Source organism: Haemaphysalis longicornis, unplaced genomic scaffold, assembly GCF_048455015.1.
Source record: "Haemaphysalis longicornis isolate Haplotype H1 unplaced genomic scaffold, Haemaphysalis longicornis Haplotype H1 scaffold_1, whole genome shotgun sequence".
NCBI classification, from domain to species: domain Eukaryota; kingdom Metazoa; phylum Arthropoda; class Arachnida; order Ixodida; family Ixodidae; genus Haemaphysalis; species Haemaphysalis longicornis.
Window position 1 is genome coordinate 6651928 of NW_027526203.1, and position 71569 is coordinate 6723496.

Consider the following 71569-nt stretch of genomic DNA (forward strand, 5'->3'; position numbering starts at 1 on the left):
GAATATTGAACGTAAGTACGATAGATAATGCAGAATTATACTCGGGGATCAGCACACGAGAAACAGTCGTCTTGTCGTGAGGTGAGCGCCCGCAAACATTCATCTGCTACGTATACCCTTTGCAAGCAGCGTGCAGACGGGCTTAGAATATAATCGGCGGCCGCGACTAAACGCTTCTTCGAAATATCGGCACAGGGAGCCTGCAGAATAAAGGAAAAACTGAAATCAGAAGAGGGCCTTACCACATACCCCACTCTTCCAACGGCACCTTTCATCGCTTGTGAACTGCCTACCCTGTATACTTCCAAAAAATGCGTCCGGCTAACGATCAGCTGTTAATTGAAGTCGAGAAACAAAACGACAGTGAACGCGAGATTTGTGTGTGTAATTACTAAAACATTCATTGCTTGATTCCGCTCCGCATTTGTACACAGCATCCCCCTCCCCTACCCCCCCCCCCCCCATGTTTCGCGAAATAGCAGTGAATTTCGCGTATTTTTGGTCTGGTGAGCCCTACCTGGCTTAAGTTTCGACGGCCGTCTTTAGAATGTCAGAAGCTGCTCTGTTTTTTTTTTAATTTCCATTAGAGCTATTATCTTTTTTCCGCACTTGCACAGCATGTATTTTTCCGTGCTTTCATATTAGATTGCCTTGGTTCTTGCTATAAGGCGTGTGTGGGCACATATTTACGACTTACAGGCTTGGAATATACTTAGCATTTTTGCATGGTTTATTAATATTATAAAAGGCATAAGTTATTGTCCGGGATTGGTTAATCACATCCCCGAAACATATTTTTCTGCGACTTATATATTCGAAACGAAGATGAAGCCAACCTCTCTCTGTGCCAGCATCAGCTCTAAAGGAGGCGACAGTAGAATTCATTTGTGCCTGGCGTATTTGGAGGTGACAGGGGGGATATGCTGCTACCGTCGCCGACGCCCGGAAGAGCGGCTACGATGCGCGCAGAACCGCGTCCCCGCGGGTGGCTCTTGCAGGCGATCGCGTGTTCTACGAAGACGCAGCTGCCTTTTAGGTACTCTTTGCTTATAGACGTACTCTTTGCTTATAGACGTCATCATAACAAGGTTTTTTTAGGGCGCGTAAAGGCGAAAAGAAGCGAAACACAACCAAAACACTTCACGAACCCCTATCAGCCACACAGCGCACATCCCGTCAACGCCGCGGAGAAGCAGCGGCAGGCGGCGCAGCGATCGCGAAGCTCGAGGCGTATAGTGGCGCGGGCGACAGCAGGCGACGGCGGAGTGAATTTTTTTTCTGCAGTTGATGAAGTATTTAATTTCGCAAAAAATCAAGCATGTATGATTTTTTATAAAGGAACACTGCAAATATCACTTCTGTATTAGTTTGTTGTCTTATATTTCCGCAATGTTTTGTTCGTCTCTAACAATGTTGACAAGTATGAACATTACACCGGACTTAGACGGGTAGATTTAGCTGTGACTATAAAAGACTATTGCGCAGGCCTTGTATTACTTTGACCCGCCGCGGTGGCTCAGTGGCTAAGGTGTTGCGCTGCTGAGCACGAGGTCACGGGTTCGATTCCCGGCCGCGGCGGCCGCTTTTCTGATGGAGGCGAAAAGCAAAAACGCTCGTGTGTACGAGATCTCGGCGCACGTTAAAGATCCCCAGGTGGTCAAAATTAATCCGGAGCCCTCCACTAAGGCGCGCCTCATCGCCTGCGTTGCGTCGGCGCGTTAAACCCTACAATCAATCAATCAATTGTATTACTTTGGCCGGGTGGCTGAATCGAGTCACAGACAGACAGACGGACAGACAGACATACAGACAGACCAAAATTTCTGGGTTTAAGTAGCCCAAGAAAGACTATCGTCTTTAAAATCCACAAGCCGCTACTGCGTTTCCAGGGTTCGCACAGGTCCTTGAAAACCTTGAAAACCCTTGAATTTAGAAGGGTCAATTTCAAGGCCTGGAAAGTCCTGGAATTTTTGAATGGTCCTTGAAAACCCTTGATTTTTCTCGAGAGAACCAATGGCCCTGTCTTTCTACAAAAATTTAGAGTGTTTGTCGTGGGTTTTAGGTGTTAAAAATGTAAAGAAACATTGTAACAATCAAGTTTCAGTGTATTGTGTGAAATTGCGAGTTTGGTGGATTGTCATTATTACGAGGCAACATTGGGAGCAGCACTCCTCAATAGAATCCATGTCACAATACAATCCAGTGAAAGCCGGCTTCTGTTCTCTATCTTGCATGTTCCATTTAGTCTGTGGACGGCCGCTAATTGCATGTTTGCTGTGCCTCATACGCTCCATCTGCGTTTGCTTTTATGTGCAAATGGTGGACGCGTACATAGTTCGTCCTGCCTTGCAGCAACACTTGCTACGCGGCACAGACGACGAAAGTGTGGAGCTGAAATCAGGGCATATATCTCCACGTTTCAGATAATGTGGCTTTAGGTCCTCATGTTTCTCAAGTGCGTCACCTATTGCAATAATTAGCACTAAAGACAACCACAGAACCGGCTATAGAAGAACCTAAAGACACCCATAGAAATGGCGATACGAATCGCTAAAGACAACCATAGAACCGGCTATAGAAGAACCTGAAGACACCCATAGGAATGTCGATAGGAATATCTAAAGACAACCACAGAACTGGCTATAGAAGAAGCTAAAGACACCCATAGGAATGGCGATACGATTCGCTAAAGACACCCATAAAAACGTCTAAAGAATATTGGGCCAAATAGCTAAAGTCGACCATAAAAAGAATTTTCTATAGCCGACCATACAATATTTTTGTATGGGTGATTTAATTTCAGCTCATACTCTTGCTGACAAAGAAGAGGCAGGCAACTTTCATGAAGTTTAAAAATCAAACAGCCTCAGAAAAACACCAAGAAAAAAGAAAGACCTCTAAATACCAACTGTGAAATAAAAAATAAAGCTGGGAGCATTCACAAATCCGTTAGCGCCTATCTAAATGTGAACTAATCAGCTTAGGTATTGGGCAATAGCAAAATTTGGAATTGTGTTGAAAAAGTTATAAATAATCTCAGATAAAACATTGGATGGAGGCCTTCAAAATGGGTTTTCTGGTCCTTGAAAGTCCTTGAAAACCCTTGAATTTTTGCTTTTGAAGCCCGTACGAACCCTGGTTTCTCTTCCTATACGCTAGTCAATTTGCCCGCCCTTCAGTCGTAAGTGCTTCTTCGAAGGTCAAAGGCAGAAGAATAACCACGCAGCAGGCCGCAGTTTGTGCTTGCTTTCATGCTGGTTGAACTTACGCGGCGTTCGACGGGTGAATAGCGTAGCCGCGAGAATGCTTTTCAACTTTCATCGTTTGCCTGGGGAGGCCAGGACGCGCGTCTGGCCGATAGAATTGGTCCCTGGCGGGGAAAAAAAATCTAATACGGGATCCGGAGATTTCCGTGTCGGACCTTTAGGTGCAGGACGTTTCGGTGCGAACATTTCTGTGCACGGACATTTTTTTGCACGACGTCTTGGCCCAGACATTTTGAGTCACGGATGTGTCCCAGGCATTAATTCTTTGAACATTTTAGCTTTAATATTTTAATTTCGTGACTTCTTATGATTTTACGTTCGAGACTAGTGCTTGCGCCGCCGTGCGTGGAAACTAACGCTAAACTCTCGCGGAGCATTGCCACGTAAAACCCAATTTCTGTAGTAGATGGTAAAATTATCGTTGTTAATTTGCATGCGTTCAACCTTTTTTTTATTTTAACATTCATGTGAACAACCCTACTACTTTAAGTGTTACCGAAGCGCTTTGCTTTCACTACACCCAACGGTGCAAGACGCTGCTGCTTTTAGTCACCCCCCTTCCACGCACACACACACAGCAAAACATCCGCGAAAAAAAGAAACAGAAAAACGAGGTAGAAAGCGCGTGTGCATTCCGTTTTAATTATTTTCTCCATCAATGTCGTATTCGTTGCATTCGGTGTCGGTTTTACTTAAAACTAACCAAGCAACGATCGCACTTACGGTGGCGTTACTTAAAGGGGCACTGACACAAAAAGTTTGCATCTTGGTTTTTTTGTTGCGATAAGTAGCTAGTGACCTACATATAACCTGTAGAAATCTCATTTGCTTCAGCGTGCGACGGTTGTTGAATTAGAGGCATTTTCAATGCGGCCAGTCGCAGTTTCGGTTTCAGCGAGTGCCGCGAAACGATGGATTTTGTGGATTTTGTGTGAACAAAGCTGACCACGTGACCGTCGGAGGGATATCACAGAGCAGAGCCGCCGTAGCACTGTCGAATCCGCATCGACCGCAGTTTCTGCGAATGCCCCCGCGTACTGATCTCGTGAGGCGCTTAATTAAAAAGCGACCATGGATGTGACGCAGGCGCTGCAAGTGCAAATGCTACCGCGGTAAAGAACGACGCGCGACGCTCGAGACGTTGGGTGGCAAGACGCGCGCTGGGAGCAGCCGGCCGGTCTTCCTACAGGTCCGCCTACAGATGTGTTCGGCTTAGCACTGCGGCGGATATTCGAGTGCCGCTCTTGTAAGAGGTGCAGATGACAATTTTTAATGCAACCCGCCATCGCATCATTAACTCCTTTCTCATGTAAGTCACCATGGTCGGGACTTGCGGACAATTTCGTGCAGCGGTAACAAGCTATCACTCGAGCTACCTGCGCCGGCCTGGGCCACTTCGCGGCCGTGGCCGCCGCCTGCACAGCGACCGTGCGGATAGCTCAGTGGGCTTTTCGTGTCCCCGGCCTCCGGCGCGTTTTCGCATCCAATGGTAATAAACAGTAATAGAAACAAAGTGCCTGGAATCGCTGTAGAACTTTGGTCGCGGCCAGCTGCCCGATGAGCTGACGAAATCACGGCGCCTCCGCCGCCAACGATCGGGTCGTTCGTTCTCGAGAGCAGAAGCTCCGCCCTCCGGCCCTCCGATTGGAGCGGCGAGCCGGGCGAGCCGGCGAAAAACGCCGGCGGTGCGGAAGCGGCAAACACAAACTCGTGACGTGTTGGATGTTTATTTACACAATATCCTCGGGATGTCGATTGCGCGTGGTCCTCTGCTGGCTGCTCGGTTGCGTTTCGCAAACTTTAAAATTGATTTTAAATATGTTCTAGGCTGTATTCACCGCTGATATTTTGCAGATGATGTAAATGTGTTCCCACCAATCTATCTCCGAAGTTATCTCGCCTTCAAAATTTTGTGTCAGTGCCCCTTTAAAGGAGGGGAAGGCTGAGCCCCGCCGGCTACCAGCCCCCTTGGTAGAGAGAGAGGGGTGTCATTGTGGTTCAGCATTGCGTCAACTGGACTTCGAAAACTTGAACACGACTGTTGCCGCTCTCGTCACACTACCATATTCAATTTTTTTGCTCCTTATAATGGGAGAAAGCAATGTATGCCTGGGGTGTCCATGATATGCGCGACTTGGAGAGTTCATTCCCAATGGGGAGACTGAAGGCAAAGACAGAGTGATTCCTGGAGTGGGGGCGCCATCAGTATGTCCGCGACGTGCGGAAGGGCGTAGCCAGCAAACTATAGTGGCCATTGTGTTCTCAGCGGCTTTTTGTGCGGCTTTTTGTTGCACATTATAGAGGTTTCGTGAGCTCCTGGTGAATGTAAAGCTTTTTCCTGTATCACTGCGGTGAGGCTTCAGAGACCGTGAACTCCGCCACGCCTGTAGGATTTTCAGAGGAAACTGAAAATAATATGACTGAAAAAGAAATCTGGTCGAGATTCGAGCGTGCAGGCGGGAGGGAGGGGGGGGGGGGGCTAGGACACAGAATTAAAATGTGGTGAATATAGGCATGTAAACATAAAATGAAGGTTGGTTTTCCCGAACAGGATGGGTGGTATTTGTATGCACAACCCGTACGCCCTTAATCAATATTTAGGACATTAGAAGCTGCGGCTGTTTTCAAAAAGGCCCGTTCTTCCTCCATGACAATATCTTAGACCAGTGTTCGCAAATTCATTTTAGCAAGGCAGCCCAGCCTACGTAATACTCTTCACAAGGTTGTCTGCATTCTGGGGGGCTTGCTAATGTTTGTTATGTTTTGGATATTGAGAGTGTGCATGTAATTTCATGTAATTTGATGGTGTGTAAATTAAGAAAATACAAAAATGCGTTAGACCACCGTAAACACCGGTGTATGGTCTTAGCTAAAAAAAGAGCGAATATAAATTAACAACCTGTCGTAAACGAAAAAAATACGTGTGCTGAACAATTCAATCGGCTGCATAACAGGTGTCCCTAGGAAGAGGTATTAAACAAAAATATATAAATGTAGAATTTCTAAAAATACCTGGCAAACATCAAACATGGCATCATTCAATAAATAAATTCACTGCTCCAGATTGTTGTCCATAACCCACATTAAGCGGAAATAAAAATATAACGGCTCTCGCAAACAGGCAAGCACCGGATAATTTGGTCGCCGAAAAGTTTGCGCACAAAAATGTCCATACACCGAAATGTCCGAGCACCGAAACGCCCGTACACCGATATGTCCGTACTCCGGAATGTCAGCACACCGAAATTTCCACACCGAAACATCCTGCACCGAAATGTCCTTGCGCCGCCTGGCGTTTGTCCGGTGCTCCCTGAAAAAATTCGCTTAGGAGATTTTCTTTTGATTATTTTTATCTCCAGATAATCTGCTGCCGGCGGTGTTAATATTCGTATAATATACGTAGTTCGATGTGAGTTTTAAATTTCTCACTTAATTTCGCCCCAGGATTATCCGAAACTATATTTTAATTTAAAAACCTAATTGTAACGTTAATGTAACGACACGTTCCAATTTTCGAAGTGGAAATGGAACGCGTTCCTTTCGCAATAAAGGAACTTGTAACGGGAACTCGTTTCAAAATTGGGAAGGAACGAGGAACGAGCTTTCGTTCCTATTTTAGAGGAACGTGTACAACGCTGCGTCGCAGTACTTGGGAGCGTTGGATCTTTATCGTGGAATTGCTTGAACGCCAGTTTTCTGTACAGCCAATAAGATGGTAATAAAAGGAGCGCCCGACAAGATATCGCAAAGATGAACGACGCCGTTGCGCGCGTAAGCGCTTGCCACGATCGGCCGCTGCCAAAAATCATGCCGCTCGCTCAGAGAACCCCGCCACCGGGTGCCACAATCAAGAGAAACGAAGCGCTGCGGCCGAGATCGAGAAAACTGACCTACATTGACTGGACTGGAAAACGCATGCGCCCTCAGCTATCTCGACAGCAGGCGCTTGGCGGGAAGACGTCGCGCCGACAGTTATCGCGCACCATAGAGTTTCTTACAATATTTACTTACTATGAAACTCTGATACTAGTCGCGCACCGCTCTCTTGGTCCGATTTATTTTGTGACCGACCGTGCATCCACAGTACGGCCTCTGTAGCATGCACCGTGGTCCCGCGTAATTCGCGCCAACAGCGCCACAACCTCCCCTAGTGGCACGTGGCCTTTGAAAAAATGTTGCATTAATCATCATGGCAACGAGTGGAGAGGGGAAAGGAGTTTCGTGACGTTGGGGGCGCTGCCGACGTCATTTTTCCACGGCAGCCGGGCCCACCCCCTGTGCGCCAGCCGCCGCAACCGACGCTCGCCCAACTTTCGCGCCCGCCGCCTGTCGCTGCCTCACGGGCCCCTCAGGCATGGCACCAGGCGCGAAAGCTCGGCGAGCGGCGGCCCATGCCTCGGAATAGCCGCCGCCTGTCGTTTGGTATGTGTATGCTGTGAAGTGTTTATTAATTCAACGAAGAAAACATGCAGGTAATAGTGTGTTTTCTGGTGTGGAATTGTTGTCCTTTTCGCGGTATTTATTGGAGCGTTATACAAACATTCTTTGAAACAAATATCACCTCAACCTACACATCTATGCCTAACGATATTTGACGTCGGTGTACGCCTAAATTCAAATTTCAGTGCTTGTACCCAAAACCTTCATTTCTCCTGCCTGACGTTTAGGTGTCTAGTCACGACGTTGTCACAGTAGGAGCATTTTTTTACCTGAACTGTGCAGATTAGTGCAGTGTCGTGCAGACCAGTGCAGAGTGCTACTGGGAATATCAATTAGTAAAAAAAGGAACTTATGCTGCACTGCTTGCACCAGTGCACCAGTTCAGGTAAAAAAATACCTTTAGCGTGAATGCTGACAAACACCGCCGCAATCACCACCACACCGGCCATTAAAGAAATTCATCATCTCGCGGTAGGACGCAACAGACGTTTTCAAGCCAGTAACCATGGCCTTGCAGCGTAGCTGCGGGGCCCTAAAGTGGCCAACTTATCCGCACAGCCCTGTGTTAGGTAACGTAATGAAAGGAAGCATTAAGGTGCATGGGCATGTAGGGTAGATGATGTTCTGCAGGAGGAATTCGTGTAAACTTACTGTTTATGAAAGACTGAAGAGCAACAAAACCCCATGTCTTCATTATTACGTACGTATGAGGCGTTTGGTGGCTGTGTTCATGAAAGTGTGACTCGATAAAATTCTCCACTGGGTATTTTCTGGGAAACCCTTCGCAAGCGCAAATTTGTGCAAGCGGGTATTTCTAAGTAGCTTGCTTACAGTGCTACTCGTCGCCCTTGTTATCTCTGAGGAGCCCAAAAAAGTGCGCCTTTATCCCTCTCTTGTAAACGTGTTCATCACCGTGGCGGTTCAGGGCTGGCACTGCATGGAAAGTGAGCTAGTTCCAATGAAACTAATCTTGCCAAGCACTAGTGTAATCTTTCGCATGCTAGTCAACCGGGATGCTCTATCAACCATAGCGTTGTTATGAAAAGAATGGCGCATCCGGCGCGTAGCTGCAAATTGACGTAAAGGGAAGCTTTACACTTGTGCTTGTACACTTACTTCACCACCGGCATGGTTTTACTGTGGACGCCATTTCTTTGTCGCGCATAAGGGTCGTTATCGTGCGGTCCACCTCGACCGTCATGTCGTGGTCTGCACTGCGAACACGCTCCTTCTGGCCATCACGCTGGTTAGCCGCAATCACCACTCAAGCGCAAAGAACGCCGCCGGTCACCTCCTCCTGGCCCGCGGACGCCAATCCCGCACGCCAGCGTTTTCTGGTAAACTGCCCCCCCCCCCTCCCCCCTTGGTTTGGTTTCCGGCCCCGTAGGAGCGATACGCGGAGTAGACCAGCGTCATCTGGTTCAGGATAAAACCCATAGAGACGCCATGTGAGAAAGCATCAGCACGAGGAGCAGCCGGAGCAACTTTCGGATAGCCGGGCTGAGAGGCAAAGACGACTACGTTTTAAAAAGGACTTTTGACAGAAAATGAACGGCGGATGGTGTCGAGCAGCGATAAAGCAAGACAAAACTGTCACTCTTTTCTGAATTCTGTGACTTTACTCAATGAGACTGGCCGCAATATGGCGCATATCCGCCATAAGCCTCATCACCTTCATCTTCACGCGTCACCAGCCCGTGTCGTCGCCTTGGTGTTGGTCGTGCGGGCGTTGTGATCCCGTCTCGTTCGAAGCGTGATGTGCCACCAAACCGAGAACCTGGGCGAGGCTTTCATGCTCTCCTCTTAGTCCAGAGCCGCCGGTCGAAGAACCATTGATGCTGCCGAAACTCAGGTTTGGCACGGCCATCCGGGAGTTGTCCAGAACTGGTGGCCCGAAATCCAGCAGGTATGCTGGCCGAGGCTTCAGCACAAAATTCAGCGAGATAGCGATGACCGACAGCACAAAGAAGCAGCTGGTCAAGAGAAGCGTGATTCCAATTTCCCGAGGGCTTTCAGTACGACTTGGCCGCCGATGGGACCGAGGCAGCAGTTCGGTGCAGGATGACGTACTGCTCAGCATCCTAAAGGCGTTGTGGGTTCCTACCGGCGAGGGCAAAATCGCTCACGTAAACATAGCGGGAAAGCCTGAGACTCTTAGGTCACGCTGTTTCGGGAGGGACGCCTCAGAAGACTCGCTACACGGTGCTTCGGTGACGATTGCGTCCGCAAGCGCAGAGGCGCACACCAAAATGCGTACTGGAAAACCAGTCACAGCGCACTCGGCAGTGCAGACCTTCGTTGTCAGCTCTCTCGGGATGCACCGCCAGCGGTCTCGAGTCCCGTCCCGTGTAATGTTGATGATTATGATGGCCACCAATTTTCGGCACATATCTCCTCAGGCGGATAGGCCAGCAGTCGTAGTATCCAGTTATCGGAATGTGCTTCTTTCCGAGGCCTCCAGTTGAAAGGAATAAGGGATGTTACAAATACTCTAATCTCCGACACTGCTACGTCACGTGCCAATTTGAGATGACTACTGCACGAGGATTTAGCCCCACAGAAGGAGCAATTTGATCTGCGGCAAACGATATTCCTTCCGATTTCCATTAACAGCGAGTCTGTTCTGGTCCGGGGCTTTCATGGGACGAAATGTGGAAACGTTGTCGTAGGGATGTGGAGAGGGCACAGGCTAGCGAGGAGAAAAGCCAGCAACACGCACACGTGCAGCAAGTTGATAGAATGCTTGAACGCGACGTTTATGTGGGAAAAGCTTTTCGAAACAACTAATTCTGGTGGCAATGTTTGTACTTGTCAAATTGTTCAGCAAGGACACGACAGCAGGACTTCAGTCTTATTGGCCCAGTTGTCTCAATTGAAAATACGTGGCTGCTTGATTTCTCTAGAAAAAAAGGCATCGTGAAGGAACAAAAAGCGCTCGCAGCGCCCCCGCGTGGCAGTGCTAGTTGATGCCGCGAGCAGTACAACACGGCAAAAATGAATTGGCGCGAACGGGAATCGATCTGCTGGTTTTGAAAAGATATATGAAGCCTACTAAGCCTCGCGATTAGGGAATGCCAGACTTCGCTGTTAACATCAGCGTTAGCGACGGGAAGTCAGTGAGGCTGAGTTTTTTTTTATTATTTCTATCCAACCACGGTGTAAGAATATTTAGGTGTTGACACTCGCCGGCCGCCGCGGCGGAGAACGCGGCCAGATCGTGTTCGCCCTTAGTACATGCGCAGACCGCAGCGGCGCGGGGGCGCTGCGAATGAGGGGCCGGCTATCGCTTGCGGATTAGGGGGCGCAGCTGCGGTGGATGCGCGGCGTGCTTTACTATCCGTGTCATTCACGCTGCGTTTCGGTGTTTTCTGCTGCCAGAGTGAGGAGTAGACATTATGATTCAGCTTCCACGTTGTGTTCGTCACCGATCACTGCGGCACCAGCCGCAGTGAGCGTTGTGGAACTCACGCGGTACAGCAAGGCGACGCAGTGCGCGGATATCGCGGCCTATGTGCTTTTTCGATGGCAAATCCCTGCGAACGGCACTTGTAATGCATTTGTTTTCTCCAGCAAGAAAGGCGACTTGTATTTAAAAATGTGTGTTACACAAAACGGCTATTTTGGCTTTCGTGGAACAAAAATATTTTTTTATCTTTATGCTGAATGTATACATGGGTAATCAGGGGCCTAGACAGAGCAATGCTATTAACAGACCGAATCATTATATTAAAATTGAAAAACAAAGACAACAGGAATGTTGGTTTGTTCAGAAGTATGGTACCTTCAGAGCCCTGTACGTACCCGTATTTTTGTGCAGATATTACGTCGACGAAACAAATAACACAGACATTACTAAGGCAGAAAAACGAAAATTGCTTCGCCGCAGGATCTATTTCTTTTTATTTTTTAACCTGTGGCGTATAGCAACCCCTGAAAATAATTTCTGGATACGCCACTGTGGGAAATATTAGACACCGCAATGCAAGGCTTCAAATATGGACCAAATGGGATTATTCAAATCGTACAGAACACGGGCACCAGTTGCATTCTTTCGCTGATGCCGCAGTCAGTGTTATACTCCAGACTCTTGATATTGTCACGAGAAGACGATGAAGAGGGCAACGCAGCGTGGCTCGGTAATCCCAGCCTACGACGACGAAGAAGATCTGTCTGTGCGCTCTGCCTGCGCGGGCTCTGACTTGGCCGCCATGTAAATAATCTGTAAATAGATCGTTCGGCTGTCTCATCGTTCATGTCGTCTGGCTTGCCGCCACGTAACATTTGGTGGAGAGTGCGGGTTCGTCATCCCCATCCTGGTCCTAGCATCGCACCGCATCGGCATGGACGTTGCCTCCAGGGATAACGAAGCCGCGCCGGGCAGCTCCAGCCCAGCCGATCGAGACCACCAAACGACGATGTCCCCCGCCTCGTGTCCCCAGCCCGAAAGACCCAAGTGACGACCAGCCGAGATCAGCAGTGCCCAGACAGGCCGAAGATGGATCCCCCCGCCCTTCCGTCCGACGTGGCCTCAGGACCTTTGGCGCTTCGTCGCGGCTGAAGTCGTTGCTGTTGCTGGGCCAGGCGTCATCAACACCATCATCGTCATCCGTGGCGGCAAGCAATTCGTCTGCATTTCTAATCGCACACTTATCCGCATTCAGTCGCCAACTTGTGTCGGCGTCGACCGGGACGGTCGCTTTCAACCGGGGGGCCATGCCACGAGAAGACGATGAAGAGGGCAACGCAGCGTGGCTCGGTAATCCCAGCCTACGACGACGAAGATCTGTCTGTGCGCTCTGCCTGCGCGGGCTCTGGCTTGGCCGCCATGTAAATAATCTGTAAATAGATCGTTCGACTGTCTCATCGTTCATGTCGTCTGACCTGCCGCCACGTAACAATATTGTGAGATTGAGCTCCCTGATCAGTAAAATCTCACAATATCAAAAGTCTGGAGGTCACAAGGTCCACGGACGAAATAATTGAGGCTTCCGTAAATTTTGACAAAAAAAAAACGTGCATAGATAAGGACAAAAAAAGGAAATACAAACACGAGCTTTTGTTTGTTCCTTTATTCGCCTGTGTACGTGCAGTTTTTTTGTCAAAATGGGCGGAAGAACCAGTTAGCCCAAGTTCCAAATTCATTAGAAATAATTGAGGCTACCGATGCCGATATCTTTTATGTGTTTTCAAAGATGCATTTAACAAGGCACACCACACGCCGTATGCCATGGCCGCGATGTGGTTAAGTTTATATACAGCCATGGCGGGCCCAGTTTTTACGAGCTGCACATTTTGGTTTAACATAATACGTTTATAAAGCTGTATAATTTGCCCTGACCCTACTAAGTTCGGTGGAGAATTTTGTGGTCCACGAAGTCGCCTCAACACGCCGACTGCAATTATTCCAAACTGACATCCGCCAATCCCAGTTTAGAGAGAGAGAGAGAGAGAAAGAACTTTATTCTGGAGCTGTTGGGTCAACGGCGAGTGGTGACCAGCGCTTGGAGGGCGCCGGTGACCTGGGCTGCTCGTTCAGCGAGTCCTTGCTGGACCCGCGGATCCGAGCTGCCTAACGCCGCCTCCCAGTGCTCCACACAAGAAATGAGAGGGAATGAGTTTTGAGGGCATTGCCAAATTATATGAGCAACTGTTTCGTGGGCTCCACAGTCGGGACATTGGGGAGAGGGAAATACAGATGGATAAATTGCATGTAGTCTGGTGCGACAGGGGAGGGTATTGGTTTGGAGAAGGCGCCAGTACCGTTCCTCGGTAATAGAGAGTGACCAATGGGGTGGAGGGTAGCGCCGGCGAGAGAGGCGGTAGTGGCAGGTAATTTCATGGAAAGTCAGAAGGCTGTCGCGGGTTGATTGGGCTCCATGGGAAGGGGTGCGACCTGGCGCAACTCGGTGGGTTAGCTCTCGAGCTGCAAGGTTAGCCGCTTCGTTTCCTTCCAGCCCCGCATGGGCAGGAGTCCAAACCAACTCCGCATGGGAAGTGGGAGGATTTTGAAGGAGAATTTTGAGAGCCTGCGGGGAAATAATTCCCCGGGCGAAATTTCGAATGGCCGTTTTCGAATCGGAGATAATTAGAGTCGCGTCAGTATTTTATGTCTGGGCGTGCACGCCTGTGTTGCTGCGAGATAGACAACCGCTCAGCACCGTCGGTATCGTCGTGAAAGCTGAGCTTGATAGAGAAACGCTTGGGAAATTTTCACTGACCATTTTCGCGTCGAGTAGGCAGCACAGCACTGCAGTGCCTTAGCCATTAAAATGTCGCATATGTGTTGTCTTGGTTTAGCTTCGTTCCGGGCCCTCGCGCGTACAACGGCGCAGGCGCCCCACTACACAACAAAACAGCGCGGGTTGTGTGCCTAGCTATGGAGGTAGCATTTCTGATACAGGCGAAATACGAAAGCGTCACTGACGTCTCTGGACACGTTAAAGAACCACAGTTGAACGAATTTTACCATATTCTCTACACGGCGGGCATTACCACATCACACCTTGGGTGATTTACACTGCTCAAGCAACATTTTATGCTACGCGTAGGCTCTTCGGCCCAAAAGGGCGAGTGTGTGCGTTTGAGACAACTTTTTATTTTAAAAGGCGGCAAAGTAACTACACTCTCGGGAGTCGTGCGGATGAGCGAAAAAAATTATTCGCAATAGAAGCGTTTCGACAACGATCTCGGAAGGGTCGCACGACCGCGTCCTCGCTGCTGTTCCGCGGACTGCTGCAGTTTCTGTGAGTATAAATGAAAGTTGCCCAAAATTATTTGCTGTTGACAGCATTTTCAATCTGTCTGTGCCTATCTGCAATTAAAAAACTTCACGTACACACCGCTCCACCGAACGATCCCACAGCACCTGCATTACGGCTGCCGTAGCTCGGCAAGCAGACAGGCCCTCGTGGCGGGGCGCACTCTGGCGGCGATCCGGAGAAGCGCCTAGAGCGGCGAACAAGATCTGGCCACGCCGGCGCGCGCAGTGTCAACACCTAAATATTCTTACACTGTGATCCAACGGAGGGCAGTACTATAAGCTGTCAGTTTGGTAGTCCTCTTTCTGCTTTACCTGTTGAGAACAGTGATTGGTAATCTAGTGCAATTTCGTTTATACCAACTGGTACGGAAAAGCAATTAAGGTGATGCCATTCAGGTGCCGTCATATAATATTAGAATGAGTGTGTTGAAAAACACAGTGGCATTTTAATACTTTAATTCTTAAAAAAACACGTTATTTACTCGTCGTTACTGAGGCCTCGTCCACGTCGAAATCGCCAGTAAAGATTGTTCAGTCTCTCCCAATCTTGAAATTTCGACCGATATCCAGCGGTAATTATACCTTCCGGTTCTTTTTTACTGTTAATCAATGACTGGATATTTGAAGCGAAGTTATCATTTGGAGTAGCTCTGTCTGTCCAACTCCGTTTGTTCGGAGATTTTCTATGCATTGGCCTCTCGAGTAATTGCGGCACTAATATGCGGCATATTTTCGGCACTTATTGTAAAGGCGCCCCCAGATTGTTGGGGAGGTGGTGGTTTCGATTGTACTTCTGTTTCAGACTGCTCTTTTACTCTTCCCGAAGTTGTCTGAGCGGTTTCTTTGTGCGTTAGTGGGAGCTAGCACTGGATATAATGCGACAGTGGCGGTGGATGCCCGCCCCAATGGCGGCGGCAGCGGCGACAGCCGCTGCACGCCGCCTTTTTTTGCGGCGCCCCCTTCTGTAGAGCGATGGGAGAGCGCGTTGCGCAATGGCCACCCACGGCTCCTAACTCTTTCTCTCCCCCTCCCCTCTCCCTTTTTCTGAATAAACGTTTTCCTCCTCCTCCTCCTCCGGCATCACCGTCCCCGCATTCTTGTAGGAGCACTGGCCTTGTGTCTCACCTTGAGAATGAGGATGAATATTTCTTTTTTCTTGTTCCAACCTTTTTCTCTGACTTTATTCTTTTTTTCTTTAAAATAAACTGGGCCACAGCCTAATCATTACAGGCAGTGTCTTGGCCAATCCCCCACGTGGGTATGCGCCATGATTCAAGGGTCCAACGAACGAACCAACCAACCGCGTCAAGGCGGGCGTGGTGTACCGGGCTCTGTATTCTTGAACTCCAGATCGACACCCTTGCCGAATCCCGGGCCTGTTCTGGTGGATTGGGGAGCCCTGGCCATTCGTGTCTTTAAAGTGGCCTGCGGTGTAGGCCCGAGTCGAGACACGGAACCTCACCGAGCTCCCAAGGCCTGACGTCGGGCGTATGCAACGCGACCAGCGCACCAAGGCAGCACTTCCTCACGGGACCGGAGTGCCTACTCGGCAGGCCAATGGTCACCCATCGCGGCGTAGGCAAGAGGTGCAACAGAAAGACCTCAAAGTCTCGCCCCGGGTGCCTTCAGCTCTCGCGTCACCGACATGAGTGAATGGTGTGACTGGCGTGCATCAAATGCGGTGAGACCAGTGCACTGACATTTCCTTGGAGTGAGACTTGTCGGCGAACGCTACTTAATTCTCGCGTATATAGTTTTATCGATCCCTTGCTGCCTCCCGTGCCCTTTCTCCCTCGTGTTTTATCTTGTTTCTATTCCCGCTCTTCATTGAAATATATACGTCTGACGTGTCGCACCCGGTGTTCTCGCTCCGTCTTAAGGTCTAGCGCGAGGTGCTAGCGGTGTCTTAAGTATCAAATGGAAGGCGACCAATAAAACGAGGAAAAATTGAATTGACTAGAGCAAAGCTCCACTGTCGTATCATGGGAGGAGCGAGACGGGAGATAAAGAGTGCGGGAGGCGGGTGGGACAGTCAAGAGAGACATTTATACGGGGCATAGGTGGCAGAAGTCTATTGTCTTAATTTTTCGAAAGCATTTGCAGTGGTGAGAGGAGATACGCGGGCAATTTTTTTAATAAGCGGGAGCATACGTTTACCCATTCTTAGCTATCGGTGAGGCTTCGTGTCGTACCGTTACGGGCAGGTCATGCTAGATTTTGGCGCGAAATACAAATGTGCACTTTGAGACATGCGGACTATACTCTATGACACTTATCTTCTGCACTTTGCGTGGAGGCAAAGTTGCGTGAAGAAGGTTCCGATTCTCCACTTCATGAATCTTCCGCGAACTCTACAAGTCTACTTTAGCTATCAGTGACGTATGCACGTGAAGTTACGACGAAATGTCATGTATAGTTTGGCGCTTAGCTTGCAAAAGTTGCCAGGTCGAAACCTGATGGAGCACTCCAAAGATATAAAAACAATTGGCATGTATTCTAAAAATTTAGACATACTGCTAACGCTAAAATCATAAACACATTATTTAACTGAAATTCGCCTCAATACCACACACTGGACTAGTAATGTTGGTCCAATGCGAGAAAAAGGTGCGCTCGCAATTAAACACAGTGTTTTTAAAGCAAAGCTCTTTACCTCTACCCCCCGAGGGTTCTTTCGCGACCGTTGGTGTCACCAGAAAACTCCAGCGAACAAACAAAAGAATCTACTGGCACCGCCGGGAATCGAACCTGGATCAAACAGACTAACAAAGCGAGAGCCCGTTGTCTTACCGATTTAGCTACGAGCCCACGCGAATACTGGGAAGACAGGTGGTGTACTCACCAAGCACATCTACGGGTTTACCCCCTGCGTTCTCGCTGAATGCCACGTGAAAGCGTCACACGACCACTCACGCCCGTCTAGCGGCCCTGTGCGCACCTTGCCCATGTGCTAAGAGTCACAAAATTTAAAGGAAGCTCACACCAATGCATGGCATCTCACTTCTAGTACGCCAATCTGCTGAAGCCTGTGGCCTCCAGTGTTCACAGCTCCTTGTCGTCCGCCCTTACGCCAAACCAAAGAATACATTCAAATACTCCTTGATGGCCACAGCTCCTTGTCGTCCGCCCTCACGCCAAACCAAAGAATACATTCAAATACTCCTTGATGGCCAGGCCATCACTCCAAGCCCCAGTATCAAGATCCTGGGCCTACATCTCGAAGCTAATACCAAGAGTGACGTCTCCTTGCAGCGCCTCAAAAACAGCATTAATCAAATCATACACATGATCAGGCGAGTTGCCACCAAGAAGCGAGGCCTAAAGGCATCCGGAACCTTTCGATTAATTGAAGCTTTTGTACTCTCGAGAGTTACTTACGTCAACCCCCTGTCTTCTTCTCGACAAGGAAGACATAGAGATGCTTTCTATAATGATTAGAAAGGCGGTCGAGCAGGCCATTAGTCTTTTCATGAGTGCGACCACACAGAGGCTGCTTAGCACGGGGCTCCACAACACGGTGGAAGAGCTGATAGAAGGCCATCTTTCTAACCAGAAGGTCCGACTCAGAACTGCGATGGGTAACCGCATGCTTCACCAGATTGGCTGGGAAGCCCAGAATGTCACTCCGCTTGACGCACTCCTTGACTCTTGGCGACTAAAACTAAAGATGATCCCTTTGCTTAGAAATATGAACCCCTCACATGACGAGGGTCACCGAAAAGCACGGGCTCAAGCGCTAAACACCACCCGCGGTGGGGATCATGCAGTTATCTACACAGACGCCTCCAAACATCGAGGGCAGCAATACGCCATCATCGTGGCTACCTCCAGAACCAACCTCCTTGCGTGTACCTCGCTTAGGAACCAAGAAATGACGGTAGCAGAAGAGGCAGCCGTCACCTTGGATATCACTCAAACAGGGGTTCGGAGGGTAGTCATCGATTCCCAGCAAGCCTTCTGGAATTACCAGTAGGGTTGGGTGTCCTGACCTGCACTGCGCGTGCTAAAAAACCACTCCCCAAACGGTTCCATTCAGCTCATCTGGACACCCCCTCACGCTTCAATGGAGGGCAACAAATACGCCCACCCAACAAGCCTGCGCTTTTACCTCCTGTGCAATGGAGCTGCACGAGGACAGTCACCCGCTTGTCACGTTCAGGGAGATAACCCAGCATTATCGCCTTCTGCGACAGACCGTACCTTCGCCTTACCCTGAACTTTCCAGAGAACAAACTACCCTACGGCTCATACAATCCGGGCTCCTTCCCACAGCCTACGCGTCTTCACTTAATGCATCCGAATCGCTACGACGCTGAATGTAAATTTTGCTCAGAAGTAGGAACACTCCGCCCCGTAATCGGGGTGTGCGACTTTAGCCCTGAGCACCCTCCTCTTCTTCCGTCAACTACCCAACACGAGCAATGGGAGATGCTGCTGTCCAGGCCCTCTCTGCCTACCCAGCTTTAGCGGGTGGGCAGAACACAGGCCGCGCGGGCTGCATATGGGCCCCACAGAAGAAGGAATCACTCCCCAGGGCTGCGCTCTGGGCCGTTCAGAAATCTGAACAGAAGTGTTTCTTCCTCCTCCTCCTTCTCTGCCGCAAATCTCGTCGCCTCCGTCCGCGGCGCAGAGACGGAGAAAACAGATCGTCTAACACCGGGTTGGAGCTTACTTTAATTTATAAAAAAAGTTTCCACTCTTGTGCTACACCAATACAACTCAACCAAACACCGTTCATGCTTCAGGCATTGATTTAACCTTAACAAGAATATCTCTTTGAAGAAATAAATGGTGTGGTTAAGTGCATTTCACTTCTCTCTGGTTTTGCTATTTGTAGAGCGATGTGAGTGAATTTAAGTGACGTCGCATGGGTAAGTTGTGTGTGCCGTTTACTAGCTTTGCTTTCCAACCACATTCACGGGGTGGATTGGCGTGATTTTTTTTTTCATTCATTTATTTATCTCGCTGTTATAATGCTAACCGTACTTAGTCTAAGTTGCACAATGCCTTAGCCACTGAGCCACCGCGGATGGTTTGCGCCGGTTTCAAACTTCTTCCTTCGAAGTTACTCATTTTGGCGTGCGATTTTTCCAGGACGGTGCCATCTTCCAGGAGCGGCGTTGTCCAGGCGTGGGTATCTGATTTGTCTTATCGTCTGCGGTCGGCTGGGGAATATTTCGCGGGGCAGGCATGCTCGTTTATCGCGTTCCAGATATGCATGCGGCGCATGCGCCTGCGTTACTGATAGCTGCTGCACAGTGAAGGAAAAGATAGCGTTCATTCGATCTGATGTGAGCAACCCGCTACTAAGAAAATTGTCTCGTGTGGAAAGGAAAGAAAACAAGAATGTCGACAGGCATGCTTTAGAGTAAGCGTGCTGAAATAGGCACACTTATGAATAAAGACTGCGTAATAAGCTATTTATCCTCGCGTCATGGAAATAGAGAATCACACCAATTGCCTGGCTGGCGACTGCGCTCCCAGAGCTATCGTTAAAACAGCAAACAGACGCACAACAAAATGATTTGTGTGGGCCGGGGGAACTAAACTGGTTGCTGGACGATATAGAGATATAACACGGGCAATGCGCGCAATAGCAATCTTCAATGCCACCATTTCTTCTGATCCTAGGAAAAGATACCATTCAGGCCAATGGTTACAGTGTTCAAGTCAACCGCACGCGTGATTTTGCTTGAATCATTTATTTGTGTTCTTTTTTTGGGGGGGGGGGGCGGGGGGGGGGGAGGGACAAAAATGTTGCGACAGTAGAGTATAGGAAACCATACATTATGGGACCACATGCGCCGTACGCCTGGGCTATTCGGCGCGCCATTGTGGAGGGCTACGGATCAATTTTGACCACCTGGGGATCCTGAACACGTTTCCAAATCTCGACGAACGCGTGTGCTTTCGCTACATCTGAAAAGTCCTATAGGAAACGGCAAATAGATTATGCCCTTTGCATTATTTAAAACGTCTAAGTAATCTATCGACCTGCAGGTATAGATTACAAGGTTATGGTATCTTTGGTAAGTAGTTTCAATAAAATAATGCGAGGAGTCGTTTGATTGTTGCAGCCCCTTTAAATGCGCGACAGCAATTTTAAACGTCATTTTTGGAATGAATATTTCGCAAGCACCTCTTGGGCTATGCGGAACGCATAGTGGTGATGGTGAGGGGATTACTTGCCACTTGTCCCGCCGCGGTGACACAGTGGCTAAGGCGTTCTGCTGCTGAGCCCAAGGGCGCGGATTCCATTCCGGGTCGCGGCGGCCACGTTCCAGGCGAAGAGCGAGAACGCCCGTGCGTTGAGATTTCGGCGCACGTTAAAGATCCCCAAGTGGTCAAAATTAATCCGCAGCCTTCCACTGTATACGGTGCGCCTCATAGCCCAGATGTAGCTTCGGCGCGTTAAGCCCCCCAAAATTGAGGCTTGTAATAAGTAGGACTTCGCGGGGTTCATTAAGGGGCGCTGAAATCTGGCTCGCGCGGGCGGGTTTTTTCGTTTGTTTTCTTTTTTCTTGCGTTGAAGAAGCTGCCGCCGCTACTTGGAAACTAACCCGATACGTTAAGCATTCGTATCAGAGAACTTTTTCCCGGGTGGCATAAAAGTGCGGTCATTTTTTGTGTGCGTGAAATGTAGTTACATTAAATTCTGCGAACCGAACCAGCCTGGGGTTTTTGTAAACCCAACCAAACTTTCAGGGTGAGAGAACTAAATCTTTGACGAACTTCGGCACACACATCCAACTTCCTGGGCAGGAATCGTGTTTCCTCGATTTTTGCAGGACCAGAGCTTCCATCTGTCGACAAAAAAGAGAGGGTGAGGGTGAGATGCAGTGTTACGCGCAGCTGAAGTGGGCTACACGTGACCTTGAATTACAGCAACGAAAGATGCTTGATAAAACGTTTGCTGTGGTACGACCCACGGGAACGAAAACTATGATGCCAGCGAGCCAGGACTTCAGGATTGGCCAGCGATAGCTTGCAAAGTGCTATAAGTACCTTTCTCGGGGCGGATCACCCCATTCGGCCGGCAGCTCGGTTGCTGGGGGGGCTACGGCAGTTGGTGCCTGTGCTGCCTTCCGCCATTTTTTGTTTGAAATAACTGGGAGTGGGGCGTGAACATGAAGGCTGCCGTTTTTTTACTCCTGGCAGCGGCGAATCTCCACTTTGGTAAGCCTGTTTGTTCTTCTGCGTAAATTTGAAGCCAATTAAGGGTTTTTATGTTCTATTGTGAATGCTTTAACACGACAAAGCTGGTTTAAATTCTTTCATTGGGTGTTTTTTCATGTCCCAAGAAACGAATAGACTTTGATCCCCGTTTTTAGTTGCCATTCTGCGCTTATTTCTCTTGCAACGTTTCACTTCATTTCATTAACTTGAATGTCCCCGAAGGGACATTGCGTAAGGGGGTGGGTTTTCTTTCTTTTTTTAAATCTTCGCGGCCGCTGCCTTCGCTTGCTCTACAATTTGTCTGTGGTTGCAGTTGCTAACGTCGTCGCTGAGTGCCCGCAAGGATGGTTCGACTGCGAAAATGGCCGCTGCATTGCAATGTTTTGGAAATGCGACGGAGAGAACGACTGCGGCAACCACAAAGACGAGACTGGATGCGGTGCGTGCTTTTGCTGCAGACCCCTTGGCTAGAGAGGGAAGGCTTCCGTAGTCTTCCGTTACGGCTTATGTAATGTATTTTAGCAGTTTATTTTTGTCGGTGTTGTCGTTTCTTGAAATACCAACTGTGCAAATATCAACTTTCCATTGTATTTTGTAGCGTGTCCGGTATTGGATGTACCACGGTTCACTTAAACCCCATTTGTCTTTAGCCGTATCTCCTCTCTGCTTGTTGCGTGCACTGCGCCTCGCTTCCGCGCGTGGTTAGGGTACCCTGTCATTTGTTTGTTTCTCCGTGGTCTGTATGCAGCCTTCCCTTTTTGCTTCCGCACTGCCGCCTGCTTCTTCGAATTTTTTTTTCTTTGCAGTTTCCTTATCAATGCCCCTTTTCCCCCTACTTACCCCATCGTTGCCTCCCTTTATGCCTCTGTACAGTGAACCTTCTCTTTCCGCGGGTTCTTCTCGGCCACTGCTTCCGTCTTCCTTCCGCCCTCTTCGTTAGTTTCTCGTTCCGCTCTTTCTCCCACCAGGCTCCGCTCACAATGCGTGCCGCTCGGATAAGTTTGCCTGCCACGACTCCAGCTACTGCGTCCCCAAGATTTGGCTTTGCGACGGCGAGGCCGATTGCCACGACTCCTCGGACGAGTTAGACTGCCATGGTACCAATTGCACCGGCTTCCGCTGTCAGAATCACGAGTGCATCCCCCAGCACTGGCGCTGCGACAGCACCGAGGACTGCGCCGACGCTTCGGACGAGCTCCACTGCAATGTATCCGCGAGCTCTCCTTCCCCTCGCTGTGACATCGACCAGGGCCGCTTCCCATGCCTTGACGGCCAGTGTCTCCTTCCTGAAAAGGTCTGCGATGGCAAGAAAGACTGCACTGACGGCGCCGACGAAGGAACATTCTGCAGTGAGTACTATAATACCAGCGAGTGGGTCGTGAACCTTCCATTTTTAGCTTCCCTCCGTTGCTATACATAACCCCGGTATGTTATCGGAACCACCGGAAGCTTGCCAAGTTTTCCCGCTCAATTTAATCCAATCTTCATCTACTTTAATCCAGGTGCCAGCAAATTTCATCCCATCGCAAACCTAACTAATCCAGCTATAGAAGAATGTTCAGGAGTGTTTTGTGCGAAATTAGGCACATCTTTGTGGACTTCGCTGTCCGTGGTGTGGTGAAAAAGTGACGTTTCTAGAGCCATTATGCGCAGAACATCTTATGCGCAGAGCTTAATGTTCATTTACTAACACGCGCAGGCCGTTGGGGCCGGGTGGTGCGCTGATCGTTTCACAGCGCCGTCGATAATTCACGTCAGAAGTAGTCTTTTCTTCGCGTAACAATGCCTTTAGAAGCTCCTTTGATAAAAATTGTTACTTAAATGCCCTTTGCCTTATTCTCAATGAAGCCTCTTCAACGTTAAGCATTATTTCCAGCTTGTATCGTCTGCGAGATCGTCAGAAATATCTCCTACTCGCAACGAGGGGTCGCTCGCTAGAGTAACCACACGCTGGCAAATCTGCTGACGTAACAACCCGAGCAGGCGATGCTTCTGACGATCTCGCCGGCTATCGGCACACGGTACCAACGGATCAAACGACACCCCTTCCTGATCTGCGTGTTAGTATACGTTCATTAAGCTGCGCGCATAAGATTTTGCGCATAGTGGATTAACAAACGTTTTCACCACACAACTCGCGAAAGTCCGCAGACCTGCGCCTAATTTCGCTCAACACTCCTTAACATCCTTCTGTTGGCTAGATTAAATTGGTTGGCGCTTGCTGTAAATTGAATGGGGAAAACCTGTAGTTATGCAAGCCTTCAGTCTTTCCATACGGCCGTCACATTGTTGCTGAATTATTTTCCGTTGACGCCTCAGTGGCATGGTGGCCTTACCGAAGGATGCCCTCTTGTAATCTTCATCACCCCTGCCCTTGTGTCTTAAAACGCTTGCTTCGGTCTCCCGTTGACCAGAACTATGCTCGTGGCTCATTGGCGGAGTGCCGATTAGTCTGACCGGAAACGACCAATGCAGGCACGGTCAGGTAACCGCCTAGTTTTGAAACTCAAGGCAAACCTTGCGGAGGTTAATTTGTTCGTTGGAAGCGTTTATTAAGGGTCATTAATTTTTCTTTCGTTTCTCTTCAAAGCGTGTTCTCTGCTACCGTATACTGTTTCTGCGTTTCATAGTGCATTGTCCCTTTGTATTGCGCCGCTCGAGTATTGCCGCTGTACCTCCTTCCCTTTTGCCCCAATCGCAGCATTTCATATTCTCTTCAATGTTGCAACATCACATCAGCCTGAAAATTATCCGCTGCGGCCATCCATTGTCGAGAGCCGTTCACTACTGACCTGTAGCTTTCTCAGTGCTTCCATGCACAGTCCCATGGACGCCGTTCAGCCCGACTCAGTGATTCTGCTTTCTCGCTCCCCAGTTCTGACTCGTTGCCGCGTTCCCACCTCTGCGGTCTTCTTCGGTACTTGTAGTCTCCCATTTACTTTCTCTCCACTCAACTTTCGAATCTCGAGCTCGACGTGCAAGCGCTTGCTGTGCTGTTTTCCTACTTATCGCCGGTATTTTTTGCAGAGGTCAACGAGTGCAGTCGGAAAAAATGCAGTCAAGGCTGTTTTGTTTCCTCCAACGGATCAACATGTTACTGCAACTCGGGTTTCCGTCTCCTGGCAGACCACGTCTCCTGCTCTGGTACTGTCCTTTCTTTTCGCTTGCTTATGTGACGCGGTCTACCCTTACATGACCATTTTCCTACCCTCATTCCAGATATCGACGAATGCGCCGAACAGCCGCACCTTTGCAGTCACACTTGCACGAATTCCCCCGGCTCCTACAAGTGTTCCTGTCTTGAGGGCTATCAACTGGCCGATGCCTCATTCTGCAAAGCTCACGACCCCGAGCCCCTTCTCCTGTTCTCGGACTCGAAGCAAGTGCGTGGTATCTGGCTCCGTTCCAACCGCTACTTCGAGGTCCATCCGGCCGAGGGCCAGTCCGTTGGTGTGGAGTTCGACAGCGATCAGCGGCGCGTTTTTTGGACGGACGTCTCTACGCAAAAATCTTCCATCCACTCCTGTCTGCTCGACGGCACTGGCTTCCAAACCCTCTTCACTTCTGGTAAGCCCACTTGTATTTCCAGCTACCTGTTAACTTCTATTTCGTCCTCTGAATTTGAGGCAAACTTCACTTCTACTGTGTGCTTTTCCAGGCGTTCAAAGCCCAGCCTACCATACCGGCATACGGCTAGCTAACATTCGAACAGCCTTCACTTGTTGCAGTACACTTTTCCCCATTACACCCGCTTTCAACAGGTTCATATATTCAGTTGTACAGGTCCTCTCGGAAATGAATGGAGCACAACGGTGGAATGGGTACAAGCGGCGGCGGGACCCAAAGAGCGGCGTTCCGCGGGAGCGTTCGCACTGCCCTATCTCATAAGCTTAATCGCTGGAGCGTCAGGCCATGTGTACTAATTTTAAAATGGTAGCGCTAGGCTGCGCGGTGGCGCAGGTTCCATTGCTGCTCCCAGTCGGCAGTAGTGACCACATCCACAGCTTTTACGTTAGCACAAACTGCGCGCGCTCGGAAGCGTGACTTGTTGCGCTCCTTGAAGTGAAATTGAGTCCTAATAGCACAGTATTGCCTCTTTTCGGCTTCTCGTGGTGTGCCTGTGCGCTGCAAGACCTTACAACGTGACAGCGAAATATGCCTCAAGATTATAAAGCACCACAGGAGTTATGTCTTGTACCGCGTAGGCACGCAGCGAGAAACCGGATAGGCAGGCAACACTACGCCGCATGTGCACAAAGCATAATTACTACTGACCGCATCAAGCCACGTTTCTGAGCGCGCGTAGTTTGTGAGAACAAAGAAACGGCGGATTTGGTCACTGCTGCCGGCAGACAGCGGCAACGCAACTGCTTCGACAGTCTAGCCTAGCCCTGCTCTGTGGGAGCTCCTACCCGCGGCCTGACGCGCCAGCACAACTGCGATTAATCATATCAAATAGGGTGGCGGGGGCAGTGCGAACGCACCCGCACAACACAGCTTCTTGGTTCCCGTCGCCGCTTCTACGCAGCGCAGCAGTTCGGCCACTGCTCCCATGCTCCGTTTACTTCTGCTCGGGCCTGTACTTCAGCTGTTCTTTCTACGTTTCCCGCAACCGTATGCAGTCCTTCCCTGGCTGCAATGTCTGCTTCTCGCTGCAGTTGCCAGATTACTTGCGCGCGCACGCATACGCACAGTAACACTGAATATCATGCCGGCCAGAAGATGCTCAGCTTGTCAAGAGCGCCCTTACCACGCCATAAAACGTTACTATACGGCGCATTTTCTGTGTACATTTTCGTGAACTTCCACGACCGTGTTTTTTCCAGAACACACGCTCCTTGAAGATCTCTCGCTGGATTGGGTCACGAGCAACCTTTACGTCACGGACTCGTTCGGCAAACGAATCCTTGTCTGCACTCTTGATGGCCTTTCCTGCTCCGTTATTGTCAAGGACAAAGTCGACTCGCCGCGCGCCCTCGTCGTAAATCCTGAAAATCGGTATAGTTCTACTTTTGTTTCTGGCACTGTTCTCTAAACTTTGAGCCATACACTAGTCTTTTTTTCTGTTACTGTAATTCCCCAACGTTCGCGTCCTGTTTCTCGTGAAGCGCCAATGTGCTTCGCGCGTTGACCACTTATGTACCCGGCATTTCCAGGACCATGTACTGGACGGATTGGGGATCGGCACCAGCGGTCTGGCGGTCCAACATGGATGGCACGAATGTCCAGGCCATCGTTTCTACCGACCTTGGTTGGCCGAACGGCCTTTCGTTGGACTCCCCTGCCAACAGGTTGTACTGGTGCGACGCCAAGCACTCCAAGTTGGAGTACGTCGACCTTGCTACTATGCAGCGTACATCTGTTCTGAGCGAGGCCCTATACCATCCTTTCGCCCTCGCCGTGTTCGAAGACACCATATATTGGAGCGACTGGGCTTCCTTCTCGCTAGATTCAAGTCACAAGCTAACCGGCAAGCAACACCATCGTATTTTGCGTGAAAATGACAAGCACATAATGGGCGTCCACGTCTACCACCCTGTTCTGCGACCGCGGGGTAAGTTGCTCCTCCTTGACCCCACACCCATTTCGCTAACCGCATCTTGTTTCAGGCCTCGCCAATCCATGCTGGGACAATCCTTGTGCTCACATCTGTGTACTTTCTGGCGATTCCTATTTGTGCGTCTGCCGCATCGGCTACAAGCTCTCTCCGAATGGCCACTCCTGTGCAGGTTAGCACGTTTCTGCACTCCCTCTTCGACGTCTTCGTGCGTCCTATGCAGCTGTCGGTCCTCCATCAATGTACCCCTCTTGCTGCTTGCCTGCACCATTCTGTTCCGTTGTGCTCGCGTTCAGTCCTTTCTTTCATCTTGCAATACCAATTGCAGTTACAAAGGACTCCAGCTTCGCGATCATCGCTGAAGAAGACACAATCTTCAAAATCGATCTCGACCGCATCGGCGCCCCTTACCCCGTGCTCCTCCCAGTCTCGGACGCACTCATGATCGGTGCCTTGGCGTTCGACTGGCCGAACCAGACTCTGTACTTCAGTGATAATCGGAAGGAAACCATATCTGCCCTCAACGTCAACAACTTTGAGCTCAAGTGGGTACTTCTCTCCACATTAGCGGCCCTTGTCACTTGCGCAGCAGCCTTCCTCTTGCTTTAATTTTCGCTCTATTAACTGCTTCCCTTCTACGTAGGATCCTTCACGACCATTTAGGGTCTGTCTTCGGCATGGACTTCGACGTGGCCCACCAGCTGCTTTACTGGGTCGACGCGGACAAGTTCACGCTTGAAGCCTGTCGCCCAAATGGTTCGGGGCACGTCATCGTCCTCGATGACCTTCGCCGCCCTGTCGATGTCGCCCTCTACCCGTTTTCTGGGTAACTTTTCCCATGATTCGTTTTATCTCGTTCCAACACGCTGTTTCAATTTCATTTATGCATGAAAATATACGAATCTATCCATATTTGCATTTTCTTCTAATGCACTTGTCTGGCACACGCACATTTGCACGTACGTACACCCCTTGTCAAACTTGTAGGACACTCCTAGGCCTTTTGCGTCGGACTTCAAAGAATTAGCTTACAAAAATTGCCAATTATTTTGCGACGATAAGTTCTGTGGCTTTCCGGCATAAAATGTCTCATCCTCGCTCCCCCTGCGCACTTTCGGCTTAGCCGAGAAAATTGACTGTACGCTTATTCCTTGCATGTTTAAATTGTTGCAATGTCTCCGCCACACGCCTTCAGTCGCCTGTTCCCCGTTCTCCTTTCAGGATACTTTTCGTGCTGACCGTTGCCGACAAGCCCGCAATTACTTCGTATACAATGGACGGGCGGAACCCAAAGACTCTCCCTCTCTCCACCCTCCTGCGGCCGGTCTCCCTCGACGTCGATTTGGTGGCTCGCAAGCTCGTTTGGGCTGATGCAGTACGTGGCACCATAGAGTCCCTCGACCTTAGCAACGTCTTCACTGGGTAAGCACAAGTCCCTCCTTGTCGGCTAGTCACCATGGTAGCTGTAAATTGAACTACTTTCTAGCTCCCACTGCTGGCACGCCTCGTGTCACAGGCCCAAACTACATTTCGCCTCCAGAGCAGATTCCCTGCTGTCTTGTGCTTTTACTTCTGCGCGCATTCTAGCTTTTCTCTGCTCCGTTAACCATTTATCTTCCCTACTCTGTCCCGCCTTTTCAATGTTTTCTCTCAGCACTCCATTCATCGTTCAGCAAGTCAAGGAACACGTATCTTCAATGTCTGCGGCCCACAACGAGATTCATTGGACGTGTCGGGACAACGCAGCTCTTCACTACATCGACCTCTCCCAGCAGCCCCCAGTTCATCGTTACGTGCCGTTCCGGTCTGTGCGCAACGGCACTTTTTCCCGGAGGGTACTCTTCGCCACCTTGGTGCCAGCATTTGGTATGTACTTTCCTCCGATATTTCTCGCTCGACTGCTTACCAGTGTACAAACGGAACAATGGCGTTCGTGTCAAACGTTCGTGCACTTCCTTTGGTCGCTGCATTCTACCTGCTTTAGTGCGTCGACTTTACTGCTTTGCTCCAAATAAGTCGCTCATTCAGCAGTGCAGAAGTGGTACCGCTGCACACGAAACTGAATTACTGCCCCACGGTGCTTTCCCCTCCAAGGAGCATAGCGGCAGCTCGTCCATGTTATCCCGTCAATTTGTTTCAAACATTTCTATGGTCATTTCCCGCGCGCCCCCCTTTTACTGTTAAGTGAAGACTCTCAACTGCGCGCATCCCCTTCCGTTATAGGCTCTCATCCAGGTATTCATTCAATTTCTTCTACCCGGCCTTCTAGTCTCTCCTCCTTATCTCTCTCCGTTATTGTAATCGACGCCTTGTAGCGGCACTTCGTGAGCACTAGTTAATCTCCTGCCGGCCGATTCGTAGCTTCCTTGAGCTCCAGGTCAATTCCCATCTGTCATTTCTTCGCTTCCCTTCAGAGCCTGGTCCTTGCGGCGTCAACAACGGTGGCTGCTCGCACACATGTCTCCCGGTTCTCGCTACCCGCCGATCCTGCTTCTGTCCCCCCGGAATGGCTCTCAATGCGGACAACGTCACCTGCCGTGGTACCTCTTGCTTCCATAACTCTGCATTTTGCTTCTCTCATCACTGTGCCTAATCTCTACGGCTGCAATGCATGTAGTAGCCGCTCAGACTTAAGTCGGTTTCCTTACTAGCGCTGTTCTGAAGCAGTGACGTTAAATTTTCGAGTTGCAACAACCGTTACCACAGCCACCTTTTTAAAATTCCACCGGTCTATTCAGTCGAAAATGGGACCTGTCGCCCTCACGAGCTGCCCTGCGCTGGAGTTTGCATCGCCGCCATCTACTGGTGTGATGGTCGCCAGGACTGCCCTGACAACGCGGACGAGAAGGCTTGCGGTGAGCGAGCCTCGGACGAGTTTCGTGTCCTTGACCGCTACTACTTTCCAGACGCTGCCACCTGCCCCTCGGATGACTTCTCCTGCGCTAATGGCCATTGCATCGGCAAGGCATATCACTGCGACGGCTATGACGACTGCGGTGACCTCTCCGATGAAACGAACTGCAGTAAGCTCTCCTACGCTTCGCCAGCCTCCTCAGTCTATCCAAATAACACAGTAGCTTTTCCCTGAGGGCAACATACCCTCGAGATTGAGGCTGGATCGTTTCTCCTGCTGCCTTATGCATGCTTGTCACCCAGTAAGTCCAACTTTTCTCTATTGCGCCGTATCCTAATCGCGTCTGGCAATTTACACGATTCTTCGCGTGTGCTGAATCTAGTAGAACTACCTTTCGTCCCCATGTATTGTCACTGACCCGTTCGCTTCTTGCCCTTTAACCTTTAAAAAGCCCTCCTGTTTCACGAGGTTGCACTGAAGCTTCTGCGCGTCTACAGCTCGGCAGACCTGCACGCCCAACCAGTTCACCTGCACTAGCGGTGGATGCACTCCTCTCCTCTGGCGCTGCGACGGAGAGAAAGACTGTCCCGCTGGCGAGGACGAACTCAACTGCGGCAACGTCCGCTGCCCCAACGGGCACGACCGCTGTGCCAACGGCCAGTGCATTCCGCACGACTGGAACTGCGACGGCCATGCCGACTGCACGGACTTCTCCGATGAAAGAAATTGCAGTAAGCGCTGCAGCTATTAGTCGGTACTATACGCGCTATCTGGGTTACTCTATTTCCGGAGTCCCTTGCCTGCCGAGGTAACGCTTCCTTGCTTCCCACGGTGGTCATAGCAGACCTCTGCTTACTCCGTGTGATGCTTCGATGCAAACACCCACCTGGGAATGCAAGCTCACTGTTAGCGTGCTTTTCAGCCATTGCATTGACGGTGCACAGCCGGTCATTCGCATACCTTGTCTTCCCAGCTGAACCGTCAGATTGTTTTCCGGACGACTTTCACTGCAAGAATGGCCAGTGCCTCGACAAGCGCCTTCATTGCGATCATGACGAAGACTGCGAAGACTCCTCTGACGAACTTGGGTGTGGTACGTCCATTTATGCCTACTGGTTCCGCGGGACAAAATTGCCTCCTATTTCCGCTCACAGCACTCAGTCAGATTTGGTCGCCCTAGCGCACAGCCGTCGGTGCACTGGCTATACTAATGCACTGCGACTACCTTGTCTTCCAGGCACTTAACTCATCTGCAGTCCTCTCTTCTCTTAACCACAACTATGCATAACTTGCTCTGTCGCGCCCCTCACTCGTTAATAGTTGCGGTTCATTCCCTCGGTCCCCTCGGAGCATAGTTTCTCACTTTGTATATTAGCGCCTATGTCCCTCCTGCTGCCGTAACCCGCTACGCATCTTCATACCCCCATAAATCAACATCGTCCGGGTTTCTATGCTCCTCGCTTGCCTTGGCAGTCATATTCCCGGATCTCACAACTGATTTCTTCTCGCGGTGCCTTTTCAGATTATGGTAAGACAAACAAGTCTAAGTGCGTTCATGGCATGATCGACTGCGGGGACGGCCACTGCATTTATTCTCATGACCTGTGCGACGGATTCGCGGACTGCCATAGCGGCCGGGACGAGAGCAACTGCAGTAAGTTTGTCTTCCGCCCGCAAATGCGCCGGAAAGAAATTTTAAGTTTCCCCTCCACTCTACCTTTGCCCTTAGCCCTATACTGTTGGAAAGAATAAAAAGGGGCGCTAAGACTAAGTAGAAACGCACACCACGTCTGTTTAGTGCCCCTTTATTCTTTCCAATAAGCATGAGCTAACTAGCTCAGTTTTGTTAAGCCCTATACTGTAATCCGCAACTGCGACCTCTGCACAAGCTATTCTGCTAGCACCTGCTTTTAGCGGAGTGCTGCCATCAAGCCATTTAGCAGCTTCACGGCTTTCAGCCGGCGCGCTTGCCCTCGTGTTCACCTGTCACTCTTCACCACTCGCGTCCATAACGGTTTCCCGGTGTTGCCTTTCCCGCACTCCCCCTGCTCGCTTGCCCTTTGCTCTTTTTTTGCCCCGACCACACGACTAGTGTCAATGCACCAGTGCCCTCAATGTTGTCTGGTCCCACCCTAGCGTAATCCCATGTGGCTTTACAAACGTAACCCGCGTTTCTCTTGCTCTTCAAAAAATGCACCCGCTCTTGGCCCTTTCATTTGCAGGTGCGTGCACTTGTCCACTATACTTGTTTCTGTCGGCAGCCTTTCCCAATTAAGTTCACATATTCCGTCCAAAACCTTGCCTGCACGAATTTAGAGCCCGCTGTTCCCTTGCGTGGAGTGATTTACGCAAGATTTTCCACCCTTCCCCCCCCCCCCCCCCCCACCTGCAGCCTCTGCAATCTGCCATTCAGCTCAGTTCTTTTGCCCGTACACCAAGCGCTGCATTCTCCAGAGCTGGCTTTGTGATGGCGACGACGACTGCGGCGACAATATGGATGAACTTCTACCTATTTGTCACCCCACTACACCCAGTCCTATTGCCACAAGTGAGTTTTTCAAACGTGCAAGCTTAACAGATTTGAACACATCACTGAACCTAAACGCGGAAAGGACACTGACGACATAACGTAGTCACCGCTCTGGAGTCTTCCCTTTCATCGTTACTTTTCGCAAAGTGATCGTAATATCTCCCTTATGCACTAGTGTAACTTGTTTCAGTTCATGCCGAGCTCTTTAGGACTCGATACAATGATTGCCTTTCTTTTGCTCCGCTTGCTGCGTTACCGGGCAGTTTTCGCTTCAGTGCCCTTCCAGTAACAGTATCCACATTGATGCATTTACCCTGACCTTTGCAGCTGACTCTGCTTGTTGGAGTGACGAGTTCCGGTGCGGCTCCAAGGAATGCATTCCTTGGTCACGCGTCTGCGACATGCATCTGGACTGCGCGGACTACTCCGACGAAGGCAGTCACTGTGGTAACGAGTCGCGCCATATTTATTCCTGCCTTGAGTTTCTTCACTTCCTGTATCGCAATTTTCACTTCCGTCGACCAACTACCCCCCCCCCCCTTTTTTTTAACACAATTAAGTCTTCCTCTGCAGCCTTGACATTTCTACTGTATCTCGACACTTCCCCATTCACCAATAAGACTCCGCGACAGGTGCTGTAAACATTCTTGCCACCACGCACAACTTTCTATTTTACTTTCGTCAGACACCCACTGTGGCACGGCTAATGGAGGCTGCGCCCACGTCTGCCGCGAGTCTCCACTGGGTCCACAATGCTCGTGCCACCCTGGCTACCGGCTCAACGCAGACTCCAAGGCTTGCGATGGTGATTACCAATCCTTCGGCATCCATTCGCAATCTGACGATTCCTTAATTTCTGTCCTTACCACTTGCACTTCAGATGTCAACGAATGCGGTACTCCAGGCCACTGCAGCCACTTCTGCCAAAATTCCAAGGGCAGCTACAAGTGCACTTGTGCCGATGGGTATTCCCTTGCTGCTGACCATCGTTCCTGCAAAGTTCAGCGTACGTGCCGCTGCAGTCCTTTGTGTGCCCTCCGCTTACTTCGGCGCTTTCTTCCAGATGGCGAAGCCTTCCTGCTGTACATGCTTCCCAACCAAATACGCAGCTTCTCTATGCGTGGTCATGCCCAGCACATACTGGCCCGCGACGACTTCTCCGACATGTACGGAATGGACTACCGGGTGGCTGACAAATCCATCTACTGGACAGAGATGGATGAGGCAAGCTTACGATCTCCTTTAGCCGGGCCTTGTCTCCATTAGCAGTATAGCATGAGAGCAGGCAAAAAAAAAATGCGTACTTTCCTAAACATTCTGACAAGTATGAGAGTCAAACCTACAGCCGCTGTCTCCCGCTTGCTAGTCCGCGTTGGTCTAATGTTCCCATTTTTTTTTCCAGGGTACCATCAATGTCATGACTCTCGGAAATGGGAAGCATTTCACGCTTCTTGAACAAATTTACAAGCCCTTCCACATCGCTGTCGATTGGGTGGCCAACAACGTATATTTCACAGACGGCTGGGTCCACATTCAAGCTTGCGAGCCTACGTTCAAGCATTGCGCCGATATCGTAGACACCACTTACCCCCACGTCAATTCCTTCACTCTAGCTGCCAACGACGGGTCCGTTTCCCCTCATTTCTGTCGCGTAATACAAGATGCACGAGCTACTTACACCCGCACGGGTGTAGATTCATGCTGACCTTGGTTTCCAGGCTGATGTTCTGGGCCGTGTGGATGGACGTCGTCAAGCAACCTCATGGGCTCGTCGAGCGTGCTAACATGGACGGCAGTGCTCGGACCACTCTGCTGACCGACAAAATCTTGTGGCCTTGTTCAGTTACTGTTGATACAGTACACAAGCTTATCTATTGGGCTGATGCCAACAAAAACATTCTGGAAAGCGCCACGTACGATGGAAAGAACAGGTACATTCTTTTTCCCTTATTCCGCCAATCCCCACGACTTCTGCTCGCATACGCACTACTCGTCCTATACATGCCTTGCTAACGTGGGCAGGTGCGCACTCCTGTGCCGCCCCTACATTGTTCACAATGCTGCACATATTTTTCTTTTCGTCCTCAGGAACACGGTCCTCGGTGTCGGTATCTCCAGTCCGTTCAGCATAGCTCTCTTCCAAGACTGGCTCTACTGGTCCGACTGGGGCTCGGACTCTCTCATGGCCTGCAACAAGCACACAGGCGGTGACGTCACCCTCGTGCACCATGGCACAGCCAAGGCCACCGTGCTCAAAGTGTTCCACGCCGTGCACCAGCCAAGCGGTATGCCTCTCGCTGCACTGCACTAAAACCATTCGGCGTGTTTTCGGCTAGCTTTGTCCCAGTTTTCTTTCTGCCTTTAACTTTGTTGCCGTGCCGATTACCGCCGCCCTCTTCCTAGGTGTCAACCGCTGCGCTCACAATCCGTGTGGCCACATATGCCTGCTCAACCCCACATCCTACATGTGTGCGTGTGCTCATGGCTTCACGCTCGCGAAAGACTCTCAGACCTGCGTCGAATCCGGTACTCGCTTCTCCACCATCCCTTGCAATTCTTCAGTGCCTAGTCTTTCATTCATGCGTTCCCTTCGTTTTCTCTTCCTGCTAGATGACCGGTCTTTCAACCTCAGCAGTTCTGACGTCCTTGCCCAGCCGTGTAACCCAGTTTGCCTTAATGGCGGCCGATGCTTGTCGGAGAACAGCTCTTACTTCTGCAAGTGAGTACACATCTTGCTCCTCCCCCCCCCCCCCCCACCCCCCCCCCCTTCGGCTCAGTGTATTCTTCCCCCTCCAGTTTCCCAGTTTCTACAAGATCCGTAAATGCTGCAGCCCCGCTCATTCGGCTTCCTACCAACACCAGTGCTTCCTACGTGCCATTCTCGTACCCTCAAACAGAGCATCACCCTTAGTTTCTTACCCCTTCTCCCATCCCTCTCTCCTACCCAGGTGTTCAAATGGCTTCCAAGGGCCTTCCTGCGAGCTCCCCGTAGTGGTGGCCATGCCGCATGTACAGTCGAGCTCCCGCTCAACGGCGCTAGCGGCAATACTTGTCACCATCCTATGTGTCGCCTTGCTTGTCCTCGGCTACATCCTCTACCGCAGACACAAGTACCACTCCCCTTCCGCATCCTGTCTTCCTCCCTGTTCACTTCCTGTCTTCAACTTTACTGCTATGCCTACTTCCCTCTCGCACAATATTGTAATCCTCGCTACCATTTTGTACTTGCTCATTCTTTCATTACTCGTAATCGCGTCCTTCAACCTCCTGTTTTGTCTTCTGCATGTTCCATCCCAGGAACAAACTGGCAGCCTTGGACTTCTCGGTTAGCTTCAAAAAGCCCGTACTCGGGAAACGGGAGGGCCTGCTGGACAACGAGCATCCTGTTGCTGCTGCTGACGAGTCCACCACGGCTTCTCCGGACTCTGGCTTCATGAATCCGGCTTTCGGTGGTCGGAAGGCAAGTACTCGTTTCGATCTGTGTACATCCAAATACCGCCTCTAAATATTCAATCTGATCGCTTCAATGGCTGCAGTGTATCGCGGTGCTTTTACTAGCTTGCGCTTCAAGCGTAAACTTCTGATACGCAGTTCAGGTGATCCGCATGCGCCCCGGCTCGTCGTCGGCCCGCTAAATTGCCGACAATACTACAGGCCCTGCACTCCGGTGGTCCCGTTAAGGAATGCGTAGCATGCACAACTTCCTACAATTCCTCGAGTCTCTTGTGTTGCCTTTCACTACATTTCGTCCCACACCTCTATACTGTACGGTATTTGTTTCCATTCCGCCACCTGAACCTGTACCTGCGGTTATGCTAGCTGGATGCCACGATTTCGCCCGCAGATAATTTCCAGATAATATTCGGCAGCTGGCCTCCTATTAATCTCGTGGCAGTCTTCACTTGCCTGTCCATTGCCTTTACTGCTTCCCGTTAGCTTTAATTTCATCTTGCTTTTCCGTGCCATGCTGACTCGTGTTCCCTTGGCCCGTTTCTTTCTTTGCTGCAGTCTCTACTTCTGAAGAATGATGGAGAGTTCAAGCGATGGTCCTCCGATGACAGTTCTGTAGCAACAGATCCTGGTTCATCGACGAGTGCCAAGCACGACCAAGTGTTCTTCTTCCAGAAAGTGTAGTACTCCGAAGCACGCCTGCTGTTTAATCGTGTGCATTTACGTTATTTATACACTGTTGTACTATACAAGCTGTGCACCTTTTAAAATGTTGCTGTTCAAAATAGCTTTTACCTAACAAATAAAAGTGCTTATTTTTACTCTTTTGTGCCTTGTCGCTTAATCCCGCTACCATTCTATGCAAGGCCGTCTCCGTAGTTAGCGAGATACTTCCAGTCCCACGCTACACAATCTCTCCAGCTTAAACATCCTAACCGTTAACCTGGGGGTTTCTCGCACACCATTTTGCATCGCGGAACGTTTCAGAATTTAACTTTGCTCCCCAACCACCGTGTATTCAACTACATGTTGTGCAGAGGTGCGATATTGGAGCCCCGTCAGGCTCATTCTCGAGCAGTGAATGACGTTAGCTTAAGCAGGTGACTTTCCGCTGGCCTCGGACCGTTGCTTTCTGCTCGTCATAATAGAAAGGCGCAATTGCAACCAACCAAATCATCGGATGGGTTTAATGTTCCCCTCTAATTCTAGTCGCTACACGTTATTTTGGGGGGGATTTTTGTGCCAAGCAAGTGTTCGGTACTACGACGGTTGTAACAACGCATAGCGTATGGCCTGTATTAATGCACCGGTTTCCCTTAAATATGCGGTTACTACATTACCTTTTGGTGTTCGAGATAAGTTATGGATGGGATAGGTTAGGAATACGGGTTAGGTATTTCATTGTAGTTCCAAGTTGTTCGTGATCGGTTACTTCTAACCGCCACAATGCTACAGATAGTCACCGTATTGGTTCGGTTACCTTTGTTTAGGCTTGCTGCCTGCTCTTCACCTTAGATCGTTGTGCCGATATTTAAGGACTGTTCGTAAAGTGCCCTCTGATTACCACTTTTAAGTGCTAAGCTGCGATTCCCATGGCTTTTAGGCTTTCATTTATCATTCCCTCTGCTGCACTTTCAAGATTCGGCTACACCGGGCCTTCACCCAAACACGCTGCGCACACAACTGCGCAGTAGCCACTCTTGATGCTGTGATTCGAACGTCCCCCCCCCCCCCCCCCCACCTCTTGCTTACGTCGCATAGATTTTCTGCATTAGTTTACCTCAGTTTCACGGGACACTCCAATTCACTTCCATGGGAATTTCGTCATTGCTATACGGATGGTCGTAAAAAAAACTTACCTCTCCAATCACGCCTAACTTTACGAGGGAAACTGATTTTCAAAAGCATTGCAGTGTGGAAGTTCCACGTTTTAGCCGTGTCACGGCTTCACTGCGCAGCTGGTTGTATCAATGTCTTCTACGCAGGCAAGCATACTTGTGTGAGGGGAAGGCAATGCAATGCTACGCCTTTTCCTTGTGTCTTCTCTAAGGCTTTTTAAACGGATCAAATGGGGTGCGCAATAGTGTTGCGCAATCCTAGGGCACTGTTGAAAACCGTCTCTGGGCTCATGCTATTAAAATCCTTAGGTGTCTTATCAAACGAGGAAAGTTACGGTAGTCGTAGTCGTCCTCGTTGGCGTCAACACTAACGGTGCCAAGATGGCCGCCACTGTAAAGGAAAATTAAATTGGCTTTATGTGGGATTTGTACCCGGGTCGCCAGAGCAGCAGCCAAGAGCTCTAACCACAGCGCCAACCCGGCACCCTGGCAGAATAGGGACAAGAACTAGCCTGATATTTGCGTAGTTACACACGGGACGGCAGATGCGTGGAACGGGTGCACGTGGAAGGGAGCGCTGACCGTGGGGAATTTTGCGGCGAGTCTGCCTGTCGGAGTAATTCGCGTCAGGAAACGAAGAAACGAAAGCGAAAAAAGAGATGCAAACACGATCTCCCTCCCTATTCCTCCTCTTCCCCCTCCAGCGACCTTCGGTCCTCCCCTTCCTAATAAAAGAATTGATCAAACTCGATGTAGCAGTTGTCTTCGATAATGGCTAGGCTTTCACCTTAAAACTACGTAAGCAAACTTAAGTGCGGGAGGATTTTTTTTTTCGCAGAAGTCCATGGCCATTCAACGCTTCTGTATTTTTACTTTGATTGTGCATGACATATTGGTTTGTTACATTTTGGATTCAAAACTTTTAGAGGCGCTTTGATTAAAAAAAAATCTTATAGACCCAGCGCAGCTGAAAAAAAAATCGAAAAGGGTCGCGTTGCCTTTTTTCGGTGAGAAGGAAGCGGGGATGTCGCCTAGAACCGACAAGTCAGTACAGGTGCCTACAAAAAAAAGTCGGTCCCTTTCCACTCTCTGAAGGATGACGAGCAAAGCTGTGGTGCCGAGCTTCAACGTGAGCGACAAGATGCTTTGACCGGGTCGTAGTCCAAGGGGTGCACGAAACCGAACACGTTTGTTTGTAATGTGCGATTGAGCATACGTGAACGAAACATTGAATAACGAGTTTTGTTCTGGTGCACAAACATGGGGCTGTCCGTTTCCATCCCGTAGAAACCCACGTAGTGATAGCAGACGAGACTTCCACAATAGTTTCTGCTTCACTGTGAACTGTGTTTTTTTTTTTTTTTTTAAGATACTCGATGTAATGTTAGAGTCGTCCTGACGGATAATTTTCCTATAAGTTGTTTTGGGATAGTTGCAATAAAACAAGACTTAGAGCCACTTTCTATATACATACTACTCCGTAGATGGACGTGCTTCACTGTGAACACTCGATGTGGCAAAGCCATCTCACAAAGACCAAGCCTACAACGATCTCGTTAAAATCGGCTTCATGCATTGCTGGGAAGTCATTTATCCAGGGAAAACATAAGGTGCCCTACGTTAAAATATGAAGGCCCTAGGACTTTTTTATTTTATTTTTGAAGCGTGAGCTATACATTGCCGAGGTTGAGCAGTTTCGCGTGGCTCCTGGAGAGCCGTACAGCGCATGCGTGACGAGCACTGACGTCACACGGCGCACAGAACGTTGCTCGCTGCCCGGCGTCTCTCGCACACCCCACGTGCCCAGCGTCTCCGCCGACCTCTGTTCCGCCCGTGGCGGCCCGGTCCACTTGATGATCACGCGAGGGGTGGCCGGCTGGGGAACCGATGGCTCGTCCGTCGCAGCAACACCGGCGTGTGCCTGTGGAACCAGCTTAGCTTTGGGGCGATTGGTGACGCTGCGCCGGAGCCGCTTGATAAATATACATTTGTCACATGATGCTTATACCATGTGTTAGTCATTGAAGCAGCAGTAAGCATGATAATCAAGCTAATCCTAGACAACCAGGAAAGGTAGGAATAACAGCTAAAGCTTAGCTCAGGCCACGTATATCCTGGCATAGCCGAGCTAAGGCACTGGTAATTTTTTGTGAGTTTTTTTTTTTTTCATACGTTAAAGGTGTGGCACAGTTTTACGATCCCGGGGATATGAGTGGGCGCTGAAACTTGGCGCTACGCTCGCGTGCGATTCTTGTCTACATCGCTATGTTCCCGGAGACGGTCTGCTGGAACCTAGCCATAGACAGCTTTGTTGTAAAAAATGCCCATGGAAGTTGCAGTTTTTCTTTGCATGACCCTGTTTTTTTCCTGAACTATCGTGAATCGCAATTTTTGTTCATGCCTACACGAAAGCGTGCGCTGGTATTTTGTCATTCCGGGTCAAACGCCCTAACCATGAAGCCTTCCCTCACCGTTATGAAAAACAAACCCTGTCTTTTCTATAACTGCGTCCACAAAGAAGAAATAAGCGTTTATTATAATCTACTTTTAGAGCAGCTGGGTGGCATTCTTGTCGATGTAGCCGCGTGCTATCGCTGCTCACGTGGCCTGCTGGGTCACGCTTCACTGGTCCAGCCGGTCCAAGCTGGTCAGCGCGCATTCCCACTCCTCGGGAGTAGGGGAGGAGTGGTGGGGGAGAAGAACCGGAGGTCAGCCACTACCTGACCCCAACTGGTAGTAGCTGGGGTCGGGGCAGTTTTTGGCGTATTTGAAAATATTTTACCAGCAAAATTATTTCATGTTCTGCATTTTGACAGGTTGCCTTCATTTTATATATGGTTACTCGGTGGCAGGATTGATCCGCAAGGACAGAAAGTGAAAATTGAACGTCATCAAATTCACATTCGCGGTCAACAAGTTTGACGCTGACTTCGAAGTTGACATCGAGTGTATTCCCGCCTGGTATAAAACGAAAGTGTGGCACAAATAAAAGCAAAATGCCGCTTTATTTTTACTCAAACTGCTAAAAGAGATTTCGAAGTACAAATGCCCCTCCCCCCCCTCCCCCCCCTTCCACCATTAGGGCTCTTGACATAAAATTATTTCAAATCAACGTTTTTTCGTAACTTCGACCGTCAAATGTACAAGCATAGCAATAGGTGCTGAAAAAAGGTCCCAAAACGAGGCACAGCCGAGGGGCGCTCTTAGCTTTAATAAACAAGGCCTAGCCTTATCGAGAGAGCAAAACTTTTATTAGCGACTTTTAGCTGACCGTTTTTCACGGTCCGCTCCGCTCTGATAGCAAGCGGGAGCGTCATTGCGCATGCATGGCGCGCTTGGCCGCGAACGGCATTGGCTCCGGTTGCTCTGATTGTGCCGCCGATACCGGAGCGGACCGTCGAACACGGTTAGCTAAAACTCTCTATTGAACAGTTAACGCAGGCATCTTACTCCCGAAGTCCAAGCGTCGTCTTCGCACGTTCCGCCCTCTCCGTCAGCATGACCTGGTCGGCGAGGTGTGCGCTGGACAGCGCTGTCTCCCACTGCTCGAGGTTGGGGCTAAGGAAAGGGTGTGGCAAGTCCTGGTTTTGGCTACATTCCCAGACTACGTGGTATTCGCCGCGAGCTCGACATGTAGGTGGCGACAGCGTCGCGCTGCTAGTGTGGATGCTCCGCTGAGCGGCCCGTAAGAATTTACACTGTGGGCGCGCTTCGTGCCTTTTTCTCGCCGTATGTGCGCACGAAAGGTGCAAACAAGAGTGGTATGCTGTAGTTCGGTTCCTCAACGTTCAATGTATAGCATGGAAGTGGCAGTCAGTTTTCATTACAACGCCAAAAAAAAGCGACGACTCATCGGGAATCTCAGAATGGCCGCAATTGTGACAATGAACTTGTACGCTGTGGCTCGTAGCAAGCTCGATCTTTCCAGACTATGGCTTTGAGCCTTCAATAAAAGCATAAATAGAAACAAATCAGGAAGCCTCAATCTCTGAAATTCAGTTTACAACGGCAATCTCAATCGCTTTCACTGGTAGCATGACGCATTCTTGCATTTGTGGGATGCCCTGAAATGGTAACACTACTTGACTGCCCCGAAATCCTTTCTAAGAGCTTACGATATTTTTTGTGTGTTCAAAAGGCAACATAAAATTTCTGAATTTTGATCAGCGGAAAGATATAAATGTAACCGCTCTAATGGGTCTTTTAAATGAAATTCTAGCGACTCTGAAGGAAGGTTTGATGAATAACGGTTTCGGATCACTTATTTACGGCTTTCGTCGCAAGTGACCTTGCGAATTGAATTGTCAATGCACGCAGTACAATCAACATCTCATGTTTAGCTAGGTTTCTGCAAAGTTCCAAGCAGGTTTACAGCGTGCAAACCAAGCATCTGGGACCTCACAGTGAGCAGAATTTTTCTGTTACAGCTGCTCTGTTGACCATTTGCGTTCCTTTTAAAATCTAACAGGTGCCTGCAACAGCGAGATGTGTTTGCATTTAAGGTCGCTTACGAACCCTAAAGATGGCAATAAATGAAGTTGCGCTGTTGCAGATGTAGTAAAACATTTCCTTTTTATTTCTCGTTGCGAATCAGCGCAACGGGTTCCCGGTAACTACTTTGTTGTGTAAACTGCATATCGCCTTTGTCTTGGCATTTAATTCTTGAGGATTGGTTAAAAAATGAAATTCTGTGCATGTCGTTTTTTTTTTTCGGGAAAGGGGGGGGGGGTCCTGCCAACGTCGCAAGAGCAGCGAGAATTAAGAGAACGCATGTAACGCGTTGCCAAACTATGGTTATCAGTATTACTTACAATCGAAACTACACTAGGCGTCGTGTTCTGTAGCGGTTAAAAAGCAGTACTTTAACACGTATTTTAAAAACTGATTAACCCCCCTTTAGTCCGAGATTGTCCAGGAATTGTGGCTCGCTTTTTCAAAATTGTATTGAAAGCAAGCATTGTGGGAAGAAATTAAAAAAAAACCCAGCGAGTCATGGCACACACCCCTCACAAATGTGGGCAACAACGTGCATTATATTACGCGTTTTCTCCTCTTTCTTTAAACTTAGGTCTACCTTAAGAGGTTAAGACGTGACCATATTAGGCATTTGGTTATGCTGAGTGAGACACGTTTCTGGACAAGGTGATTCATGTCGGATTTGAAAATGATATATATGAAAATGACACACGAAATGCCACATGACAGACGCAAACTCACAACTGCTTAATTTTACCAGAAAATCCCCCCTAAACACTCTTGCGCATCCGTTGAAACGTATTTTAAATAATACGTAAAATTAGCAACTCGATACAGTTGAATAAATGTTTATTCCTCGTCCTCAGTATAAACAACGACTGTCCAAAAATGGTATTTATTTTAGAAAAGGTACGGGAAGGACACGATCACACAGGCGCTTGCGGGTGTAAAATACGGGTGATAGCGCACGGGTCGTGTGCAGTGCAAATGTTTTTGTTTGTTTCTTCTTTCTATATAGGACACAGCGCAATTTTACAAGGGTGTGGAATTTGCACGCGTATGCACAGGTCTTGTCGCTTCTTACCCGTTTCGCGCACTAAACTTTTATCCTTTAAATAATCACCACGCCACCTTCAAAAAGCACCCTTCGACGTTCCCGAAACGGCAGACGACTGCACTCAACAATAAGAAAAGTTCAATGTGTGGAAGCAATGTTTATAACGTTTCACACTCAGGCGGTGACCACGGCGAAGATGTTTCGTGGAATTAAACCAGCGCATTAACCCGGAACGGCCGCTGATTATTGCGTTTCTAGAGGAAATGCGCAAGCAGAGGTAACTATGTCATTGCTTACTGCCAAAGAGCGCACATATTGGCTGTTTTGTCGTGTGGAGCACGCGTCTTGCGCCGCACGCAACGTGAAAAAGCAGACGACGCGAGAGCGCCATCCACACTAGGAGCGGTTCGTCCCGCCGCCGCCAGGGGCCGACTGTGTTCGCGCTCGGGGCGAATAGGGAGCCTGAATTTCTACAGAACTTGCATTGAGGTGGATGCTGATTGCATGGGGAATTGCATATGGAGCCGGACTGGGTGAGGTGACGTGTTTGTTTGAAGTAAGCGGACTGTCGAGCCTTGTTTTTTACTTAATTGCGGGTGCGGTGGTGGATAGACTCTACGTTCTGGCCGGCAATGCTGGGTACTGTTACGGTAAGTCACAACAGGGGTGGGGTCAGATTCTCCTTCCAGGCCTGGTGGGCGAGTGCGCAGGCCTTCGCGTGGGTGAATCCGTTGCCCGCGAGCGAGGAGTGTGCCGGCGCGCAGACTATCGTGGCGTGCCATTTCGGGAGGTTTTTGCTCAGGATGCGGTATGCTGCGGGAGGCACCGATCCCAAAGTAAATCTTCTGCAGGCCTGCTGCGAGTCAGAAATGATCGTCATTGCCTTTGTCTGGGTTATGGCAAGCGCTATGGCCACTTCTGCTTCTTGAGGGGTAGTTTTGGGGATGGTTGCGCTGGTGAGGCATTTGTCTCTCGATGTTACTACTGCCACCACTGCTCCCTTATGATTACTGCTTGCTGCGTCGGTGTGAACCGTCCATTCGTCTTTAGCATGAATTTTCTCTATAGCTTCGGCCCTGGCCTGTTTTCTGCCCGCGTGGTGTTCCGGGTGCATATTGCGGGAGATTGGCTTAATGCGTATGCGCTGCCTCATATCTGGCGCAAGAGCTCGGGGTTGTAGCTGCCCTTGAGGCGTCCAATGAAGCTTCGGCAAGAGCTTTTTGCCTGCAAGTGTGAGTTCGAGTCTTAATTTTTGGCTGGAGAGTTGTCCTTCGATTAATTTTGATGCAGCGTTGTGAATGCCTAATTTGAGTAGTCGAGCAGTAGAAGCACTCGTGGGGAGTCCCAGTGCTTGTTTGTAGGCTTTCCGTATAATGACGTCGAGCTCCTCCTCAGTTTTGGTCAGAGTTACGCTGGGGCCACGTAGATAATGCGCGATGGAATGAAGGCCTGGACCAATCTGGTGGTGTCCTCCTCTTTCATACGTCTTTGTTCGTCACCCTGCGTAACATGTGGGTGACCTGTTCGGCGGTAGTCGTCAAACTAAACTAGTCACGTGACTTCCTGTGACGTCAGTATTTTTTTTTTTGCACATTTCACAACGTTGTTTGACGGCGTGTGTGCGCCATGTGGGATTCCGGCCTTGGCTCCAACCAAGTTAACGTTTATAGATACTTTTTATAAACGTTGGCTCCAACCGCAAGCCTGCGCAACGTTACGTCCTTATCGCCTTGCACAGCGGCTGCCTTGCGGCGCTTTTTTCTTGTTGGGAGGATTGTTTGCAACCCGCCGCGGTGGCTCAGTGGCTAAGGCGTTGCGCTGCTGGGCACGAGGTCGCGGGTTCGATTCCCGGCCGCGGCGGCCGCTTTTCTGATGGAGGCGAAAAGCAAAAACGCCCGTGTGTGCGAGATTTCGGCGCACGTTAAAGATCCCCAGGTGGCCAAAATTAATCCGGAGCCCTCCACTACGGCGCGCCTCATCGCCTGCGTTGCGTCGGCGCGTTAAACCCTACAATCAATCAATCAGGATTGTTTGCAATTATTTATTGAGTATTTTTCGTGAACTTAATTGCTGCTGCTAGTCTTGGTATTTTGGCAAGCTGCTTCGCCCCGCTTTTTTCCCTGTTTGTTGCCGTTAAATATGTTGCTAGTTCGCGTGCCATCGGCTTTATGCTCCTGCATTCGTTGTCTACTTGTTCCGATCGCTACTTGCATTCCAAGCCTTGTATTTTGATTCTGGCGTAAAACGTGCGGATCAGTTTTCCAGCGCTTTGTGCCATGACTAACGAGGTAGCTGATGACGTGATAGCGCGAGCGACGCAGTGTCACTGCCAGCGGCGTCACTGTGCACGAATCAAGTATCGTCAGGTAGCGCAGGGCATCGTCGAACGCAATCCGGGCATGTAGCCTGCTCTGCAATTTTTCTCGCTGGGCACTGCAAGAAACGTTTCTACCCCGCGGAAACGATCCGTGCACGCTGCATGCAGGGAGCGCAGCTCCACTTTCGTGGGTGACCTGGTGAATGGGAGAGCCCAGCAGCCGCCCGTCCATGGGCCGCATAGGTACTCAGCTATCGCTGAAACCAGCCGCTCACTGGCTGGCTTCCTGTGCAAGGAGGCTCAAGCTCCAAATGTGCAAGTTCGGGAGAAGTCAAGCCGATAAGATCGCCGTTTGTGCCAAGCTTGACACTTGTGTTAAATAGCTGCTTTCAAGTTTGGTGTGCTCAAGGTAAACAAGTGACTCTTGTTGTTCATCTATGTTTTTCGAATTTGTTGCTTCGAATAATACTGTTGTGCTTTCATGATATGCAAGACTTCAAATGAGCTGCGAATTCTAAGCAATCTGTAGGCAGCCATTATTAAATGCACAGGAAACGTTTTGTCTACCTTGAAATTTTCTACATAGGGTACGTGGAACAGCCAGCTAGCAAGTTTAATGAAAGGTTGTTATCTGCTCAATTATAGTAAAGAGGTAGCAAGGGATAGATAGGATAGCTCTCCCTCCTCACCAGCTGATCGTCTGGCAGCGTCTCATAACTTCGTTCACAATTACCGCATGGATTTTATTACCCTAACCTTTGCCCCAGTGCCTTCTGCCTTCTTCAACCCGGTTAGTCAACAAAACTTCATCCTGCATCTGTTCTGATTATGTATTTTGGTACGCTAGTTTTTTGTTTACTCGTGTTTGGCTTGGAAGTCAACATAACCAACAACAATACTTTCATGCCCACTCAGTTGGATGGCCAGTAATGGTCAGAGCTTCTCTCGAAGGCTTACGGTGGATTCACGAATTCTGATTGACTGTGACATCAATGTACCCATCCGGAGCACCCTGTGGAATTCAACTTGACGTTAATACTTGTGTTCACAGCTGGTAATTGTCTGCTCTGTGTTTGGGGGAGGGGGGTGAACAGTAAAAGTTTCTAATTGCAAGGAGATATTTCATGTTCTTTTGCTTTTTAACTCTGTGCTGTGTAAAAAACTGTTTCGGCTAATTGCTTAAGTGACTATGCTTAGTCGCAAGGGCCATAATACAGTGTCCCATATTTTGTTTGCAATGATGCATACCCAGTAGAGCCCAACTGCTAGAAAGCACATTCTCTGGTGGTGGTAATTAGCTTGAAAAAAAAGGCACTGAAACTATTTTTTAAGCTAACAAGCCTAAAAAACAGTTTATGGAGCACATCTACGAGGTAATGGTTCTTGTACAGCTTGACATTACCCTTTCCCGAGTACTTAATACCTTGTGCAGAAACTGGAGCCAAGGACACCTATGTGGACGTGAATGTCTTTATTGGTGTTTGTGAATATTGCAGTACAGCTGAAAGCTGTATGTATCCTGGGAGGCTTCAACACTAAAATGACTCCAATGAATGTACTTCTGCTTAGGTGTCAATGGGAAGCATGCGAGCATTGATAAGTGCTTCGCTGTTGACATTTTTGTTACACAAAAGCAGGTTTGATCAGGCACTGTACCAATTCTTCATGAAAAAACGCGGGAAAGAAACGACAAAAAAGCTGCGAACACATGGACACTGTTCAACACAGCACCTTTCCTTGTACTTCAGTACTGTTATTGTCGCTGCATTTTTCCCCAAAATATACATCAATTCTCCCACATTCACACCTTCAGACAGAAAGCAAACATGGTGTATGTCAATGACAAGTGATTCTACCAAACTTCCGTAGCTGTGAAAAAAGTCAGTGAGTAGCTCTACTTTCTCTGCACAGTCTGTGGTGTGAAGTTCCTTTTCCAAACAAAACGCAAGGGTTTCTTGGCACAATACACAGAAAAAATGCCAAATAAGCAAGTGATGCCTTCTAGCACTACACTACAGTCCTGCAGGAAAGCCAAACAACCAAGTGATCTTTTTGCTTGAGTGCAAAGCTCTGCAGCGAAGCCAAGAAAGATTCCTTTTTTGTTGACACCAAAGCTTTGCTGGAAAGCCAAAACATGTGGCTTATGTCACTGCTGATTTGCTGTAAGACGGGCATGTGAATGAATTGCAGTAAGGCATTTGTTGTGTACATGTCCTTCATACCTAGATAAATATGAACCAGGCTGGCTGTGTAACAAAAACGTCAAGTGAGGTAACAACCAAATGTTTTATGTAAAATTTTATAATACTGTTTGTTATAAATAGCAATTAGTGTTTTAATATGGTTTTGACAGTTAAGTGGCCTGTTGCAAATCATAGGCTAAAACTAAACAAAAGCAATCTTTCATACAGCTGCAATCGTGTGAAATAGCAAAAGAATGGTTTGGGCCTTAAATTCAGCAGGCATGTTCCAACGGGGAATGTGTTTGTAGAGCACAACAATAATAAAGGCATGGGAAAAAAGGGTGAGCATAGTTGAGTTACCCCCAAAGTATTGGTAGACAGTTAGAATGCTTACAAAAATTTATAAATAGTTTTAATACCTTGAAACAATAGGGAAAACTTCACTTGCCCTGGTTTTAAGTTTATTAGTGCTGAGCTTAATGTACCCCAAATACACCATTGAAGAATGTTACGCCTGCATGGACACAGCAGCGTTTAAGGTATAACACAGTTTTATTTGAGCAGAGGTAAATAAGAGAATATTGCATAATCAATCCACTTATACGTAAATTAGAAAAAGCAGGAAAAAGCAGGGTTTTTAAAGTGAAGCTCGGAAGCATGCCAATTGAAAGGGACGAGTGGCGAGGTTATGTTGTTACTAATCACAAATTTCAACTCAACCATCTTGCCGGAAACAAACCCCTTCCATCGCAAGATTTTTTAGAGAAAAGTCGGTGAATGCACTGTACATGTAGGCCAGAAGGTATTTCGACACCCCAGCCGAAAACTCAGAGTCGTCAGCGCTCTTTTCTGCTGTTTTGATGATCAAGGGCTGTTTGTTCAGGAACCACCCTCTCTTCTCCCTTTGGCCACCATCTTTCTCAGTCACTGCATTCATGTGCTTGCTGTGGGAGCTAGAAAACATGAGGACCACCTATAGGCAGGGTTACCTCAGGCTCACACAATTTCTGGAGAGGCTAAACAATGTTTTCAAGATCCCCAACTGTGAGCTTGCACTTTTTTTTTGCGAAAAAAAACAAAGACATCTAGATAGGCCTTTGAGAGCTGTCTGAAATCACAAAAGTGAGTATTTTGTGCCCAAACTGGCCAGCTAGACCTCACTAGTCTACCCACACGTTGAATGCCTCACATAAAAATCAAGACTCACTGCATTGGCTTATTGCATGGCATTGTGTGGGTGGGCTTCTGGTTTCCACCTATGAAGCCTGTTGGTTGTGTTAGTGTCCAGTCCTGCTGTCAAACTTCTTTTGAGACTTGCACTGCCCTGGAGTGTACCACCGTGGATTTCTTGGAATTTATGTTGGCCACGAAAAATCCTAGTAAATTGTTACTAGCCCCTGAAGCTGGCTGGCAAGTGGGCATTTGTTTAGCGACCACTGTTTAGGGGCACAGTAGGCAGGCTGTTACAGAGGCTATGACGAAAAAATACAAGGTTTGTTCATTAAAGAGACTTCTTTGCCCAAATAACAAAATGACATCAATTTTATTGTAAACTTCAAACAAATAAGATAGTACAGAAAATGTATAGAGCAGTGGAAGTTCCATACACACTTTCCAGCTATTTCTCTATGACATCACAGCCACCAACCTAACCCATCGCAAAAAAAGCATAACTGGGCAATTGCAGTGGGGCCTCCATTCCGTTTGATCGTATCACTTGAGTGCTAACGTACAGTTAACACACAGATAACTGCATTTACAGTGCATGTCTATATGACATCACTCGTGCCCATATTACACCAATGCAGTTTGAAATTGGGATGTTTTTCACCATTTCTTTTGGTTCAACTCGCACCATTACAGCCTTGACCTTTGCCTATCAATTACATTTGCAGTGTGCTCACTGCTTATACCCATGGACACAATCCGCTGAGGCTTTCACGTTCTAGGCACATCTTAAGATTCTCTTTGACGTTGAATATTGAGCCTGCGTAGAACCCATGTGTTTTCATATGCTGGAGACATGACGGTTGGCCAAGTGTATACCCTCCCTGTTACCTGTGTATACCCCCCCTGCCACCGTCTGTACAGCTTCTTCTCTGACCCTATCGGCTGGGTGTCCTGAATTAAGTCCCTTTGCATGAGGGGACTCGGTAAAATCTGGCCAACATAACATATACCACCACTTATGCAGAGACGTGAAGGTTATGCCAATGCAGCAGCTATGGCACGAAGCGCCTAGCTAGTGTACCTTTTCAAAGACCCAGGTCCTAATTTGTCGTAGCATCATGTGTGTGCCAATGCGAGGAGCTGAATGCATGATGTAAACTACCCAGCCACAATCTGGGCAACGGGATACGAGACTGCCAATGTTCGCACTCTTTCACATCCTTTGTATCGCAGCCACATTTTACTGCCACATTTTACTGTAGTGAAATTGGTCACCACTACAGCTGCAATAATTTCTTCTGAAAAACCTTTTCAAGCGCTGAATACCATGCATTTATGATGCAAGAAGCTCATGATCACCAGACTTTTCCGCGCAGAAAACGTGTTTCGGGTAAACAATTTTAAGCCAAAATTCAATCTACTCGAAAATATACACAAAAAGCGCGACAAACTGCCGATTTTCAGGTCTTCTTTGCTAATCTCCTTGAAGGGGAAACTACTGTGCTGGGTTGTACGCGGTACATGCGTGGGGACACCAATGATTACCTTTTCTAGCTATCCGTGGTTTGCACTTGTAATGCGCACATGCGACCAGTCAAATATCAGTGGCCGCGTCTAGCCTACGTCCTGCGCACTGTATGTACGTTCCGCGCTGCTATCATTTTGAAAACACACCGCGATTTCAGGCCACCCATTTAAGCATTCTGAACTTGCCGTGGTGCAAACTGTTGATAGTAGATGCCGCCGCGCGGACATGCCGCAGCAGGCTCACACATAAAACTCTATGGGCTCACATAATCACGCTGGGACGGTGACCCTCTTTGGGGGTATTTACTTGCCACAGATTTGACTCTTCATCGACCCCTTTCGCAGAGTCACGCTACTCTTATTGAAAGGGGGTCACACGGACCCCGTCACAGTAGTCACAGTAGAATATGGGTGACTACCTCCTTAGAGTCAGCACTGACCTATCTAAAGAAAAAAGAGAGTCACGGGACTCCTGCCTGATGATCATTGCGACCCTGTAACAAGAGTTGTGAGGACGCCCCTTTTTAAAGAGTCCCGTGATGCTTATGGCGACAGTCGTGGAAGTGTATGGGTGACCTTCCCAGAGATGGTCAGTAACACTCCTGGTGGAATCATTGCAGTATACGTGCAAGTGAAATTTTAGCCCACATGCATGCAGCTTCATGAGCAGTTTCATACAAGTATAGCAAAGCAAACCAAAAGTATTTGAAAATTATTTTATTAAAGACGAAAGTGATACATTTGAATGAAAAGCCAGCTTAGGGTATCACAGCTGTTTTAAATTACAAAATAACCAGCAAATAGCCTAAAAATACAGATACACTAAGCATGTTTTACTGCTTGCTATGGCTTGTCACAACGCAGGTTTGCTAGACTAACAGGCATGATATTAAATCACAAAAACAAGTTTTGTGTTAACCAGCTTTGCATACCTGCTGGAGCAAGGTTAAACTGGTGTGGAAATAAATTGCAATAATTTTTAAAGGCTTCTTTCCTTGTTGCTGTTTTTCTAAGGCAGACTTCTTACACAAGTCCATGAAGTCAATCCAGAAATCTTCACAGGCCGTGCACAAGCGTTGCAAGGTGTCCTCGGGTCCTGGCGTCTTGGACCAGGCCTTGTCTCGGACCTGCCAGAAATATCAATGAAAAGAAATTGAACGATAAGACAAAAGAAAAATGAAATTGTAGCCAGCACGGTAAAATCATCAACAACAGGCTAACTGCCCAGTGCCTGACAAAAAAGAGGGCGAGGAGCACACCTCTTGCCATTACATTTCCTTGCTTCGCCATTTGGCTTTTGTTATGAAATGTTTTGTATGAGGGAACATATGTATAATGTATGAAGTTACATATGGACACCCCAGAAATGCAAAGGCTTCAAAAATTATTGCATCCATAAAGAGGATCTGAAAGCTCCAGGGAGGGAGACTAAGAATTTATGAGTGCAAAAGGCTGCTACTCCCCCCTTTTGATGGTATGAAAATATCTATGTAAAGCTTAAAGGCAGCACGAGTAACAAAGCAGTAAGTGAACTGAGACACCTGCTGCACAAAGGGCATGCTCCACACTGCAAAACACTGGAGGGGTACAAAGTCTAACTCAAACTGTTCAGTAAAAAGCATGAGGCAAGTTGGTACATAGTTCTTAAAAAGTCGAGTCCATAGCACATGACAAAGAAGATGATAGGACAAGCACTTGCTTGCAACTAAGTTTATTGAGTGCATCGTCTAAAATAACACCCTTTAATAGTGGGCCGCACAATGGTAACAAAGGAATCATAGCGAAGTGTCTAAATATTCAAGCTCATTGCAATAAAGGTTCACTTTGCTCCTGTTTTTTATGTAATAAACATCTAAAAGCTCCCAAATCAGTGCTTTAGCTTCTTTGCAGAAGTCAAACTTGGCCCAAGAAAGGCTTGTACTTGCATGATTCGCAATGAGTGGGTACATGCAAAAAGCCAAGGGACAAATTGGATACATCGACTTTCCAGATGGGAACGACACATCATAGATCCCCCCCATTCTCTGGGCAAAAACCGCTGTGTGTGCTGCTTGTTGCACTTTTCTTTTGCTTTTAGGCTTGATAGCAATTTGCCTGAACCTTTTATCTATGCTTCACTGATTAACTTTAACGCTTTTTTAAGTTATTCAATACGCTGACTATATTTTCTACTCTGCATGCAATGTCTGCACCCCGTTTAGTTTTCTCCTTCAACAGTTTTTAGCTTAAGTGAAAGCATGAAGCACTAAATAATGCTTACAGTTGTAGTTATCGAGATCACACTTATTACTGATGGAAAAGAAACCTAAGTTGTCAATACAAAGGGCACCACTGCCTTGTTACGTGCCTCGGTTTCTTCATGTTTTTAGTGGCCACAAGAAAAAATTTTAAACCACTTGTCTATTTGAATTATTGTCAACGCGTTTAGTTTCCGTACCCTGATTTTTTAACTTCTCATATAATTAAATTTGGCACAAAACTTGTTCCAAAGTTTCCAATTCCCTGGATGGGCTTTCCTGCACGAGTTGTGAGCGACGCAGTAAAGCCGACACTACAGCCTTGATGGGACATGCCACAATAATTAGTTTCCCTATCCCAATTTATTGACTTTGGATGTCCAACTTTTTGTTCTCGAACTTCTCATGTACTAGAGGGGCTTCTCTGCACAAATTCAGAGTGATGCAGTAAAGCTGACACCAGCGTTGATTTCAACTCGTTTGTTACCGCAGAAAATTGACCAGTTTTTAGGGCTCTAAGAAAACATTTCTTTTTCCTAAATGTGTTGGTTAGGCACATAGTGCAGTGGCAAAAATGCGGATGATTCAACGCCCTTGCTAGCACCAGTTGTGTAATGTTTGCATAAATAATGATCGCAAAAAAAAAACCCAAATCAAAATTTTGTCACCGTAAAGAAAAATGAAAAAAAAAAAAGAAGTTGTGTATAACAAACCACCAATAGTGGAAAAAATTTAGAATACGCATTTTGAAGGTATACATTAAAAAATCCTGTCCAAGAAAAAATTCACTAGTGCAAATTAATTTGTCCCCGTGGTGCCCACGTGGTGCTAGCACGCATGGTGCCCGCGTCTCGTGGTGAAGCCGAACATTCATTCCAAAATACACAATTTTGGATGGTTCTCTGAAATGGTTTGATACTATTAGGGGCCCAACTTAGTCCCCACGTGATGTAAAAACATCTTATTAAGGACTACAGCAAGCACCAGATTCATGGCAAGCAAGAGATGCCAAAAAATTCGCTTGGAATTTAAAACCAATCTCAGTGGTGCATTTTTGTTGACATTCTGATCATCAATTATCTACCAGAACATCCACTTGCGGTTTATTGTCATCTTCTGACTCGCTATGGTAGCCCTGCTTGCAGGAATAACTTGCGATGCACTAGAATTGTGCCCAGCAAGCTTTCGCACGGCGAAAAGAGTGCCGCCTAACATTTTCAAAAAGGCACCATATCAAACCTTTTGGAGACTGCCAGAATAGACAGTTGCAGTAAGAAGCAACACTAGACCTCCAAAAATAGCCTCGTACTAACAAAACTGGCCAGTGAACAGCTGGCAGTGTTCAAGGCTGATTGGAAATCTCTACTTGTCTGAACTGATATCCGATGACTTGGTGTTATTTTTTGAGTTTCAGCTGGAGCTGTTATCGCAAAAGTAGGGCATGAGTGAAGCGATATCACAAAAGGCGTTCTTTTTTCGAGGAATAGTAGAGGGCGACGGGGGTGCTATGGCAAATCGGCTTGAAGTTGGGTAATTGCGTAGTAGCACGAAATATTAGGTTTGCAACACACAAACAGAATGAAAACTGCTGGAAAGTGGCTGAAAATGCCAGGTCCACTTGATACACATGCGGGGAACCTTCAGAAATAAGCTTTCACAAAATAAAACGACCCTTTCTTTGAACCAAAGCTCAGTAGTGGAAAGCTGGTGTCATTTCCAGATAATTATCATCTGCCACTGCCACCGGATTGCAAAACTGGCAAAATGATTTGGTATTTGGCTTGCTGGAAGACTTTTGATCAAGAAAATTCCATGGTAATGCAGCATGACCACGAGTCGCATGCTTTTTTATCAAGCGCAGCAGCAACGCTCCCTTCTGAGAAAACATACACACCTCACCTTGCAAAAAACTGCCATATAAAATCGGCAATATAAAGCACCGATCACCGATGATCAATGCTGTATATTCCTGATATCCATGTTGTCATTTCTCTTGCAACTAACGCATCCCACTGGTTAGTCTAGGCACTGCAGTTTTAGAATCAGTTCTAATTTTCCTGCTCTGGCTACACTGAAATTTCTGACGGTGTTTTTGAGGTTTGAGCAGCATGTGTTGTTTCGATAGGTGCCATGGCTGCTGCGTTATACAAAAAAGGATGTCACTTGTGGTTACGCTGCATTAACATTAGATTTTTTGATCAAATGGCTCACAGAAGTCAAGTATCAAATGATGTCGTCAGCTTTGCAATCCGACTGCGTTTAAAGGTGAGAACTACCAGAAAATGACACCAGGTATGCACTAGTGAGCTTTGGTTTAGAGGACGGGTAGCTTTTTTTCAGTCAAAGTATTCGTGGATGTCTCCGCATGTCTGACAAGTGCACTTAGCATTTTCAGCCCTTTTCCTGTCATTTGTTTCATTTCTGCATAGCGCAATTTATATTTGGCACTACTAGACAGAGAACTTCAACCCGATTTGCATTAACGCCTTCGTTGCCCACTACTTTTCCTAAAAAAAAGCATGCCGTTTGTGATTTCACTTCACCGATGCCTTACTTGTGCAATAAGAGTTCCAGTTGAAAGTCAATTGATAACCTCAAGTCATCGGACATCAGTTAAGGGGGCTCACTGGTCTTTAACCAAAAAAGTTTATTTTTGCAGTTATGATGATGAAAATTTAGGGACACATGTAGTTTCTCATTCTGATTGTAAATATCAAATTTGTTTTTGAGTAAAATGATTATATTAAAATTTTTTTGGATTTTTATATTCGATTTTTTGACAGCCTTTGTAAAAAAACTGCTGGAGGGATGGAACTAAACAGGGAACCAGTGAACTGTGCACAAATCAAAGAGTGCAATAAGACTAACATTATCGTTCTATCTGGTCTGTAGCAGAAGTTACGACCATTTGAAGTTTGGGCTTGAAAGGTGGCAACCAAAAAAACCGGTTTTGCCTCCCAGGCCCAAACTTCAAATGGTCGTAACTTCTGCTACAGACCAGATTGAACGATAATGTTAGTCTTATTGCACTCTTTGATTTGTGCACAGTTCACTGGTTCCCTGTTTAGCTGCATCCCTCCAGCAGTTTTATAACAAAGGCTGTCAAAAAATTGAATATAAAATCCAAATAAATGTGAATATAATCATTTTACTCAAAAACAAATTTGATATCTACAATCAGAATGAGAAACTACATGTGCCCCCCAATTTTCATCATCATAACTGCAAAAATAAAGTTTTTGATCAAAGACCCATGTGCCCCCTTAAGGCAAGGAGAGAGAGCTTAAAATTGGCTTCAGTTTTGATTCTGTACGAGGATATTTTCGGAGGTCTAGAGTTGCTCCTCAGTAGAACTACATATTCTGACAGAGTCTGCCACAAGTTTGGTATTGTTTGTTTTCTAAAATGTTAGGTGGAGGTGCAATGCAGGAGGCTCATAGAGCTGAACGCCTTTTTCATTTGTCACGCAACAGTTACTCGGGGATAGCTAGCTGGGCACTGTTCCAGTGCATCGCACCTCATTCCTGAAAGCAGGGTTAGAAAAGTGAGCCAGAAGATTATAACAACCAGCAAGTGAAAGCTTCAACAGGTGCATGATAGTAAACTGACAGTGACCGAGTTTTGTTTTCAGCCCCAAGCAGTTTTTGTCCTATCCCGAATTTTTACCTGACCATTAATGCAATGTCAACCATTGACAACATGTTTCTACATCATGTGGGGACAAATTAGTGCCTCTAATAATGCCAAACCACCCGATTTTTTTCAGTAAACTATCCGAAATTGCATATTTTGAAACAGAGGTAGGGCTTCACTGCAGAACGAGGGCACCACACATGGTAACATGTTTTTCATATCTGACAAATTGTACTGGGCAACTAAACTTTTTTCCAAGATGTGTTTTTTATGTTTGGCAAAAATTATACTCCAAACTTTTTAAACTATTTGCGAACTGATATACACAACTTATCCATATTTGCAACGTTTGGCCAAAAACTGATTTTGTTAATTTGCGAATCTGTTCTTGTTGGAAAGGGCATCGAATAATCTGCATTTTGAGCTGATGCAGAATGTGCCTAATCAATATGTTTACAAAAAATTTTTTGTTAGACCCCAAAAATTGGTAGACTTTCTGCGATAAAAAGAAAGTTACCGCCCTGTCTGCGTGCCATATTCCGAAGTCTATTCTTAGCAGATATCAGCGTCAACGCCAGAAGTAGTGTACTTAGCGAGCATCACAATGCATACGGCAGCTTCTGGATTTTCGGGCCGTCTCGAGCGTTTTGATGTTCGGGACAGGTTTTAGTAGTAGGAAGCATCGCTTCGTTCACAGAAAAAGAATTACCTTCAAACTCTAGCTTTAATCAGCTGTCATGAGACAAATTCAACCAAGCTATTTTTCTTAGAAAACTGTTACTAAAGACAACTGTTTTTCTAGTGGCTCATTTTATTCACGACTACGTTGGCTGAAGTTGTTGAAATTGCAACTGTGTGAGAGCTTTTTATGAGTTGAATATGGGAGCTTTAACCTAATTGCTTGTAGTATTAGCATGGCTAGGCCGATCTGGAAGACCATTTCGTGAGAAACGAGCGTTATCACTGCCAAAATAGCTTAAAAATACAAAACCCACCCACACATCAAGATATTCATTGATGCCAGGGTCCGTATGGGAAATTTAGGTGTGTCACGGTGTCACAGTGGTGGCGTGGTTATCAAACCAGGTGTTTTGAAGGTTGGTAGCTAGTAGCTCACAATATGCCTTTTTTGTCTGCTTCTTCGGGTTTTTTTTTTTCGCAGATTATTCGGAGCGAGATTATAGAGAAATCGATAGATGATTTTTGAAGACTGGGAACGATTCCAAGAAATTTAAGCAATTTCGCTGACACAACCGTTTTTCTAAAAATTCTAAAACCACACAAAGAAGCAACACTCAGTTTTTCCAAAGCTCCTGCGAAGTGATTCATTAAAAGCAATTACTGCTGTACTTACCAGTGCTTCTCTGAAGGCTTCGACACCACTTTCATTCAGCAAAACAGGCCGCAGGACAGTGTATCCACCCCTCTTGCATCTAATGATAAAAAAAAATACATATCACTGACATGGAAATTAATAAGATGTGGGGGACCAACAAGAGAGTATAGAGGAGGCCATAAGGAAAAATTTCCACAGGGCTCCAGCTTAACAAATGCAATGTGGTAATTGCTACGTTCCTCATATTTTCACGGTGTATTAACAATTGCTTTATTATCAGGGTCTCTACTTCCGCACAACTTTCATTTAGCAGTATTAAAAGTGGAACTGGATTACAAGTTTGTGAAAAACGCGGAATTGCTGTAAACACACAGATGACAACGTCAGCACTGTTTCTGCAGCAAGCAAGCAATAACACATGCAGTAAAGGGTCCATAAAGACTGAATACAGCTTTGTTTAGTTTGAAAGAACTAGCTTTTCAGTACTCACTCGGCTCCCTTCCAAGCCGGAAATACATTAGTCAGAAATACGCAAGCAACACAGAATATTTTCATATTTCTCACTGAGGCTTTGGCATGAGAGACGCAATATGGGCTAGCACTAAAAAATGTCGACAGACAAGAGTCTTCTGCCGGCCCTGCTACATTAGAGTGGCGCTTCTCCACCACGTCCTCTTAGGCGTTTTCCTAGCATTTTCTGGGCATGTGTTCGCTTCTAAACTTCACTTCACATCAGACTACTGCCCTGGTCAATGAAGGGAGGAAAACTGCTTCTTCCTGTGTTGTGGTCCACAAAAATGATTAAACATATCAGATGTGCAATATACATAGCAAAAGTTGCCGCAAGTGAAGACAGAAGCCGCACCGCACATAGTGAACTCCGTCTGGAACAACTTGTATCTAGCCTGATAATTTTACTTATATTTTGTTTCGACGGTACGCCATATTTGGCCCCTCGCACCAATTTGAGCCCTCCGGGAAGGGGAAGGCGTTGTTGCACTGTTCCCTTCAAGTTTCCGTTCTTCTATTGCTCCCTTTGTCAATTTCTGCTCTTAAGGCTGACCAGCCCTCCTTTTCTTGTCCCCCATTTTACCCTCTCCCAGTCTCCTTTGCCTTTGTGCTATCGAGAATAACTGGTTTGCATGTTTTCATTTATGTTGGTTGCATTGCTCACAAAACCGGAGGGTGGAAAAAAAACTCTTCCGAACTAGTGTTTGCCGTGCTCGGCATTATTTTAGTGTAATATTGCCTTGAGGAAGCTTTGTCCACTGATCAAATCTGTCTGAATATTCAAATCCTCGTTAGGGTTTCTACAGCTGTTGTATGAAGGTTTCGACGTATTCATAGTATTTCAGGATTCCTTCACCTGCTTTTCTCAACGGAATTGGCGGTGGCCAATTTTTGGGCCAGAACGTTTCGCGTGGAATGACCCATTAGTATTATGAAGCTTTGGTTTTTTTATGTGAAGCCTTTGGTGCGTAAACGAAAAGCACAAAACTGACACAACCTCTCTGGGAATAAAAAAAGAAGTGACACCAAGGTTCAATTTTTAACAATTTTCACAGCATTTTAACATCCAAAGATGCCTTCGTGCAATAACAGTAGCCAACCGTTATTTGGAATTAATTTGAAATCAACAATATTTATGCGATCTCTAGGAGAGCAAATGGTGGTTATGAGCTGAACTGAAAGAACTAAGATAGAGACAAGTGTAATACAAACCTCCAAAAAGGCAAAGTACCCCGTGAGCATGGACATCCACAGGACTTGAGGATTAAGAGCAGCCATACCTGATAGAGCCAAAGGTGAAGGCAAAAAGTAAGGGCAGGAGCAGTTGCAACAAATGACAATTTTACACAGACGTCAACCGCACAAGCAATTCGAAGTCTCAAGGGCCAGTCCAAAGCAGGCACAAGCAAATTTTATATCCCCTGAAACCTACTACAAACCCGCATAACCTCACACAGCCATGTCGATGAAAATCTGCAGCCCTGCAAGATTTTACCTGCTGCTATGACATGTTTCAAATGCTGGGTCTTTCCATGCCAAACAGCCAAGAGTATGGTGCTTGACACTCTAACCTTTCGGGAAAAATTAATTGTTGATGCGAAGATTCTCTTGGCCTTGCAGGAGTGTGACACGTTCACACGGAACTCGGAAGAAAGGGAACAGAATGAGTTACAATGGCGAACGGTGAAAGGGAGACTTAGCACCAAACAAGGACACAAGGGTCAATGTGCAGCCCCCGAAATCCAGTTCAAGCGAAGAGAAAAACGGAAATGCTCTCACCAACACGAGAAGCACCATTCAGCGATGTGTGCCGCGGGTCATCATTGGTCCAGGTTGCAGCAGAGCATTGGCCCCCGAATGCATGTACTGCTCGGACAAAGCAGCACAGGCAGCACCCCGCCCTGCGTGGCAGGTGTGGTGATCCATCCTGGGCCGTGGCCACCAACCACGGCCAGGTGTAGAACCAAGCCCGGTTGTCTGCAAGCCAACTCGCTCGTCTGGAACCTCTGGTACACAGAATCCGCAGGCCCATCTCCAGTCCTTGTTAGCTCACCAGCTTCAGAGTCCTCTGGTTCCGCGATTGGCCTCCACCCGAACCTTGTTCCTTGCTTGAGCACCTCCTCCTTAATTAATGTAGACAAGCTGATGTGTTTATGCCTCTGTAATACAGTACATACGAAATATAACGAGAGGGAAGATGAAGACTTGGTTGCTGGCTAGTTGATTAATGGCGCACAAAGACTGCGCAAAAGATGAGGGTGACAGGAAGAGCGCTGAAGCATGTCTACTTGTGCAACACTGGTCTGCATGCTGGAGTAATGCCCAAGTGACAACATGTCTGGCAGACAATAATGATGCTAACAGGCGACTCACTAAATACAGAAAGTACACTCTGAGTGTGTGATCAGGACATGTAATATTTTGCACAGCTTTATGTCGGGCTAGTTGGTGTAAGCTTTTGAAGGTAAGTTGCTCTTGTTACGATCACAGAGACGGGCACAAGAAAAACGTACGCTTTCACGAGAAGATGGCGCCGTCTACTCGTGAAATTGTACGTAGTTTTCTTGTGTCCGTCTATGTGATCATAAAAAGCACAACCTACCTTCAAAAGAATATTTAGCATGCTCCAGGCTTCTTTTGATGCCTATATTAAAGGATTCATTTTGCATTGGGGCCTATTTTCTTTACCTGCAAATATCGCGCGAACGTGACAATACAAGCCAATATGCAATTCATAATGGCTTTTCCCCATAAAAAGGACACTAAACGGTCCCAACAAGTTTGCCTATACGGGCAGACCAGTGTTAAAAATGACGCTGCACCAAAGGGTTCAAAACGATTTACACCCCCCATGTACTGTTTTTTTTGTAGTTCGGTTTGTTATTTCACGAAACGTCAAAGAAGAAAACTACAGAATAAAAAGGGAACACTTGACACACTTTTGAATAGCCTGCCATTGCAAACTAGCGCCGTGTATTACAGAATTGTACCGCTCCGCCCAACAGTCAAACGGTTTTCTGCGACCGACGGTGCAAAAAGCAGCCGTTAGACAGCGAACACAACAGTAGCGCTAGAGACAAGCTTGACGTGGGCTAATGGACGAGGGCAAAAGGAGGGTGTGCTGAAGAATACGGACGGCATGAACAAGTTAGAACAGGCGCCTCGTAGGCGCTGTAAAATACCCCTCCTCCCACACACACACCCCCAGACTTAATTCCCTGCGGGGCCACATGTCCGCCTTTCACCTCCAATTTCGACGTATATGAATTCTGTGCCCCTGTGAACTCTACGTGAACTCAAAGACGGGCTTCGTCATTAGCTCGTGAAGCTTGGCAACGTCAGGCGTTGTGGAACTGCCGTACTCGCTCGCTGGCGCGCGGCCCGAACTCTCTCTCCCTGTCCTGCATTTGCATACTATTTTCTCCCCCTTGCACACTGTAAATTCTCATCTGTTTAACTACATTTCCTGCGTCCTCACCTCTTGCCAACTTTTTTTTTCCCGACAACGCCGCCAGCACACGGTCAACGCGTACGCTGTAGGGGCGCGTTGGCGAGCGAGTACGGCCACAGAACAGGGAGTACGGCAGTTTCACGACGCATATCGCGGCCCGCAGACCGCGAGCAGCCGCGAGGAAGGACGGTCGCGGCGGCGGCAGCCGGTCTCGCGAGCGCAATAGCTTCGAAGCGCACTGCACGGAATTAACAGTCTCAAATAGGGAGGAGGGGGCGAAGGAGAGATTTCACAATGCTTACGAGGCGCCAGGCAGCAAGCAAACAAGCACAGCATATGCAACTTTTTCGGCATGTGTCCGGAAAGCTAACCGAGACAACTATTTCACTTGGTATTATTAGCAGGGACAGTACTCACGTGAAAAAACACGATGACACAGCCTTTGTTCCGGCTTCGCATTCAACCGTAGCACGCCGTCGACTTGCCGAACTGAAGAACTCTAGTAGACGATTTCAGGCGGTGCGCAATGAATTCCGCACAGCAAATTTCATACCGGTGTCACGCCGTTTCCATCCCGCAGCGGTTTTGATACGCTAATTCGACAAAAATGCGTCAACTCGCCCCGCTGCCTTCGCCACCTTCGCGCCACTCACTGGCTTACTCCACTTGGCTCGCAGTGGATTCTATTGATTCGCGTTGTCTAAAATATTTGCATTTGTATTCTTGTTATTGAGTTTTAAAGCGAACGCTAGACAAAAGAAATCTGGTTCTGGCAGGAACTTTTTATATATGTACGTTTTACGTAATGTACACAAGTTTTTATAAAACGAACGCAAATCAGTCACGTGACTACTTGGCGGCTTTTTTAAACGCACTGAAAGAGGCAGGCGACGCTCGCACACAGGTTCAAATATATAATAATTGTGGGAAACATGCATTAATCATTTAAATAAAAAGATTGTCGCAATATGAAGTAGTTTTTATTGAATAAAAGCAACTACAAGTAAGGATTTGAATGACTAACACTTGAATTCTGCTTTTTGGTCGGTCAGCTTGGTGTAAGTTTACGCGACATCTGAACACAGAGCTCTGTACGCGCGCAAGTGCGATGCCTTACATCGATATGTACTTAATGTACAAAATTACTAGTGGCACATGAAGCATTGAACATACTGCTTAATTGGTAAAACGCGAATGAGAATAACATCTGCAGTAAAGTAGGCTTTGTTGCACGACAACGAAGCTTTGCAAGAAAGCAGGCACGCAACATCGTGCATAAAGAGGCTGAATTGTAGAGCGGCAGAATTGTGGCGCAAAAGCTAGTTACGAACACGCCACACGTCCTGATATTCTCCCGCCTATTTTGTAGGGTTCCTGAGAAGGCCATTTAGTTGCGTAGCAATATATATTACGAAGCATAGTTTTATTCGTGTTCTTATTCGCAGAGCGTTATCCGGTGCAGTTGGCAATGTTTTAACGTAAAAAATAGACAACCCATTTAAATCATACAGAGAAGCAATGTCAATCATACTTTCTGCTTATTTCATCAACATTGAACAGCATTGCAGTAAAGACTTTAATTCGTATATATTAAGTATATTGTGTTATTGTTACATGTGGTTTCTATGCAATGTTAAAATATTTGCTAGTCTTTGCGCCCTTTAGCATTTTCATTCGCCCATAGTAATCGACAATTGTAAGAACAAAATAATTTGGCTACCACAGGTATGGTATGTATTGCAGATGATTGCATGATTGCTTTCTGATACGACATATTCAAAAAAATTGTTAAAGTGGAGCTCTCTATGCCCACTCATGGCGCTTTTACGCCTGAACGCACTGCAGGAAAGCCAGCTTTATCAAAAGGGAAAGCTTATGGTGGTGATGATGATGATAAACTCAGCGCAGGAAAGCCAACTTTAAACAATGGGAGGGCAAATTGTGGTGTAGTTGTTAAAACGCGAAGTAGGAAAGCCAACTTTACAAATTTGGAGGGCAAATATTGAAAAAAGAATAATAAGAAGACGAAGAGGAGCAGGATGAAAAAGGCGAAGGTTTCTCCGATACAAATGAAAAGTCCACACTCCTATCCGCCAAAGTCCAAATCAATGACAACACTGAGCTAACCGAAGCAGCATATTCAGATGACCCAATTACACACTAAAAATCATAAACACCACATTAGCTTAGCTCAGCACTTTGCATTGTGGACTTTGCGTTTGTATCGTAGAAAGCTTGGCGTTTCAACCTTGTGTGTTCCATAAACAGCGTTAGATTTTTTATGCTTTACAGTCCTAGAAAATCAAATTTTGTACCGTTTGCGCAGAAGCGGACAAAGTCACGGGACACACACCTGTGTGCCCTTACTTTTCATGTTTTTGTATCTGCTCCACTAAATCTTGCAATACTGTAGCAACAAACCTAAGTATCACTGTGGAAATTCAATCAGTCAATAAATATATGCTAAAAATGCTGTTGACCCGTGACTCCCACTGCAAAGTGCAAGAGTCCCGTGACCCCTCCCTGTTTTAAAGAGGGTCGTGGAGCGTAAAAGAGAGTCTTAGTAGAGTCTAAGGGAGTCACTGCAGCGACGACCCCCTTTGGACTCTCTTTTTTTTTAGAGTGTGGGACGTGGGTTGTTCGAACGGGGCCACTCGGCTGCATCGGCATACAGCAGGCGGTCACAGGTCAGCATTACTCGAGAGCGGATTTCGCTACCGTGTGGAAAGGCTGGCTTGGTCCCCGCATACGGCAACGTTCTCGCACATTCTGATAGTGCCTCTAACTCTGTCAACTCTGCTTTACCTACGTTGTCGACCCAAGAAATTCAGGCATTCAGGGCTTTCGGCAGCTTTCGGGGCTTTCGGATACGCCATAGGCCTCCTGCGCTGGAGTGATGATGATGATCGTTGTGGCCAGGAACCCTTTGTATCGGGCGGACACCGAAATGTACAAGCCAGGTGAAAAAGTTAACAAAATGCATATAAAAAGAAAAAAAAAAACCGGCTGAATGCCTAAAGTCATTGCACCGTCCCCACCAGCGAGAAAACTAAAGGTAGCAGTTTTCCTGCAGTCTTGTGCATATGGTACACTGCATGCGTATGTACGTCCACTGCACTGTCACCATTCACTGCAGTTCACTCGTGCGTTCACTGCACCGTTACCACAGCCGCACCCGCCGAACCGATCGCTGCCAGAGTTGCAGTCGCTCTTTCGTCGTGTGTACGTCCATGGCACTGTCGATGCCGTCCTCGAACCCTAGCGCCTGTTGTATAGTGGCGTTGACTCTGGCGGGTGGGCGCAGCTTGTAGCAGTGCAGCACCAGGTGCTCCATGCTTTCCTCGTGGTCGCCGCATGCCCTGCACTTTGCTGCTTGAACCTCTGGTGTGCTGTCGTAGTGCCGGCAGTACAGCAGCGTGCGCAGTGCCCCCGCACGGGCCTCGAAGAGGAGTGTGCTGCCGCTGCTGTTGTCGTAGACACGCATCCGGCCTATATCTTGCCTGTGGTTGCAGTACAGTTCCAGTGTAGACTTTTGGTGCATTGCGGTCTGCCAGTGAGCGCGTTCCTCTTCTTTCACCCTGGAGCGCACCTTCTCCGTGATCTTGTGCGGCGGGCCCACCTCGATCGGGTAGGTAGTGAAGCCGAATTTTCGACGGAGGTTGTAGAGGCGGTTGCACCACTGTGTGCGTACACCCTTGAATGCCATGTAGCGGAACAATCGCCGCGCCCAGCGTTCGTCGTTCATGACTCGGAGTCGCTCTTCGAATGCAATTTTGCTGGTGGCCTCGCGAGCCTCAAACGTTGACCATCCCAAGTCACCCTGTATGGCCTCCACAGCCACTCAGCCATGGCAGCCCAAGGCAAGGCGGCCCACCTCTCGCTGACCACGCTCGAGCCACCCCCGTGTTGGCGCCGACACACACCACAGCGTTCGCAAAGGTGAGACATGGGACGTGCACCGACTTCCACAGGTCACGGACCAACAGGTATCGGTTGCACCCCCATAATCACCGTCTGCGCAGGATACAGCTGGCGCGTCTCGACTTTTCTTTCAGTAAAGCCTCGTGTGTAGCATATATATACTTGTCGCCAGTGGTGTTGAAAGTGATGCCAAGGTAACAATAGCTGTGCATCGGTGGAACCTCTTCACCGCCAGGCAACAGCACAATGCGAGCTTTGTCCTCTGGGTCGGAGAAGCACAGGACCGCTGACTTGCTCGTGTTGAAGGCCAGTCCCAGTGTTGACAGATGCTCAGCCGAGGCGGTGACAAGTTCCTGTAGCTCAGCCACACTTCCAGCGAGCAGGACAAGGTCATCGGCGAAGACCAGCCCCGGTAGTGTCCACATTTGCGGGAGTGCATTTTCAGAATAGGGCAGCGTGAAACCAAGTCCCGACGCAATAAGGGCTTTCTCTAGCCCCGCTACATACAGCATGTATAGCAGCGGGAGAGCGGGCACCCCTGCTTCAGTCCCCGGTGTATTGCCACTGGCTCTGTGTGGACCTCTCCGAAGCATGCCACTGCCTTGTTGCTGGTGTATAAGCGCCGCAGAAGGTCAATCCATTTGGATGGCATAGCCAGCTCGCTCATGTGCTGCAGCATACGGCCGTGTGGGACATTGTCATATGCCTTAGTGACGTCGAGAAAGCATGTCACCAGGCCGCGGGATTCTTTCCGTGCAATTTCTATGCACTGGGAGAGTACACACAGGTTGTCCTCCACCCGGCGACCCCGTCTAAATCCATTTTGCAGCTCCGTCAGGTGACCACTTTGCTCCGCCCACGCGCTCATCCAGGCCTTAAGCACTTGGGCAAAAAGCCTATACAGTACGCTGGTGACTGTGAGTGGCCTGTGATCCCTGAGAAGACTGCTGTCACCGCCTTTCTTTGGTATTAATTACACTTTTCCCAGTAGCCATGCCTCTGGGATGGGGTCGCCGTGTATTATGCCGGTGAGGATTGCTGCAAGGTGTGCTTGCGCCACTTCCCCCAGACACTTGACTAGTTCCGCAGGGATGCCATCGAGTCCGCTTGCCGTGTGAGCCCCAATGCGAGCAAGAGCACGTTTGAGAGCCAGCGGTGTCACTTCCCATTGGCAGTCAGCCATGTACGAGTCCTGTTCACTTGGCGGCTCTCCTACCGGGCTGGCTTTGTGCTGGACGTCACCTTGGTTGGGTGTATGTTCAAAGATTCCCTCAAGATGCGATGTGAGGTGCCGACGTATATCCAGCACTGTGTCACCCGTCATTTCATCTCGGAGCTTTGGCAGTGGCGATTTGCGGTCAAGTGAGGAAACATAGGTCCAAAACTTCCGGGTGCTGCTGCGGCCTGCTGCAGTGATCTCCTCCAGTTGCCTTTGGTCGTTTTCTGCGATTTTGCATTGGACCAGCTGTTGCACTGCTCGTTTGCAGCGCAGATACTCTTCCCAGGCTAGGAGGCATTCACTGGCTGTGAGATTTTTCACTGCATGCCTGTGTGCCCGGTTCGCCACATGTTCGCCACAGTTTTGGCGACATGCAGCGCCCCTAGCGGCCGACGCCTCTGGGTAGTACAAAAGCAGACGACCCTTGCCGCCCTCCATGTGTTTTCAACTACAAGCCAGAGTGAAAGTTGGTTGTGGCGCTTTGTGGCGTGTTGAAATGACTGCATACTGTATGAAATAGCCCTTGAAGTAGTTGCAGAGGCTAAACAAACTCATATCCGCTCAAACACGCCGATTGGTCGGCTTTCTTTTGAGCGAGCTGTCGCGGTGGTCGCGGCGTGGAACAGTTTCGCCAGGTCGGGTGGTTTAACTGTTTGACAACAGTTACAGTTTTTTCTTCTTGCGTGCGGTCGACAAAAGGAAAGTTCACGAGTAGCATAAACACGGAGCGCTTCTCATCCTATAGCCTGAGGTAACTGCAAAAGGTTGCTTCATCGGGAGCATGCAAGCGAACGCAAGAATCGCGCAGCTGACACTGTTGGCCTGGCACCGCCTTTGAAACGAGAGAAAATTTTGTTTCGTATTTTCGCAAACTAAATGATTCTTGCGTAACGTCTTACGTGATTTACGAACGGCAGGGTACATGTATACTAGCGAGTAGGTGGGGCAATAGGGCCAAATAAACAAATTAAGCGCTATTAAAGGACGCAAAATACGCACCAAATCACACGCCCGCTGCCTGCAGAGATGTGTACTTCTATAACATCACATAACACAGCATAACATAACACAGCCGCATACACGGCGCGGGGCCCCGAATATTTACATACGATCATGACTGACTGTGTTGGTTTTCTAGTGCAGGGGTCGTCGAATCTGAACGCCGACACGCCAGTTTTGACTTCAAATGTAGTTAGACAGCGAGACAAGCACAGAGAATTGGCGTCCTCCGGTTGAATTGCCCCCCCCCCCCCCCATCATCCCATCTTCACACTTCGCCAGATTATTGTCAAATATTATTAGAAATTCGCTGAATTTTTTCTCTTTGCATTCAAAGCCCCCCTCCTTCTCCTCCTCCCCCCCCCCCCCCGATTTGCCATCCAGCCCTCCGCCGTGTCGGCTGCATGGAACTCGGCCGTTGCTGGATTAAGTGCGAACTGGGAACGTATGAAGGAAAGCGAGCGGCCTCTTAGTTCGCCCGACCATTTTGTTTTGCGGCCACTAATTTCGGAATCGCAAAACAGATTTCATGCTTCTGACGGTCGCGGCATTTTGTCACTGAGACACGCAACAAAACGGCAAGCTAACGCTGCACCATGTATTCGTAACGGCGACGTAAACGAGCACTGTTTAATGAAAGTGCACGCATAGTGTGCAGGTACGCAAAAGAGCGGTGCACCGCAGCAGGCGCGCCTGCGATCCGCGGGACTCGCTGGCTTTTTAAAGCGCGATCATCGCCGACTGAGTCACTCCTGTTTTAAATGCAGAGCATTTCAGTAACTCACGATGACACCCGCGTTGGCGTCCGTGGTCTGCACCGCACCCCTCCCTACTATAAAAAAAAAAAAAAAAAAGAAATACTATCCGGCGCCAGGTTTCGATCCCTCGACCCTGCGGGCGGAACTCAATGTACAAGGTACTCTCCCACTGCGCCACAAAGCCGACACAGAATGCGAGGCTATGAACGCGCCTTATATCGTTGACTCATTCAAATTACTGCTGACGAGAACTCTCTCGTCAGCAGTTGCCACAAGTGCAACAACATTAACGTAACGCAAACTACTTAACGTCGTGCGCCCCCGGAAATGCTCTGCATTTGATCGTGCCCCTCGCGAGGGGGATGTTTCAATGCGTCTTCCTACTGGCCAGTACACTCGTCGCCATCTGTCGGATGTTGTGCGAACCCTTCGCGGCTGATGGCGCGCGATTTGAAACGACATTTGCATATGATCAAACTGAAAGGCTCTCCAAGAAAAACACATACCAGGGCCAGAGTTTCTGCAGTGGATGTAGTATTTTGATCGGCTGTTTTTGAGAAGTCTTTGTCACCTAGAGTATTAGTTTAAACTAGAAATTTTACTTAAAATTTCACTTCGTACGACCATCGATCAGTGAACCTGCGAGTAGCAGACGCCGTGACGATCCCGGCACTTTCGTCGGCGCTGTAAACGTGTTTAGCGCTGCAAAGCTTTTCCCCCTAATGCCAAGTTGATCGCTGAAATGGATCGGACGCGTCGGGGATGAGCTGGTGACCACGTCGCTAAATAATCGGGAGCGTCGAGCTCATTTTGCTTCTGTCACCACGCGATTCTATGGGACCCACACAGCTTTGTACTACCCGTAAGTACTGCCCGCATGGAGGAAAAAAAAGCTTAGGAGAGGCCCCCAGCTATCCCCGTGCACTGGCAAAAGTGTGGAGGAAGTCACGTGTTTTCGGTGGCCATTGGAAGTCGCGTTAGCAACGGCGTCCTAGCAACGGTCCGCCAGTCATGGAGGAAAGGCAGCGCCTGCCTTGTCGTCCGATTGCGAAGATTGCTGCTTCGCTTTGCTGCGCTGTGGTCTGGTGGAACTCGAAAAGGATGCTGCGAGTTGCGACAGCTGCGCCGATGTGAATGTCATTTAATTTCTACTTGCAAGTGCACCTTGTACCGCGTCAAGCTTTTGCTCCGGTCGCGTGAACGCGCCGTCCCGTCGTACGCGCGGACACCCGTCAGGTAGACTTTCGGGAAGTGATACACGGTGTGCAGTACGTAGGCGACTTGCAACCGAACGATTGCAACTCAACTCAACTCAACCAACTCAATTTTTTGGTTATCGCCGCTGCATGTAGTTTGCTAGGCCGGCAATGCGCGGCAGTACCTTTGCAATTGTTACAAGGTAGATTCCCAGTTGATATTATTCCATCGTCCTATTACCTTAGTAGGTGTCCGTCTGTTGACTGCAAGAGTGCTGGATCTGGAATCTGGATCTTTTTGTTGTCTCGCTCTGGATTTCGCTTTTCAACGCTTCCGACTGCGAGATTAGTGTATGAACGTTTTCAACTGATATCACCTTGAATTTATTGACACTGAGACAAGTTGAAACTTGGCGAAAGAAAGTTTATTGACGCCACCCACCCTCTCCTTTTTTTTGCTCAATAAAACGTTTTGCCTCCTCCTCCTCCTTCGCAAAAAATTCTATCGAAGGCACGCGAACAACAATAAAAACATTCCACAATTTTTTGCTTGAAATCTGCGTGAAGTGCTGCTTACTTATACATATAGAAGGGCCGTTTTATTGACTAGTCATCTCTGGGATTGCCAGTGAAACTGCAACGCAAACTTGGGCACTTTCCAGTCCGGTAGCCGCACGGCGTTCGCCCACTGTTTGCGGCGTTCTCCATCGCTTGGGAACCTATAAGCGGCGGCGATTGCAAACAAAGGATGAATGCACACCAATGTACAGCAATACTAGTCAGCGGAATGATGCACTAACCGGCGGAAAGTGACTCCCGATTCCTTGGGTACCGATCGCGACTTGCAGCCTGGCACCGAGCATTGCGGCATTGTTAGAGTGAGCCGCTTCGCAAAACTGCTGCGGCCACACGGAAGGCCGTGTAACGGTGTAACCGCGCGTTTAGGTTCACGGTCACGCGCTGCAAAACGGCCTTCTACCTGCCTATCAGCTGATTTCCGCCGGCTCGGCGCTGTCAGATGCAGACGACAAGAGAGGCGATACAGGACGGAGGAGGCGGAGAAGGTGCACCGAGAGAGAAGGGAAAAGAGTCCGCCGTTCGACTTACAGAAATGGCGTTTCCGGCTGCGCTGGGTGTGACGTCAGGGCCTCTCACGTCGCTAAATAATCGGGAGCGTCGAGCTCATTTTGCTTCTGTCACCACGCGATTCTATGGGACCCACACAGCTTTGTACTACCCGGAAGTACTGCCCGGAAGCCGCTTGCGCAGCGCCCCCTGGGCAGCGCAGGAGGCCTATACCACGGCCGCTCGATGGAAACTAGGTCCGGCCTGCCGAACGCGCCTCTCCGCCGGTGACGGCGTTAGTTTCCCTTTCCGCCGCAGCGTCAGTCGTGGCGCTAATCATCGGTGAAAGATGAGCGGCAGCTGCCGGCTGCGGTCACGGTTTCAATACGGTGTAAGTTGTTCATGACTGCACCGACGGCCGAAGTCAGCATCCTTATAATTTATAATATTACGCGGTGATAAGTGAGGCGGAAACTCACAATATAGGCGTCACGGACTAACTAGTATTTCAGAAAGGCACAGCGCTACATTTGTTTTCCTTTTAGCGCGCCGCATGCGACGTTAGCAGGTGGCGTATTGCTAACGTCGAGCGCAATAGGCGGATTTCTTTCTAAAGACTTTCCCAAGGCTTTCAGGAATAATA

General features: G+C 48.2%; 1 protein-coding gene and 1 long non-coding RNA gene across 2 annotated transcripts; one reads left to right on the forward strand and one right to left on the reverse strand.

The window, feature by feature from the left end:
- Window positions 1-21482: 21482 nt before the first annotated feature.
- Window positions 21483-36854, forward strand: LOC144174994 (vitellogenin receptor Yl-like). Its single transcript, XM_077704005.1, has 31 exons — window positions 21483-21642; window positions 21956-22081; window positions 22611-22991; window positions 24670-24786; window positions 24862-25209; window positions 26469-26640; window positions 26799-27196; window positions 27252-27371; window positions 27528-27744; window positions 27843-28025; window positions 28421-28621; window positions 28854-29065; window positions 29614-29739; window positions 29938-30054; window positions 30106-30222; window positions 30551-30784; window positions 31027-31146; window positions 31576-31707; window positions 32446-32601; window positions 32911-33030; window positions 33269-33388; window positions 33464-33589; window positions 33647-33807; window positions 33986-34209; window positions 34302-34514; window positions 34672-34868; window positions 34987-35109; window positions 35194-35302; window positions 35532-35693; window positions 35881-36043; window positions 36592-36854. The coding sequence occupies exons 1-31, from the start codon at window positions 21594-21596 to the stop codon at window positions 36715-36717; spliced, it is 5370 nt and encodes a 1789-aa protein (XP_077560131.1). The 5' UTR covers window positions 21483-21593; the 3' UTR covers window positions 36718-36854.
- A 14448-nt stretch (window positions 36855-51302) lies between these two features.
- LOC144175002 (uncharacterized) lies at window positions 51303-60064 on the reverse strand. Its single transcript, XR_013323584.1, has 3 exons — window positions 59530-60064; window positions 57826-57904; window positions 51303-51728 (listed from the first exon to the last, which is right to left on the reverse strand). It is a non-coding gene; the product is annotated as an uncharacterized LOC144175002 (long non-coding RNA).
- Window positions 60065-71569: the final 11505 nt, after the last annotated feature.

What these genes read in the sequence shown, in the direction of transcription:
- LOC144174994 (XM_077704005.1), top strand. Translation starts at nt 21,594, where the DNA reads ATGAAGGCTGCCGTTTTTTTACTCCTGGCAGCGGCGAATCTCCACTTT. An exon ending in AGACCACGTCTCCTGCTCTG is followed by an intron (nt 24,787 to 24,861) that starts GTACTGTCCTTT and finishes CCCTCATTCCAG; the next exon opens with ATATCGACGAATGCGCCGAA. An exon ending in ACTCTAGCTGCCAACGACGG is followed by an intron (nt 34,210 to 34,301) that starts GTCCGTTTCCCC and finishes CTTGGTTTCCAG; the next exon opens with GCTGATGTTCTGGGCCGTGT.